This window comes from Neomonachus schauinslandi, chromosome 3 (genome assembly GCF_002201575.2).
Source record: "Neomonachus schauinslandi chromosome 3, ASM220157v2, whole genome shotgun sequence".
NCBI classification, from domain to species: Eukaryota; Metazoa; Chordata; class Mammalia; order Carnivora; family Phocidae; genus Neomonachus; species Neomonachus schauinslandi.
This window is the reverse complement of record NC_058405.1, coordinates 59,506,872-59,578,960: the sequence shown is the minus strand read 5'-3', so window position 1 is coordinate 59,578,960 and position 72,089 is coordinate 59,506,872. Positions and strand designations below refer to the sequence as shown.

The window sequence follows — 72,089 nt, the reverse complement described above, 5'->3', positions numbered from 1 at the left end:
GAAATACTCAGAATGCCCTGCAGGCATTAAGAGCCACAGCCACGGAGCCAAGCTAATCAGCCCTCCTCAGACTTTGCTGTGTTTTTAAGAAACACAAAATACAGGGGGCGCCTGGGTGGCTCAGTTGGTTAAGCATCTGCCTGTAGCTCAGGTCATTGTGCTCCCTGCTCAGCGGGAAGCCTGCTTCTCCCTCTCCCACTCTCCCTGGTTGTGTTCCCTCTCTGGCTGTGTCTCTCTCTGTCAAATAAATAAATAAAATCTTTAAAAAAAAAAAAAAAGAAACACAAAATATTGATAGACTTTTAATGGTAAATGCTGGAAAAAATCTACTCCCAAACCTTAAATACCCCCTCCTCCTTCCCAAATCTAGGAGAGTGGTGCACTCCTTGTCAAATACTGGACATAAATAGCCATAATGTCATTGCAGATGAAAAGTAAAGCTCTGGTGTGAGAAGCAAGAACTTGCATCCATCCACAGCAGGAGTCTGCCTCACTACAACCATTCTGGAGGGCAGTTTGGCTATATGGGTCAAACTGGATGCTCTGGAGCTGAGTGACATCCACGAATAGTTTTAAATGAACCATGGGTGAAACTATTCACCAAAATGCTCTCCCATTAAAGGTATTATATTTTACGTCACCTATATCTGCCCTGAAGACTTCCCGTCAACCTTTCCCACCCCTTGGCACACACATTCTCTAAGTGGGTTTGGATTCTTAACTTTCACTGGTAGAGTATAACCTCACCCCTGCCCACAGAGTCAGGGGCTAGGGGCTGTTTTTCTTTAGGCCACTTGACTGTAATTAAGTGGTCTAAATCTTTTTCCCAAATGCTGATCTAGGCAGACTTCGTAAGAACTATCGGAAAATTTGTTTCCAATGGAGAGTAATGGGAGCACCTGTCTGGCTCAGTCAATAGAGCATGTGACTCTTGATCTTGGGGTAGTGAGTTCAAGCCCCACATTGGGCATAGAAATTAATTAAAAAGTATTTTTAGTGGGGGAGAGGCAGAGGGAGAGAGAATCTTAAGCAGGCTCTATGCCCAGCATACAGAGCCCAAGAGGGGGCTCAATCTCACAAGTCTGACACCATGACCTGAACCGAAATGAAGAGTCAGACCTTTAACCGATGGAGCCACCCAGGCACCCCAATTTAAAAAAAAAATTTTTTTTAATAAAATGGAGAGTAAGGCCCCACCTCCAGAAAATCTGACTATACAAGAGGGAGGTACTATTCTATGTTTTTAACACGCGGCTCAAGTGTTTCCTAGCTTGAGAAACAATGTTTCAGAAGGCAAAAGTCTAGCCTGAGCAAGGGAGGCTCAAAATGCTGTTGGATTGCAAGAGACCTCAGGCATCTGTTACAGCACATTTTCATAATTTACCTGTTTATATGTCTCTTTCACCCACTAGACTTGAAGCTCCTTTTGGACAAGGAACTTCCCCTAATCTCTGTATCTACAGGTTCAGTACAATTCTACTACATCCAATAAGCGTTTGGCACTGAATTAATTAATAAAACAAAGAACAATAATAATTCATCAAAATCTGATCCTACTGGACTAGAAGTTCTTTTCCATCAATAGATTGTTAAAATAAACCTATCATTAGAGTTCATATGCTTTTTATCCTGTGACATTAAATTAAGCTAAACAATTGCTTTTGGGTTTTAACAGTGCTCCATGAGGTAAACAAGATAAGAATAATTATCTGTTTTAGTTGAGGAAACAGGACAAGGAGGGATAAAATGACTAGCAAGTACTCACAATTTTTAGTATCTGCATGATCAAGGATGCATAGTGGGGAAATGAAAAAGCATAGTCTGTATTGCTGGGTTTGAATTGGAGCTCTGCCATTCACTAGTGTGATCTTGAACAAGTTATTTAAATTTTCTGAGACTTCCTTTTTTGTGTGTATATACTGTATATATAGGGACAGACAGCAGCCTTTTCTGAAAGATTAAATGAGTCTCGGAGAGTGTTTAGCACATAGCAGGAGCTGAGCAAACATTGTTTTCCTTCCTTCCTGATACACTGTCCACAGCAAGGACTCAGTTTGTCTTGATCAATGTTATATACTCAGTATATAGCACAGTACCTGGCAAGTAGTATGGGTTCAACAGATATTTATTGAATTAATTGATGGACTAATATAATCCTAGGATTAAAGAAAAAAAACAAAAAACAAAACCTTGTCCTTTTACCTATCAAATGTTATCAGTCTATAAAATTGTAATATTACCATAGTCTCCCCCAATCACAAACTTCAGATGATCTACATACTAATGACAAGTCTCCTCAGTCAAAACCCAAGGAAAGTGACCTAGAGACTGCAGGTTAGAAAATCAAAAAGGGAATTTTCATTTAAATGTAAGACTATACACACATGTTTCTCTGTATAATGAACAAAACTAACATATAAGCATGTCTTTATCCTGAAATCTTTCTAGCAAGCAAAGGATGGTAAAGAGAAATTAATCACATTGTGTGAATTCAACTTGTATAAAAACATTCCTGGTGTTCTAATTATTGTGATCCCCTTAATTTTAATATTGGCAACGCTAAAATATAATTTATAGGGATACTATAACTTCACCCAACTCTATATTTTCCAGAAGGATTTAAAGTCTCAAATGTGAATTCTCTCACTATGATTTTCTTTCTTAGGACCATTACCCTCTGGTTGGGAACAGACTCCATGAGAAGAATGAAGAGAACACAGACTTGGAGTCAGATAGCTCTGCCATTTACTTGCCAAGTGACCTTGCATAAACACACTGAGCCTCAGTTTCCTAATCTATAAAATTGAAATAAAAACACCTACTTCACGGCGCTGTTATCAGGATTAGAAAAGGCAATATGTATGAAACATTTATGTCACACAGCAGGTGCTCAATGAATTGTTCCCTCCTGGCCCTACTAACCACACAACAAAGGAATTCAGTAGCTCTAGTTAAAGGTACCAGTCTAGGTATTTTCATACTTAATAACTGTGACATCCAACTAACACTTTTTTTTAAGTCTAATTAGTTGCAAGACCTTTCTATTGTTTCTCTGAAACAGAGTTATTAGCTGATAGCACGCCTAAGACTCACAAATGTTGTGAAGACTCCAACATTTCCAGAGAGAAAAGGGCTGTGTCAACCCACAAAGGCTTTCTCTTTCCTAGGAATGTTCTCTGGGATTTCCCCATGGGACTTCCCTGAGCTACCTTGAACTAAATGCCCCACCCCTATGACCTGGCCTCCTGAGCCTGTCTTGTCTGCTGCCCTTTATATTCCAGGATGTTGATTGAACATCTTGTATTTATTTCTCCATAACTTCCATTGGATTTTAAACTACATGAGGACAGGACAGTGTCTTTTTCACTGTCTAAGATTTAGTCTCAAATACAATTCTCTGCAACATTTTCACAAAATTTTCTGCTAGATGGTTCTCTTAAAATTAGTTTTTAGTTTTCTTCTTTTCAAGGTCTGAAGTGTCAATAATCTAGGTATAACAGGGATAGATGTGTTTTATTTATTTATATGTGCCTCAGCAGGTCCTGGAATGGAAATACTGACTCCCTTAATAAAATGAAAGAGAATCTTTCTTAGCACCAGAAGAAAATCCTAGGAGGCATCTGATCTACTGCAGCACCACAGCCTCCTCAGCTCTATTTTTCTGGGCCACCCAACACCCTGAAGGCCCCATGATGTACTGCTTACCCTTTAAGCTCCTCTCTTGGATCTAGGCTAATCACCTAAGGCTGTCTCTCCACTCCCCCACCCAGTCCTCTGACCACTATATTCGAGGGATGTTGTAAATATGCCCAAATAACCATGTTCACTTCACTATGGATGTGTTCATATATTCCTTTCACAGCATATTTTAATTGCCTGGGTTGTTTTGTTTTGGTTTTTTTTTCTCCTCTATAAAGAAAATTAGATTGTAAGCTCTGTGAGGACAGGAACTATCTTGCCCAACACACAGTAGGCTCTCAATAAAGATCTGCTAAGTGAATGACTTCCTTTTGCAAGATTTTCAAAAACACTTGACTAAAGAGTAAATGGAAAACAAATGGAAAGAATCTTAAAATACAGTACAAGAAACTCAGCCAGGAACATACAGATTTCTGACACTAGCATGTCTCTGGAAGCTTCAGCCTTGTCCTATTCACCTTTAGACTGGGCATAACCAACTTGTCCTTTAGGCAGGGCAACTAAACTCCCCAGGCCTCTTTTTCATAGGGAGAAAGCTATCCTAACCATCCCAAGTTCTCCACACACATTCAGGTCCTGTCTCCTGGTCATTTTCATGCCCTCCTGCTGTCCCTCCCATGTCTGCGGAATCGACCTCTCATTCCCATGTCAGACTAGTCCTGCAGGGAAGCCCACCTCCTGAGCTCAGTGCAGGACCTCCCCTAGCAAGCCCAGGAGTGTGGAGAACACACAATGTCCCAAGAAGGAGGCACATACATGAAGAGGGGATGAACCCTTCCCAGGCCTGTAACCCACGTTTTGTCTGTGTGACCACCTCACTTGAGGAAGAGAAGGTAGTCCCAAAATCCACTTCTACAGGCAAAAATACCTATAAGATCCTAAGAAAACACTCAGCCTTGAGTTCATTGAGTGCAGATTTGGGAAACTTGTGTAGTTCTTTTTTGGTGAAAGAAGAAACCTGACTCTGAGGGAACTCCTGCCCAGAGGCCGCTGGGGCCTGGAAATACCCTTGTGAATTCTCAGCGTCTAGGCCAACGCCTGGGAGTTCCCTGCCATCAGGCCATCCGCACAGGCGCACTCTTGAGAGTTTGGCCCGGCCCAACTGTACGACCTGTGGCCAGACTGTGTGTGGCACCCATAAGGCGAAGGCCGCTGCACCACCCTGACCGGGAGAGATTCCTGGTAGCTGCAGCGAGGCCCACCTTTGCTGCTCAGAGCTCCCGGGGTCCTTCGACCCTCACCCCGAGTGCCTCTGCTGACGGCTGAGACCGCAAGATCCCTGAGGAGAACAGAGTTCGTTCCCGCCCCTTATCCCTTCCCCGCCACACTTGCCTGCGCCACGAAGCTCGCGAAGTGGTTCCCCCTGCGTGCCCCTCGCTCCAGGCCGAGGCTGGAAGTGCCTCCGCCCTCGCTGCTGCGCCAGACCCGCGTGGGCTGCCCGCGGCCGCCGCCGCTCCCCGGTGCCCCGGGCTCCGTGCGCGACGCCGTCCCCGCTGCCCCGCTGCAGACAAGCCGGTTCGGTGCTGGGCCTGCCCGGACCCCTGGACCTCCAGATCGGAAAGCCCTGGGGTTGCTCCCGGGCCGCGGGGGTAGGGTGGAGGATGGGAGCTCACTTCAAGTCTCAGTTTGCAAAAATAATAACATGCTCTGGTCGCACTGATGCCAGGACCCCCGCGAAAGGCAAGCGATTCTGCGGGCCCTTCAGGTGTAGCGTCCAGTTTGCTCCAAGTATAGTAATCCGCTACTTTTGCGCTGTGAGAAGGATTTTGAGGGGGCTAGGGCTGAGCCCCAGCCAGCAGCTCCCGGCTGGACCCGGATTTTTTCTCCCCACTTCTGACCTAGATCAGCGGCTCTGACCTGAGTGTGACCTCCGCGCCCCGCCTTGGGCTCTGCGCGAGCGGGAACCCGGTGCGAGACTCTGGAGCAGTTGCGCTCGCACCCGGGGCTTGCAGACCACTGGAGTGGAGGGTGGGGAGGAATTTATATATGCTCACGTCTGGTGTAGTTTTCCAGAACGAGCTCAATAGATCTCAAAAGTAAAGTCCTGGTCCCAAAGCCACCACTGCGCCCCCTCGTCCTCTCCACAGATTCCCCAAGGGTGCTTGTCCAAAGAGAAGACTATTAGCGCCCCAAGTTTTCCTCACGTACGGCGCTTTGAACCTGGGTACAGCGTTCGAGATGCACGCACTGTGCTCACGCACTCACGTCTGTGGGATACACGTACTAATTAGGTGCCACTGTCGCCAGCTCCCAGGGAGAGGCAGCCCTGCTCCAGGAGGCTGAGACCCGCAGCAGATGCCAAGGTCACCCGCCGTGACCAGCCTCGACATTTAGAAGGAGAAAGGCTGCGTGGAACACTTTTTAAATACTTAATCATTTGAGGCAGGAAAGCCTGTAGGCGGACGCGAACGTGCGGGAGTTCTCTTAAAGAGCAGCGCGAAGTTACCAATGTAACTGTTTCCTCCCGGCGAATGGGCCGCAAAAAAAAAACACATCTGGTCTAGGTACCCGCGCAAGATCCGCAAAGCCGCTCCCGGCGATTCTCTGAGACCTCCAGCGACTGCGCAACCAAGGCAGGAGGAGCGGGCAGGTGGGTTTTCTCCACTCGTGAGTGCTACAACCTCCTTCTCTATTTTCTCATTTTATTTTTTAAAAGAAAAAAAAAATGAGCACAAGTCTCAAATGTAGATAACTGAACAGGGTCCAGATAAAATTTGCATTGTGAAAAATATGAAGTCGAGATAGATCAGTTTGTGAGTGAAGGCTGCTCTAGCAGAAACGCGAGAAGTGAGCAGGCGCCCACAATTTTCGTTTTTATTGTAGAAGTCGGTAAACGAAATCAAATGGTAATGGTTACCTATTACAGCCATTGAAAAGTTTGAAATAATTTAGTGTGTTTCGGATTTATATGTATGTAATCACCATACTTTTTATTTTGTCTAGCTATTTCCATTAAGTTTTAATAAGCTATTAAAGCTCCCCGGATAAATTTTGTGAGGTATTTTTTTCTTTAAATGAGTGGAGATTACATGAACCAGAAGCGAAGTTTGAGCATAATTTCCTTAGCTACTGGGAATCTGTACCTCCTGCCAAAATTTCCAGTGATGGGGAGAAGAAAGGGAAAGAAGGAGATTAAATATTCATTGAGTACCCACTATGTGCATGCACCCTGTTGGGGCTAGTTTTACCCATTTTATTTCATATTAATCATTGTTTATAAATAAGAGTTCTTTTTAAAAAGACGGAAACCTCCTTCTGCATCCGGACCTCAAATGGATAGCTTCCATAATTATATTTTATTCGCAAGAATTTCGTTTTTATTACTTCCTTCTTCGAAGTGACATAATTGCCAAGGTTAATGGAGAGATCCATATTTAATGATATTAAAGTCTGTTTTGTTTAACCGATTACATCGTTTAGTGTTAATCCTGACTGGGGGGGGGAAAGGTTGGGGGGGGAAGGTGAGTCAGCAATCGCTGAATTTCTCCTAACTCTTTAGGTCCCTGTAAGAATAAAGAAAAAGAAATCCTCAACTGTTTGGAAGACGGAACTTGTAACTGGGGGGAGAGCACCATCACTGAACGCGATGAACCAAAAGAAAAAAAAAAAAGAAAGAAAGAAAGAAAGAAGGAAAGAGAAGAAAGGAAAGAAAAGAATATGCAAAACAAAACCTCCGTCGCTGTGGATCAAAGGAACCGAAAACAGGACCCATTTTGTGAGGGTTATGCAAACACTGTGGCTTATATTGACCATTGATAAAGGCTGAGTTAGACTAGCGGCTACATATGTTACAATGGATACGGTGTAATTGAGTTTAAAAAAAAAAAAATTGAGAAAGGAGTTAGCAACTAGATGAAGTGGGAAAGGAGAGAAGAATAAACCCAGGAGCTCCAGCAGGCAGGTAAATCATCAAAAATTCAGTTCCTGGAACTAATGAAAAAACCAATCTCACTATAGTCCGGGGGAAATGGTTCTCTGACGCAAGCCTGATGGTGAGTCTATTTGTCGTGTTTCTTTTCCGGACTATCAAAAAAGTTATTTCGAGATTCAGCCAAATGTTTTGACTGGGAGACAGAAAACGGGACGAAGCGTTTCCTGCTGTAACGCCCGGGCCGCAAAGCGGCCCAGCGCAGAGCGCGCCGGGAGTCGCGCGCTTCCCGCCCGGGGCTGCTCAGTAGGAACGCTCCCCCGCGCGCTGGGAGAAGCGAGCCCTAGGTCAGCTGGCGGGGCTGCTCCGGTCCCACGTGGGGCCTGCTCTTCAGCCTTCCTTTGGAGGAGAACTCCTTTAGTTTTGTTCTGGAAGGGGAAATGGGCGCAGCTCTTTCAGAGCTAGCAAGATTCCCAGTCGCCTGACAAACGTGGAAACTGTGGGAAGTTCTAAACTGAACCTCCCTCATTCCCTGAGTCCCTTTCTGTCTACTTTACCAGGGCTAAAGGGCTGCTTGCCGAGGGGTTGCTCTTTCAGATGAGTGTTTCCACGTAGACTGGCGAAGGGCCGCAGCCCGCTCCGAAGGCTACTTGCCGACCTCAGCGCCCCGGGCTCGGCGCGGCGCACCGCCAGCCTCCCTGCGCCCGCCCTGCCCCGCTCGCGGAGAAAGCCCGAGGGGGAGTATCTTTCTGCGCGGGTCAGACCTCCATGCCAGAGAGGTCTCCTGACATAATCCTGTCCAGGGGGGCCAAGACGTGCACTAACCAGTGCTTAGCTCTTCGGCTACCGGTCCCATCCCCGTTACCGCCCGCATCTTCCTTGAAACCAACCCCCAACAGCAGAAGCCCTCGCCTCACACCCTCCCTCCTTGGTCCCCGCTTTCCCGGCCCTTTCCGGGATCCCACACCCCCACCCCGCTTCTCCCGCCCGTCGGGGCCGAACACAGGCACCACTCCCCACGCCCACCCCGCCACGCCATTTAACCCCTTACAAGTTTCCGCAGCCGAGGGAGCGCTAAACAGAGAATGCTCAACCTCCACATCTCACCCCAACCCCACCTCCCACCCTACCCCCACTATCCCTGGGTCCCCTCCTAAAGCAACCTTAAGGGAGGGGATTGTGAAATGAACCAGTGGTGGGCGGAGGTGGAGGACATGCTACTTCTGGATTCTCGAAACTTCGGCAAAGTCTGAGGAACACTTGTGCTCCCCCAGGACGGTTGTCTTCACCTCGAGTGGAGCGCGGGGTGTCCGAGTTCCTTGGCACTAACTGCGAAGAGCCTCTCCCTTTTCCCAGCCCCTTTAAGGACATCTGATCTCAGCCTCAAGCTTTCTCCTCTAGTCTAAAAGCTTCGTCAGCCGCCGAGAGCGACCCCAGGCGAAGCCGGGAAGGGAGAGCGCTAGTGTGGGGTTAACCCAAACCAGGGCGCCCAGAGGTTGGCTGAGGCCCTGCGGGTCGAGGCCCCGCGAAGTTTGCTGGAGGGAGCCCCTAGGGATCCGCACGGGGCATGTGGCCACGCCTGAAGCAGGCGTTCCCTTTTCCAGATCATATTCCCCATAAAATCTAAAGCCAGATGCATCGCTTGGGCAAGTTCCCATTTCACCGCGAAAAGCACAGATTTGTTTCCAAACTGGACTCCAAATCGAGGTTTCTGGTGCGGGTTGCAGTGGAGTACGCAAGGTTGGGCTTTCGATGGCTCAAGGGACTGCCCGGACTGGTAACGTTTTAGGTGCTGCAGTTTTAACCTAGACCAGGAAATGTATCATTTGCGTGTGCGGAGATAGAAAAAAAAAAAAAAAAAAGGAGGGTGCGTAATAAAGACAACTACGGCTTTCAAAGCCGTGCATGTACTTTTTATTTAAGTGGGGTGGAGAATAGACCAACTTCGTAATTACAGACGCGCAGGTAAGGAAGATAACCTGATGGAACCTCTGTTTCACAACAATAAGTTACATGAGGAAAAACTTGCAAGAAAGTGAGAACAGTGGCCAGGTATGAAGCCAAAGGGCGAACATAGTGAAAGCAGGCATTTTTTTTTTTTTTATCAGTCTGCTGCGTCAAAAACAGCTTCTGATGAGTATTTTTTTAAGAAATAGATGGTTCTTTACAAAAGGGTAGCCTAAGGGTCGATAAACCTAAGGGTCTATTTCACCTGTAGCTCTCTTCTCAACATTGTATAAAGAAATTTGGGTAGAGTAGGCCGTCTTTTTTTTACAGTTAGAACTTTCTGGCATTTGCAGTTGTGGTGAAAAAATAAGGAATAAAAACGAACAACGCTAGTCTGGGATTAACTACTGCCTGTTACCAGCGAAACACTAGCAGGAAACCAAGACTGCCTTCCCAAGGCTCGCCTAAGCGAACTCAGTTTTGCATCTTTTAAAATTACAGCTGTTTTAAAGTCACGTTGGTGAAATGAATAACCAGCAATGCGGGATCTAAACGACGCAAACAAGTACACATTCCCAAGTCTCTCTATTTAAAGAGCGAAAGAGCGCGATGCGAAACAGCCTCTGAACAGCTAGAGATGTAACAGCTGTGGGCTGCACCGTGCAGTAGGTGCCAGGGAGAGAAAGCACAGACCCAACTACTCGTACAGAAAACTGTTTCCACATTCGACTCATTTAGAATCAAATGATTTTTTTTTTAACACTTGCCAGAACTCACAGATATTGCTACAACAAATGTACCATTAAATAGAATAAAGTTAGTTGTTTATTAGGGTAAGGTGGTGCTTTTCTGGCGTTTGGCATTACATATATGTACTGGAGCGACAGAGAGAGCCTCTAGCAGGCCAGTCTTCTAGGGTTGGGTCACTGCGGGGGTGGGTGGGGAAGCGAGGACGCAATTTGGGACTGGCTGCCATCCCTGAGAGATAATTGTGGGGGATTACCTTCACCTCGTGAAGATATTCTCAAGCCTTCCCTTAACCGAGAAAGTCTGCGGCCGGTAAGGCCGCCCACACGGGCCGCGCCTCATCCAAATCTGCGCAGGCCGCCTTTGTCCCCGCGGTGACTACCGCGGAGGAGGGCGGGAGCAGAGGATGTCACCAAAGTTTTCTGAAATCTTTATACCACGTAGAACTCTGGTTTTTGCAGGGATTCTCGATGCTTATTCAACGTCAGTGGATCAACAATTCTGTGGGCCTCTGCGGCCTCTGTGCGCACTCGCTCGCCCAGGCCTCTCCCCGGGATCCGCCTCCAGGGGCCAACGCTCGCCTCCACGCCACACTCCTTGGCCTCCGCGTCCCCTCCGCACAGCCCAATCAGTCTCGAATTTCAACTCCAGACCCAGGCCAAACTTTCCCTTCTGGACTGGCATTCGCTTCTCCCAGGGGGAGGAGAAGCGCTAGGGTTCATGGCAGCCCCCGGACGCCCTCCCGAGACCACCCCCGACCCGGTTTCTGCGCAGCTCTGGCGTCCACTCTCGCCTCCCCACCCCAGACCTTGGCCTCCCACGGCCGCTCTCAGGGAAACCCAGGGAAGCCGCTGCGACTGATGCGCCCGGGTGCTTTCGTTTTACTTTCGCTGCTTCCTCGCCGCAGCTGAAAAGACCGCGGAAGAACAAAGTGGGGGTAAAAGGCACGTGTCCCGACAAAGTGGCGGGGACACCGCGGTTTGGCCCGAAATGGGAAGGGGGAAGGAAGGCTAAGGCTCAGGCCTGGACACCCCTGTCATTTGCAGGGGCGGGAAGGACCAGGAGGCCCTGGCTTATTTTCTTCTTGCAAAGAAACGTGGTTTGTAGGTATGGATGCAACAAAATTGGCGCGGAAACGAATTCGCCTTCTTAGGCAGGCTGTGTCTTTCAAATACAGAAGACAAGGCTGAGTAGAAAGGCGGGAAGAGGGGCGGCCTGGACCTTTCACTAAGTTGGAAAAGAGAGGAGGCACGAAAGCCATAAGATTAAGAGTGGCTTCCCCTACCAAACTCTAAGACCCGTCAGGTGTCAGGGGACCAACACGTCGTCCAATTTGAAGCGGGTCCGCTCAGCTCCGCGCTTTGGAAACCCAGCAGCCACTATAAAGGTTTGCTTTATTTCTTCTCACCTCCGTCTTTATGGCGAGCGAAGCACACGTTGCTAAATTGATGAACCCATGGCCTAAATTCTCCCCCTTCAAACAAACAAACAAGGCCCAAACTTGGAACGGTTAGTCAAACAGTGGCACACTTATTGCTGCCCCATGTGGCCCGTGCGAAAGCTCTCCTAGGTTTGGACAAGCACAGTGCACCTCCAGGAAGCGCGGCTCGCGGGCGCGGGCCGGTACAGAGGTCCCGCCCCCGCTCCCCTGGTCTGCACTTGAGCCAGAACGAGGCTGAACGCACGGGTACAGTCTCTCCAAACTCCTCAGAAAATAACATAACCCTTCCAGATTGTTTACCACACTGTCCAGCTGCCCGGAAAGGTCCAACGCATTTCCTGCACTCGTCCTAGCTCAGCCTGGGCTTTCCTCCATCCGTGATCTGATGGGCTAAAATGTTTTACTCCGACTCAGGAAAGTTAAACTACGATCTAAATAAATTAGCTCGGGAAAAGTTCCATAAGGCGAGAAGGTAAATTACACTCAAACTAGCTACTTGCACTTGGTATTGTTATAAGGCCTTCCTCTCGTATTTACCGCCCTCCTTGTTTACATCGAACTCAGAAACGGAGGCTTTAGGCCGGTAGGGAGCTCAGTTTCATTTCGGGGGTATAGCGGGGCCTATCATTTCATCAGGTTTTGAAGGAAAGTTCCAATGTTTTTGTCACATATCTAACTTCCAGTAACTACTCAAAAACCATATCCCCCCCACTGTGGCTTAGGTCTGCAAACTGCTCGATTCCTAGCTGTCCGGGAAGCGGTAAGTAAACTCTCTCAATGTCTCGTTGCACCTGCGGAGTAGAGAGTGCGTCTCCGCGCGTCCTGAAACTGCCGCACCGCGCTTCCCGCGCTCAGCCGACCAGCTTGAGAGCCGCTGCGAGCCACCTCCGCAAGCCTCAATCCCCCGCCCTCATCCGATCATGCGGGGGAGGGTGGGGTGGGCATCCCAACGCCAGGGAAAGCGGCCGGGCGAGGGACAAGTCAGGCCCCTGGCTCCGAGGCGAGGCCCGAACGCGCGCACACTTCGCGACCGGGGCGGTGGCGCTCCCGAAGCGGGTGGGTGGGGGGTTGCTGTGGAGGGCGGAAGCGCCGGACCTTTGTGAGCACACCCTAGAGCCGCGGACTAGGGGTCCCCGCCGGGTGGCTAAGACGTGGGTGCCCACGCTGTGCGCGACGCTCGGGCTACAGCCGGAGCCCACGAGCTGGGCGCACAGCTGAGCGAGACAGCCGCAGCCGCCACGGAGCCTGGCGGGCGGCGCGGAGCACCGGGGAGCTGGTTTTCCTGGGCGGGCACGTGACGGGGTTGGCAGCGCCCTGGCCCGGGCTAGGAGGAGGGGGAAGCGGCGAGCAGGAGGCCGGGGGCGGGCGGACGGCTGGCTCGCTGTGTACTTAGGTCGTGTGCTGGGGCTTTTCTCTCCCAGGAGCCGGCGGAGGGAGGGGGAGGGGCCACCGCTCCGCCTTCTCCTTTTCGCAATGTTGACGCAATCTATAAATAGTGGAACAAAAGGACCAACTTCCTCGGAGCTTTGCTGAAACTGCACAAAAAATCGAGCTGGGGGGTTCCCTGGTCCCTGGCGACGGGGCGGGGAGCGCGGCGCCAGGGGAGGGGGCGGGCGCGGTAGCGCGGGCCCCGCCGAGGGGGGACACCTGGCTGAGGCACAGCTGCCGCCGCACCGCTCCGCGCGAACCCAGGGCTCCGGTCCCTGCGCGGGCTCGAGAGTTCGCCCCGAACCGGGGTCTTCCTCCTCCGCCGTTGACAGGTCAGTTCGTACCGCCCCTTTCTACACTGGGTTTTCTTTTCCCTCCCCCAAGCCTCTACTTTTAGAAGGGAATTGAAGGAAAAAAATAGAACAAGGCGAAGCAGTGACAGCCACCAAATCTGCAACCCCAGCAGTCCACGGCGGGGTGGCCGAGGGGGCTCAAGGAGGCGGTCAGCGCCTGGACCCTCGTCGTACCGCCGGTGCCGGTGTCGCGGCCGGAGACGAAGCCACGCAGGACTAGCGTGCGCCGCCCAAGCGGCAAGGAGAGCGGAGGCGGGAGCGCTGCGGAGGCGCGGGTCGAAGGCTGGCTCCCGGTTGCCGCTCCCGCCTGGGGGCCGACCCCCGGCGGAGACGTGCCAGGTCCAGGAGGCCGCTGAGCGCGCCTCGCCCCCTCCGAGCTCGGACCTGGCGTCTCCGCCTCGTCCTGCGGCTGCTGTGGGAGGGCTGAGCAGAGAAGAGCTGTCGCCACACGCCGCCGCGCACCCTGGCTCCGGTGCCCACGCATCCAGAGCGCCAGGAATTTGGGGGGCAAGGTGGGGTCAGGGGGCAAGTTCTCATTCGGGAGCCCGGGACCTGTGCGCGAGCGCCCGCCGCGCCGCCGTGGCGGTTACTCAGGGTGCGGGGGAGGGGGCGGAGCTGGTGCTGTTGACAGCAGTGCTGGAGCAGGGAGGGCGAAAGTTGGGGAGAAGGGGCGGGGGAGAGGTGGGAGTCGGAACTGGGGGAGGGAGGCGCGCGCGGGATTCGGCGGTGGGGGGGGCTGGGTCACGTGACGGGCAGACGCCCCCGCTACAGGCTGACTTGGGGTGACGTCACCATCCCCTGACTGCAGGGGGTGGCACTTCCGCTCCCTCCCCCATCTCTTCTGCAGCCTCCTGTAACTGCGGCTGCAGCCATTTCCAAGTGTGGGAGTGGGCGGAGGGTGGACAGGGGTTTTCCTCACTGCCCTAGCCCCTGGCTGCTTCCCCAGCAATCCAGAGTCCCGGGCTTGAACTGGAGTGGGAATGGTGGCCACCCCCTCCGACGCGTCCCATTGTGTGAGCGGGAGGCGCTGGGCGGAGGCTGGTGCCGGCCCCCCGCGGCTCCCAGCTCCGTAGGGGGCGGGGCGGCCCCGGAGCAGTCAAGGCCAAGTCCCGCTCGGTCCCCAGAGCGCAGTCCGAGCGCGCGAGGTCCAACACTCTCGACTCCCGGTTGGGAATTTGGCGTCTTTGCCCGTGTTCCCCGGGCGCCGAGTGGCTGCGGGGGGGGGAACCCGCTCAGTGGCGCGGGCCTATACTCCTGTGGATGTGTGGTAGGAGTCGGTCACCGCTCCAGGGGACGCGATTCCAGCAGTCGTTATAAGCTATTTGGGGAAACTCAGGGTTTTGGTGACTCAGCGCCGTAAGCGCTATTTATAAATTGATGCGTTACTAGCAGGGCAATACCCTTCACTCAGATACGTCCGCCGAAGGAGGGCAAAGAGCACTGTTAAGAGATAACTAAAAAACTTTTTTTTTTTTTTTTTTAAGAAAAAAGGTTTGACTCTTAGAGCCTATGCTGTAAGACACAGCAGGTCTCACGAGTATACTAGTCAGAACACGTTTTCTCTCAAAAAGTTGGAACATCTTCCAGGGTAGATGGAGAAGTTTAGGGACACGTAGTGAGGGTAGACTGTTCTGGTGCTGCGTGAACCAGGAACAATAATACAGATATATGACCCAGCAGCCCTCCTAGCAGGTTACAAGATATCAGAACTGCATTTTTACAGGATTCCTTAAATAATAGACTTAACACATTGCGGTGGCTAGGCATAAAATAAAGGAAAATTGGATGATGTTGAAAATTCCTATACAATATTCTGTAACAGGAAGGTGTGTGTTGTATTTACCATCAAAACTGCTGACAAATATAAATTACACGTTTACCATCCAATTTCTTCCCAGAAAGTACTGTAAAAATGTATATCGCAGCCTGGAGTTTTACAGTGTGTAAGTGCTGCAGAAACAATTATCAGTCCTTGCTTGTTTTACAGGCTTTATGGGTTTTATTTTTTTCTTTTCTCCCATCCCCCCACTCGCCCCCACCCCAGTTCGGAAATCCAAGGGGTAAATGCTAAAAAAGAGCAATTGCTAGTCTGGCTTCACAGAGCCAACAGTTCATACCCAGCTTGCCTAGCCACCCCACAGTTTTTTGTAGGTAGCAAGATCTGAGGTGTTTCATGAAAGAAAGAAGGTGGTCTCCTGGATGGCCAATTAGGCCAGGTAGGAAAGGAAGGGGCTTCCTAAGCTGTGAGAATGAAGCAGAATGTATAAAGGCCTGGAACTACAGAGAGAAGTACAGGACAAGAAGGGAATAAAGACGGATGAGAAAGGAAGCCGGACAGAAGGCCAGAGGAGTCTGACCTTTATCCTGAGAGCTACAAGTTTTTAACCTTTTTGTAGACACAAAGCCTTTTGAGAACCTATGGGAAGCACTGTGGCCTCTCCAGAAAAATGTACCTATAGACCTATACTACGGTTTTGCATACATTTTCAAGGGGTTTGTGAGTAAAGCACTATTGGGCCTCAGGATTAAACCTATAGGAAAGGGAGAACCAAGAAAGGATTTTTTAATGGAAATGCATGGTCAGGTGGGAAAAGATTAGAGGTCTTTGAAAAGATTACATTGGCTGGGGTCCTGGAGACTTGAAGATGGAATGTAAAACACCCTGTAATCTAAGTAAGAATGGACTGGGACCACTGCTGTGTGCCTAATGACAGTGGGAATAGAGAGAAGAGGGAATCAAGAGAAGTAATTAAAATGAATTAAAATGGGAAACTGATTGGTTGTATGGGGCAAGGGCAGGAGATCCCTAGGTTTCTGGTCCAGTGTGTGGACTGGGATGGGGAGTGGGCCTTAGGTCCAGGAGGAGGAACCCTCTTTTGTCCCTGTGGAATTTGAGCTATCAGGGAACTGGCCCAGGAGGGTTGGAAGTAAAGTCTGGCTCTCTGGAGTCAATAAAATGTAAATGGTAACTGAAGTCATGGGAATGTATAAGATGAACCAGAAAGTGTGCAAAGTGAGAAGAGGTCTGAGAAGAGAACCCTGGGGAAAGCCCACATTTAGGGGAAGGGGAGGAGCCAGAGGAAACTTTCAAGGGCACTGATGAGTGACTAAAGACTGAATGGTGTCCTTAGTGTATAACTTTGGTCAGTAAATCCTGCTTCCTTGATAAAGAATGAAAATATGTTGCAGATTTAGTCCCTTCATAAGATTGAAAAGTCTATATTCTTTCTGGGGGGGGGGCACCTTTCCAAAGATTTTAATTCAGAAGAGAGATGAGGGCAGGAGATGATTAAATCTTGCTTTCCCCTCTTTTCTGAAACTAGGGATACCTAGGGGAGAAGAAAAGGAGAAATAGACTCAAGCTCTTTTCCCTGCTCAGACACTAAGCCTTCAAGGAAAAGGAGTTTAGATAAGTCCTCATTATGGTATTTTTTTGGTTCCTGATGGCACTTTAAAAGCATACTTAATCACCAACAATTAGTACTAGGAGGTGCTAAGGTCTCAGTCTGGCTAAGAAAACAAGAAAAAGTGGAGGGAAAGCGTTTTCTTTTGCTTCCTCCATCTCCTTCCTACTTGTTACAGCTAACCTGAGCTAGAACTAGTCCCTACAAACATGGACTCAAGTACATAACAAACCACCCCAGAACTTATTCATTACTTTACTTGAATATGCAATCTGGGTAGGGCTCTGCAAGGATAGTTTGTTTCTAATCCACTTGGCCTCATCTGGGGCAGCCCATAGGCTGGAGGCTGGCATCATCCAAAGGCTTAGGCTTGTTCACTTACATGTCTAGTGATTAGTACTCACTGATGACTGGGACCTTAGCTGGGACAATCAGGTCAGAATACCTACACAATGACCTCTCCTTATGGTTTGGGCTTTCTCACAACGGGGTTGCTGGGTTCCAAGTGTCCCAAGACTGAGAGACAGGTAAAGCTGTATCATTAGAAGTCATGCAGCATCATATCCATCACATTTGATTCGTTAGAGAAAAATCACTAATGCCATACATATTTTAGAGAGGGGAATTACACTCATTTTTTAATGGAAGGAGCATCAAAGAATTTGCAATGTGTTTAAAATTATCACACGAATTAACTTCAGATAAATAGATTTATAAACAATATATTGTATATTAAAAATGTTTAAACATAAGAAACCAAACATCCTCTTTTGATATCAGAATGAGATACAAAAACTCAAACATTCCATTGTTACAGCAAAACTAATTCTAAACCAATCCAAATAGGCAGTTTGTCTCATAATCTTTCCTTCTTCTTCTCTCTCCTGACCATTCTCCCCACTCCAGGTCAGGCCTCCTATACACAGATACCCCTCTCTCCCAAACCAGGTAGGATCCTCACTGTGGCTATACCTCTAAAGCGATAATCAGGTCCTAAAAGTTTTTCCCTGAATTATCCCTGACTTTGTACCTTACCAGATCATTGGGAAGGCCATCAGTGACATGTCTTTACTTTTCAGAGTTAAAAAGCAAAATGCTATAGGGGGATTATTCCAATAAATAATTTTATAACAAATTCATTTTACATAATTAAAACAAAATGACATTTCTTTAAAAGGGCTATATGTTTTTAGATATCAGGATCTTGACTTAGGCTTGTTTATTCTTAAAACTCAGTGATTCTAAAAGGGATGGTTGAGATTTTAGGTATTTTATAAGAATTTTTATGTTGCCTTGAAGGTGATATACCACTTGATTATTATAATACAAAATTTAAATGACCCTTCTTCCATGTTTATAATGCACATTGCATTATTTTTCTTTAAAACCAGTACACAGAATTATTTGGTTGGTAAAAAGGCTCAAGAGGTATCTTAGGAACTGAAAATACTACCTTTCTTTGAGTAATCACAATAAAACAATCTTTTCTTATAACCTAGTATCTTTTTAAATTCTCCTAAGCTGATATTATTATAATTTATACATCTTTGATGTTCTCTTAAAAGATTTATGACTTAGAAATAGTGCTTTCTTGGCTTAGAAATAGAGTTTTATTTATTTTTATTTTTTTAATGACTATTCATTTGAGAGAGAGAGAGCGCGTGCGCGCACGCACGCACAAGCAGGGGGAGGGGCAGGGGAAGAGGCAGAGGGAGAGGAAGAGGGAGAAGCAGACTCCCTGCTGAGCGGGGAGCCTGAGACAGGGGACTCCATCCCAGGACCTGGAGATCATGACCTGAGCCGAAGGCAGACACCTAACCATCTGAGCCACCCAGGTGCCCCAGAAATAGAATTTTAATAATTCATACTCTCCTAAAGCCTGTCTAATACCTCTACACATTTTGGTCATTTTGCATAATTGTTTATAGTTATACTGAGTCAAAATGATACTGTGAATCCATAGTATGGAATACAAGTTTAAAAATAAGTATATCTAAATAATGAGCAAACAGATTTATGAACCCTTTGTTTTGTGTATTTCTTAATGATTTTAAAGAAGCACATGTGTTTTAAAAAACAAAATGAATTAAGTATATCTTTGTTTTTAAAGGTTCTTATCAGCAATGATTAAAAAAAAATTGACACAGTATTCGCATTAAGCTAATAGACTTTGTTATCAGGCCCCAAACTATTCCTAATTCTGTGACTTCATAGCTACCATGGAGGCAGCCCAAAGGAGCTTAAGTAAACACTTTTAAATTATGTAATGAAGTTCTGAGGGAGGAACAGCCCCAACCAAACTGTATAGTACTATACTATATTACCTTTCTGGGGTCTTAAAAATCTCCAGATCTTTGATACAGTAGTTCTACTTCCAGGAACCAACCCTAAAGAAATAAATAGGAAGTCAAAGATTTATATATATTCACTACAGTTATCGATACAGAGGAAACAATCTGAATATTCAACAGTAAAGGAGTGGTTAAATGAGCCATGGTGCATCAATCATATGGAATAATATGTAATAACTAAAAGTACTTAATGCCACAGAAAAATATTAATAGTAATTTAATGTACAGTTAAATTTTTTAGGTTATAAGACTATTTCTCATTTATTTGAAAATGCACTTTTTTTTTTTTAAAGATTTTATTTATTTGACAGAGAGAGAGACAGCGAGAGCAGGAACACAAGCAGGGGGAGTGGGAGAGGGAGAAGCAGGCTTCCCACTGAGCAGGAAGCCCGATGTGGGACTCGATCCCAGGACCCTGGGATCATGACCTGAGCCGAAGGCAGACGCTTAATGACTGAGCCACCCAGGCGCCCTGAAAATGCACTTATTTATATGCATAGAAAAAGGATGGGGAAAAATATATCAAAGTGTGTTATATGTGGTTATAGTAATTTTACTTTTTCTTTTTTAAAATGAGCACATATTGGGCGCCTGGGTGGCTCAGTCGTGAAGCATCTGCCTTCAGCCCAGGTCATGATCCCAGGGTCCTGGGATCAAGCCCCACATCGGGCTCCCCGCTTGGCTGGGAGCCTGCTTCTCCCTCTCCCTCTGCCTGCCGCTCCCCCTGCTTGTGCTTGCTATCTCTCTGTCAAATAAATAAATAAAACCTTTTAAAAAAAATAAAATAAAAATTTAAAAAATGAGCACAAATTATTTTAACAGAAAAAAATCACTAAAATTAAAAGATCTCCTCCCAAATATGTAAATCAAATGACATATGTTTACATTCTTACAACTCTAGGATATTTAATAAAGTAACACATCATATTAGTTACTTTTTATAAGTACTTTTTCATTTTGTATACTTATAACAATGTCTACCAATGAGTAATCTCTGCTTTCTAAAATTAAATTAGATAAGGTATAGGCAAGTAGACAGTATTCTGTGAATGGTATAATCTGAGAGGTAACCTTGGTGGAAAAGCTGATTTAAGAAAAATTTAGCATAGTCAAAATCCATCTGTAAAGCTATAGTGCCTGGATCTATTTTATAAGTTTTCTAACAGTATGTTTAAAATTTTTTATTTTAAATTGTGGCAAAAAACACATAGCATAAAATTTACCATCTTAACCATTTTTAAATGTACTAAGTATATTCACATTGTGTATAATAGTGTTTTTATAAAAATAATAAATGTTCATAAAAATAATACAAGGTTTACTTATAAATAGTTTAAACAATATAGAAAGTTACAGGAATGTTTTAAAATCTCGGATTCCAGATTTTCCCATCAATTTTAAATGAACATCATGGTAGGCATTTCTATGCATTTATACAAATAAGATAATCTTATTTAAGATCAGAAAATGTACATTACATTTGAGTTAGAAGTATTAAGTTTAAAATTATTTTAATTTGGTAGTGGTAGGATAAACTGAAGGAATTGCTGAACTTTCAGAAAAATGTTTCTTTACTACAAAAGATCTTATTTCCTAAAATACCTGAAGTTTAAAAAAGAGTTTGGAGCCTTTTTAAATCTATGTTTCAAATTTAGAAATACTAGCAGACTCTGCTATGAAAAATGTATTTTTACATCATTATTTTTACAAAGTCAAGGTTTTAATGTTTATTTGTTTTATAATCCTAATTTCTTTGATCACTTGGTCTTGGTCTGTATCTTAATCCAGTGCTCACAACATAGCTTGATTCTCAATATCCTAGTTATTAATTTTGATTGATCAGTTATCTGTTCTTCACTGTTTTGTTTGTGGTTTTGGTTTTTGGTTTTGTTTTTTCCTCTACATGTATCCATGGATGCTGTGTTTGCCTTTTTCATCAATTCTCAAATGACACTTATTTAGATGTAATAGTTTGGGGTCATGCTGGCTTTGCCTCAAAACTGTACAGACGTTTTTCCTTTGTTTTCTGGCTTTGAATATTGCTTAGAGGAAGTCTACGGCCAGCATGATTTCCTCCCTCTTGATAAGTTATTTAGTTTTCTGCCTGGAGTTCTGAGAAGTTTTTCCTTCATTCTCTATGGTTAGTTGCTTAACCAGGATATGCCTCAATACTAAATATTATGTGTCCATTATTTTTCTGCAGGTTCAGGTCTTTCGTTATTTGGTGGAAATTCTCATCTGTTACATCTTTCTGTGCTTTTTCTGATTCATTTGTTGTATTATGTACTCAGGGAGATGAATCAGGTTTATTATGTTATCTTTGTCTCACTTACATGATTTTTTAATTGATTCTGCAGTTACTTTGGTCTACTTCTCTCCTACATTCACCACAATTTATTAAATTCATTTCTCAGCTGGAATTTATTGAGTGCCAGCACCAGTGGTAAATAAGATCATATTCCTGCCTTGATGAAGCTTTTAGTTAGGGATAGGGGAGGGAGAAATAAATAAACTTGTAACAGTGTCAGGTAGGAATAAGAAGAACCCCAGGTAAGAAACTAGAAGGATGGGGGAAGGAATTGTGCATTTTAGATGGAATGTGAGAGCAGGCCTCTCTCTGTAAAATGACACCTGAGAAGAGATCTGAATTAAGTGAGGGGGTAAGCCAGGGAAAGACCTGGGCAATCCAGATGCAGAAAAGAGCAAATACAAAGGTCCTGTAGTGGGAAAGTGGTGTGTGTTCAAGACAGAATTATTAAAGCCAAATGAGTAACCAGAAAGTGGTGAGAGATGAGACTAGAGAAGTGGACAGGCCAGATCACAAAAGGGGTTGTGAGGAGGCTGAATTTTGTTCTAAATGTGATGAGAAGGAGGGAGATGATGTATGCTTCAGAGGAGTAATTCAGGTTGCTGCTAAGTATTTCAATAACAATAACTGAGTATAAAGAATCAGTCAGATAGGTGCTGTAGAACTGAAAATGCAAAAAAGGAGCACTAAAATAAGAGAGTAACTTCAGGAAGCAGCCACTACCCCTGATACTAGATAAACACAAGGAAGACCTGAAGTTTTTAGAACCCAGAAGCTAGAAGGGGAGATGCTGGAACCCTGGCCTCAGAAGACAGGTTGCTGCCCATTTGCTGCTGATACCTCTGACAGGGTATGTTCAGTATGTTGGGGCTGGTTCTAGGGAATGGAAAATAGTTGAAATTTGGAGCTGAGTGCCACTGTGACAGTGAAGGTCCATAACTGGGGCAACCCTGACGTGTGCAGAAAGCCAACAAGAAGGAGCAGGTTCTTTTCCCCTCTCTTCTTGACTTTCAGTCTTTCTCTAACACACCTTATTAAGAGAATGCAGCAAGGATTCAGCTGGCAAAATAGAAATGTAGTTTGCAGAGTCCCATCCTAGCATCACAAAATGTATGAGTGTGGAAGGATTTATTATTAAGAGATAACAGCTTAGTAACCAGCACAGAAAGGAATTAAGGATGACTTCTAGATTTCTGTGTTGAGCAATGGGATGAAAGTAATGTCATTTATTGACCTAGGGGAAGACCTGGAGAAAAGTAAATTGAGGGGGAGAAGAAAATTACAAGATTGGTTTTGAATGTGTTAACTTTGAAGTCCTTGCTAGACATCTGAGTGCGGTTCCTAGGTAGGCAGTTGAGCATGAGTTCAGAGTTCAACAGAGATATGAGGGATAGAATACAAATTTTAGGAGTCCCAAGAACATCTGCAACATTAAAAAAGGAAAAAAAAAACAACTTGATGAGATGACCCAAGGGAAAACAAATGTTGATGGAGAAGGAAAAAAGGGGTGAGGAATATGCCTGGGGTCCCAAACATTTGAGAAGAGGAAAATGATGTGGCAAGAAGTTAATCGGTGATTTCAACAAGCCCAGTTTAGGTGGGACTGTGGAAACGGTAATCCTAAGTGGAATAGACTGAAGGGAAAATGTAAGGCGAGGAAGTGGAAACTGCAAGCACAGTCTTTAAAAAGTTTTATTATAAAGGGGAGTAGAAAAATGAGCTCACTCAGTAAGTAGAGGGGGAAGGGAGGTGATGATATATTTAGAATGGGAAATATTACAGTGTATTTACAGGTTAGAATAATCTAGTAAAGAGAGAGAAAATGAGAATGATGCAGGAAATGGAGGAAATAATCACAGGAACACAATCCTTGAGTTTACAAGAAAACATAGAATGGGGGCACAGGTAAGGGGCATGCCTTATTTAAAAGAAGGGATAGCTGATCCTTTATAAAGGAAGTATAAGTATAGATGAAGAGAGGTTGGTAGATAGGGTGTAAGAAAGATGAGTTTTTCTTGTGACAGCTTCTATTTATCAATAAAACAAGAGTTTGGGGTGACGAGTGGGGAGATGTGAGAGACTTAGGAGAAGAGACAAGGCGTAATCATCTAGGAGAATAGAAGAATGAATTGACTAGGGGAGTGTGCTGGGATTGCCAGTCTTCCCTTTTGTTGAGAATTTGATTTCCAGCCATTCTTGATATTCCAAAGTATTGGTTTTGAAATAATAGTATTATTTTGGTCTTCATTGATTAGGTTGTAGACATTCTTTGTTTTTAAAGGAATTTTTACTGTTGTTTGTTTTTCCTGTATTGTAAGGTATTTGGAGTGGAAGACTTTGTGGTCTGCCTTTACTCCCCCATCTTTATCTGGAAGTCTAGAATAATGTTTTTAAATAGATTGCAATTCATATTTTTTCAGCTCACCCTATACATGGGAATTTAAGAGTAAGATGTCACAGTACTATTATATATTATTATAATAGCCACCATTTACTGAAGGCCTGTGTGCAATGCATGCTAAGAGACCTTACATACATGATCTCTAACACTTATCACAAGCCTACAAGGTAAGTGCTGTTGACAGTTATTTCCACAAGAAACCTTTTTTACTAGTTATGTCAGATCACAGAATCTTACCTGAAGCTCACAGCTGACCAAAATAAACAAGCACAAATTTTTCTGTCTTGTGTGTTTTTAAAAAATTAGCACATAAGAGACTCTTCTTTTTGAAGTACAAAATAATAGTTTGCAAAAGTGCACCACACAAACTAAGAGCAATTTTAGGGACAGCTTTTTGACACTGTACTATATCATTAAACCCTTGGTGGGAGAGGTGCTACTTAACTGACAGATTCAAGGAACTTGGTAAATTGAGGTGCCCTTACTCTAACCATCTTCATCATCCACGAACATATTGAGAGCCTGCTATATTAAAATCATTACTAAATTATATTAAATCTTTATAATTTTACAACTTATAGGAGATGTATCAGCATTTGTTTTGGAAACTCCATAATTTGAATTTAAATAATATCAAACTTTCCTATTGGTCAACAATATTTATATTCATGTGATGACACTGAAAACATATCATTGAGACATAAACATATATCTATGACAAGTAATGGATTTTTTTCTGATTATAAAATTAGTACATGTAAGTGAAGAAAATTCTGAAGATATGTTTAAATAAAATAAGTAAAGAAAACATCTTTTTTAAAGGACAGCAGGAAAAAAATAACGAATAATTCTTTTATTTACAGGCAACTGACTATTGAGGTTGACATATTTCCATGTAGTTTTTTAAGCTTATGAAGTTTAAACTACTTGAGTACACTGCCTTTTTTCATAACAATGTATCAGAAATGTTTCCTCAAGTTATTTAAAAGTCCTCAAAAACATTTTCAATGGCTGCATAATGTTCCTTGAGTAGTATTTCCTTAAGTGCTCATTTAGGCTATTTTCCTTGGTTTCTTATAAGTAGTATTGCTATGAACTTTTTTATGCTTAAATCTGTTTTAGCATTTCAGATTATTTCCTAAATTAGGACAAATTCCTAGAAATGAGCTTAAAAGGCCAATATTTTTAAGGTTCTTCATCTGGTAAAAATTTTGCTGTAAAAAAATCTTTTCATTTTCTACATACTCATACTGAAAATAAAGCTAAGGAGAAAAATTTATGTGGACTACCTTTTAAAATTGAGACTAACATTTAAGTTTAGGTTCAGTGTTTTGGTTTTGGTTTTAATATCTTACCTTTAGGGAGAAATCCACTCTTCAAAATATTTACTTGTTTTTGTCAGGTTCAAAACTTACACTTAATTTGAGGATGTAAGTTTAAATATATACTTATTTCAGCCTAAGGTATCATCATCTCTTTTTTCCTATTTTCAGATATGCTCACCCAACAGTGTTGCCTCCTGACTCATCATCAGTTTAATCTCACATGTACACCACTAATTCATGGTACAGATGTGCACATTCATCTGTGGATGGAAACCTAAATAAAATTGCAGGCCAAGGTCATGTCCAAACTAAGCAAACTTGGCACAAGAGATTTAAGAGTGCCTAAATTAATACTACAAAACAGTTCTATCATTCTAGACTGAAATACAGAGCATATGAACAAAGCAGTTTCACCTAATTCTAAAATTAATTTAGACTGGTGATGGAATTGCAAAACATGAGAAAATATCCAGAAGAAATCTAGTCTAAGTAAATAAAGGATTACTGTTTTTAGTAGCTATCATTTATTCATTCACTCATCAAATACTTACTGATTGGTGTGTCAAACACTTGCTAGGTGCTGGAGTCAACCAAAAAAAGATATAGGCCTGTCCTGCTGGAAGATATATTCTAGTGGAAAAGACAGACAAAAGCAAATGAATAAATGAATAGTCCTAAGCTGTAATCTAGGCACGTCCACTACCAGTATTACTTAAGTGAGACAAAGAAATGATTTGGGTTCTACACCAAGAGTTTTTAAAGTTGTATTATTGAATAAGAAAAAAGTTAAAGATTTAGAATTATTAGGAAATATAGATATGTCCACATATAGATACCTCTACAGATCTTTTATGATTAGTCATTATCATCCCCTTATGCCCTGTACTCCCCACCCCCCTCCTGCCAAAAGAAAGGACAGATTAGGATATCTAGACTTTGGCTTTCCCTTCATTACTCTCTGGACTCTGGCCTGACCCAATCTCTGCTGTGGCCTGTTATAGTAGAAAATAAGACATTCCAAATTCGGGGAGTAAGAAAACCGCAGTTTTAGCAAGTGACAGTGCTAAAGGGATTGAAATCTTAGATGAGACACTTCATTTCCCAGAGTATCAGTTTCCTTTGCAAAATGATGGATTTTGACTAAGTGATCTCTAAAAATCACTTTAGGTCCTAAAATTCACTATCTATGCATCTTTCTGTTAAACATCTCTTCCATTATGCTATTTATATTGGGGATGAAGAGGAATAAGATGGATTCCTGTTTAATAGGGATAAAGGATTTATAGTTTTTAATGACCATTCTTTCATGTTATTGAATATTTTTTAAAACATGTTTTTAACATCTGCACAGCATTCCAACATATGGATATACCAAAATGTATCTATCCATGCCCTCATTCTAAAGATTTTTTTCCCAATTTCTGCAGTATTGTAAAGGATATTTTTTAAGATTTTATTTATTTGACAGAGAGAGAGAACACAAGCAGGGGAGCAGGAAAGGGAGAAGCAGGCCCCCTGCTGAGCAGGGAGCCTGATGCGTGACTCAATCCCAGGACCCTGAGATCATGACCTGAGCTGAAGGCAGACTCAGCCAGCCTTCAACTGACTGAGCCACCCAGGTGCCCCAAGAATATTTTAGAATCTCTATTTGTCTACTTGTACTCAAAATACTACTACAGGCTTTCTTTTTTGTTTTATTCCTTTTGCTTGGGAAAAAAAAAATCACTATGATTCCTTCTTATCTACTCCAGCCTCTACATGGCTTTCTATTAATATAAAAACTCCATTTTGGACAATGTGATAGAGGCTGTCCTTTCTCCTCTCTAAAACAGTATCATCCCAGAGTAAGGTCCATATTTCTGCAGCTTCCTGCTGTAAGAGAATTTGAAGTAAAGCCAATTCCATGCCTGCACCAAATCTGGATAATGTATATTTTAGCTTTAACCAAAGTTGAAATCCATGAGATTAAAACCCCAACAGCAGACAAATAGCTATACCAAAAATGTGATTTAGTGTGTTAATTACAACAAAGATAACTATGACTTTGGTGATTTTGCCATGATCCTGAACTTGCTATAATATTAGCTATTACTACATTGAAACATTAAGAGCAGAAATATACAATTAGGAAAAATAAAATTTAAGGTTTTAACTACTAAATTCAGTGAACAACTATATAATCAAGTATTTCGTTTTTTACTTTTTTTTGCAATACGCTATATTATTCAATAGATATCATGTTCTGCATTAGCATTGGTACTTTTCCACCCATGAGTAAAGAAATCAGGTGATGCCTACTTTAAAATTACCCTAAAAAATATGAGTTAAACACCTTTTCAACTTAGAAGTTTTTATTTAGGAAAAGAATGGAACCTCTGTTGTGCCTCTTTGATTATGAATTGGTGCAAGTTAAATATCTTTTTTAAAAAAACTTCCAAGATACTATTAAGGACCTCTATAGAATCAGTTTGGAATCCAAAGGAACACTCACATTAACAATTATTTCTACCAATAGCTTCATAACTACTAACATATCAATTATGTCAATTGACATTATATCAATATTATAGTAGAATTTTAGTGAAAGGATCTTTGAGGTCACATAATCCAACTCTCATCTTACAGATAAGGAAAGTAAAAACCAGAAAATTTGTATTACTCATAGCAGTAAGCTTGGAGTGGGCGGAGGCAGATGAGGGATCCTAACACTCTCTTTCAGCCTAATGCATACCAGAGGGTATTAGGTTATAAGTACAGTAGGTAGCTAACAGATGAACAAATCTAAGAAAGATATCTGATTTGTATCCTAAGTATACACATTCCCCTTAAGATTCTTGTTGGATGATCCATTCCACCTCAATCTGTTAGCACAGATACAAAATTATACAAATTGATGCTTGTGTGCAATAAAACCCAGGAGAGTAGCTGGAGTTAGTTTGGCAGAACTACATTGTTGCATAACTCCTGGGATGAAGATTTATGTATATCCATATGTATACATACCTGTAGCTTCTTAATGCTGCTTCAGGAAATGCCATTTACATACATTATAATGTAAATAGTGCCCAATGGAGTTGTGCATCATAGGGACACTGCAAATATAAGTTTTTATTTTAAATTAATTAGGGTAGGCTAATTGCCATACAGATCAACCCCAAAATGTATAATGGCTCAAATCATATTTGCTATAATCAAGTTTCTTGCTAAAATAAACAAGTAGTTCAGTACTTAGTTTCCAAGGTGTTCTAGTACCTAGGCTTTCAATACCAAACTTCAGTACCAAACTTCTCCTGTGGGGTCTTGTCTATTCCAGCCCATTAGAAGGGGAGTTTTTTTAGGAGACTCAAAAGTAGTGCATATAACTGCCATTCTTATTCCATTGGCTCTAACTCGGTCACATGCCCACACCTGCCTGCAAGGGAGACTGGGAATAAGTTTATCTGTGTGGCCAAAAAGAAATGAGAACATGGATTTTGATGTCTAACTAAGAGTCATTGCTCACTTGGGTGCTCTCTCTCTCTCTCTCTCTACACACACACATACCCACACAAACCCTGAAGTGGACACCAAAAGATAAACTCACATTATTAGGCTTCAAATAGAACAAATAAAGGGGCTTTTATTTAAGAATTGCATTCACCTCTACCCTTTCCCTCCTTCAGGTTGGGACTGTTAATTAATGCATAACAATAACCAATAGGTAACTGACATCTGAAAAGGAGGATAAAAAGCAAATTTTTGTAAGTATTACCCTTGTGTGTGTGTGTGTGTGTGTGTGTGTGTGTGTGTGTACACGTGCATGCATGTGTTTCAGGGACACAAGATCACCAAGTTCCCCTTTTTAACTACACTATTAGTAAATGATGAAAAATATTCAGCTTTTTACAAAACAAAGATAGCAATTCCACAAATGAAGGCAGCAGTAAAGTTAGTGGTTTTATTTCCTTTGGATAAGTGTCATTATAATCCTCAAATTGTTCTCAATCACTCAGTTTTTTTTTTGTTTTTTTTTAAAGATTTTTTTTTTTTTTTTAATTTGACAGAGAGAGACACAGCGAGAGAGGGAACACAAGCAGGGGGGGTGGGAGAGGGAGAAGCAGGCTTCCCGCTGAGCAGGGAGCCCGATGCGGGGCTCGATCCCAGGACCCTGGGATCATGACCTAAGCCGAAGGCAGACGCTTAACCATCTGAGCCACCCAGGCACCCCAATCACTCAGTTTTTAATAGAAGCACTGCATGGTTGCACTTCTCAAATCATGAACAGGAAGTGTAATATATAAATGTCAGTAAAACTAGAACTCAATTCTATGGCTTGATATTTTCATTTTAATGTCTGATTTTGTATGTACTTCAAATGATTACATGAAGGCAAATAGTAATATTACCTGGTAAGTTTTCTTTGGCAACCTAACACTTTGGGTTTTGGGGGAAATATTTAGAGTAACCCATGTGTTGTAGATTTTCACAGAGGAAGAAAGGGGAATGATCCAGAAACTGCTATTAGTTTGGCATCCTTAGAAACTGCTTTTTTATATATGTTGCCCAACTTTATTAATGCCAGAAGATAGTGTAGATGGAGAAAGAAGCCAGAGAGTGCATGACTCTTAATCTATTTAAAAATACATTATAGAAAATAGTCTTAGACTTTGTATATTCTTATTCTGACACCTCAGCAATTCCTCGAATGTGTTCTACTACATTAATTCCTTCATGAGACAACTAAGGAGTAGCTTAAGTACTGCAAAAATCAGGATATTATCTCTGTTTCCTCTCTGAAGAAATTAGGGGTCTTTTTAGGATTGGTGGTATTTTCTACATAATACTATTTCAGTTTCTTTGCTACATGGACATCTCTATGGAAATTACAAGAAGAGATTCAGTGCTCACTTCAGCAGCACATATACTAAAACTGGAACAACACAGAGAACATTAGCATGGCCCCCACGTAAGGATGACACGCAAATTCATGAAGTGTTCCATAAAAAAAAAAAGAAGAGATTCAAATTGACTAGTCTAGAACTTTTATATTACATTAAATATTTCTGGAGAAATGTACCAACATATAGATACTTCTATAACTTTAAAATGTTTTTTTCTTTAGGAAATAGTTTCTTAATTTGTTCTTAAACTGAGCACTGAAGGAACGATTTTACTCAAAGTTACATAATATAGGAGGGAAATAGCAAAAAATAGAACCTATCACAATGATCCAGAGAATGTCATAAAAGGTAGCCTGCCCATCTATTGAGTACCTAGCTTTCTACAGCACGTGAGGCACTGCTGAGCAACATATACAATATATAAAATTTGAGGGTTTCTAATTTTTAATTTTTTTAAAGATTTATTTATTTTAGAGAGAGCACACATGAGCGCAAGCAGGGGGGGGGACAAAGGGAAAGGGGGAGGGAGAGAATCTCAAGCAGACTCCCTGCTGAGCATGGAGCATGATGCTGGGCTCAATCTCAAGACCCTGAAATCATAACCTGAGCCAAAATCAAGAGTCCAATACTCAAGTGACTGAACTACCCAAGTGTCCCAAGAATTTGAGGTATTTTCATTGAAAATACAGCATATGTAAAAAGGATTTGGGAATGTTTGAAAAGTAACATAATAAGAATATATTAATCAAATGAAAACTATAAATAACTGCTAAGGGGAAGTGGAAAATGAAGTGATTTAAAACTAGATTGATAATGGATAGAAGTTTACTGGAATAGGCAAATTTTATGTCAATTTTTTAAAGTGGTGATGGATTTTGATTGCCAGAGAGAAAAGATAACCATTCATTCACTTATCAAAGATTTATTGAGTGCTCACTATGTGCCATGTGCTAGACACTGTTCAAGGCACTAGAGATATGGTAATACACAAAACCATTGCAGAGCAGGAACAGATATTTCATTGCCCAGGAGGCATGATAATTTGATAGGAACAGAAAACACAAATATGAGAGTAGAGAGAAATGAAATAGAAAGGAAAAGAACTAGTAATGGGCTTATAGTAGAAGGCCTTAAATACTAGGATGTTTCTAAATGGGAGAAAAATGTTTGGTGTGAATTGAACTCCTTTGGTCACTGCAGTCAGAATAGACTGCCTTTTTTTCCCTTCCATCAGTTCTCCTAGCCTCTTAGATAACTTTATAGTAACCAGAATAAAACAAAATAAATACTGCATATAGAAAGATTCACAGCTGAAGTATGTGGAAAGCAAAAAGGAAAGAATAGGTAGCAAAAGTTGAATTTTATGTCTCCTTTTATCTTTCCAATGGCTATTATATATTATCAATCCCTTTCTAGCAGCAGTCTCCCATTCAGTATTTGTGATTCAGTTCCTGAAGGTTCTGCTCTTCTTCTTTGCTTCTAGGTAGAATCACTGAAAGGAAAGGAGATTCCATTTAAATTCCCTTTTTCAAGTCAATCCTGTTCCTTATTCACCTAGCAATACTTCTCTATAGAGTGTGTGATGAAAAGTATTTTATGTTTTGTGTGGGATGGTGGGGAAAGAGGTAAGACAAGATGGGCACTAAGGAGAATACCAAGAGGCTGTAATTCAATATAATATAAGAGCCTAGAATACAAACTTGACAATTAAGAGCTTGGATTAAATGGGCAGTTTTAAAAATGAAAAGAGACATATCTGAAGTATACAATAAAGAACAACTATAAAAAGTAACAAGTTTAACCCCTGTTTACCTATGGGAGGATAAGAAAATAAGGAAATGAATGTAAGTTTTTAAGTTTGAAGGTCTGAAAATTTGTGTTGTCAATAAGAATAGCCAAGAAATTTGAAAGAAATAGCTTGAAGGAAAAAATGAACTTAATGTCAGATCTAAACGAGATGTCTCCAGAAGATAGAGGACTCAGACTTTCTTGATAAGCTACTGGACCTGTTGATGTACACATGTAAGTCGGCACCATATAGAAATTGATTGAAACTCTATGGACTAATGAGGAACTACAATGAAGATGATCAAATGGCTATGTATGAACTTTGACTGTAAGATTAGGTATCAATTTCAAAGAAGGTAATCTAGCTTTGGAACTCTTTCCTTCAGGTCAGACAAAGCTGTCCTTTATTAAACATCATCTCTTCATTTTGACTGAGCCCTTAGTAAGTGAGAATAACAAAATAAATGAATAAAATTGAAAGACTTATTTTTTTCTGGATTATCTCACTGGAAGTTCTGGATTTTTTTTTTAAAAAAAGATTTATTTAGGGCACCTGGGTGGCTCAGTCATTAAGCGTCTGCCTTCGGCTCAGGTCATGATCCCAGGGTCCTGGGATCAAGCCTCACGTCGGGTTCCCTGCTCAGCGGGAAGCCTGCTTCTCCCTCTCCCACTCCCCTTGCTTGTGTTCCCTCTCTCGCTGTCTCTCTCTCTGTGTCAAATAAATAAATAAAATCTTTTTTAAAAATTTAAAAATTCAAAAAGATTTATTTATTTATTCATTTATTTATTCGAGAGAGCACATGTGCAAGCGGGGGCACAGGGGTGGGCAGAGGGAGAGAGAGAATCTCAAGCAGACTCCCTGCTGAGTGGCGAACCTGATGCGGGGCTCCATCTCAGGATCCCAAGATCATGACCTAAGACAAAACCAAGAGTCAGACACTTAACCAACTGATCCATCCAGGCACCCCTGAAAGTTTTGAATTTTTAACTGAATGTCCTCCTAGCCAATTTATACAAATTATGTGTCTTAAGATACAACAAGCAAAATAAATATCTGCAACTTTTCTTTGACTGTATACCTTTATATGAAGGCTATGGCTTAAAAAATACAGAATATAAAATTTACATTAGCATAAGTCATTCAAGTTATTTAGCTGTTAAATATGGAGTTTGTTTTATATAACACTGTCAGGGTGAACATGAATATCCATCCCTAAAGCAAATCTTGGTTGTGGAACCACAGAAATAGAAACTCACCTTTAAAGAAGTTTCAATTTTAAAATGCACTAGGCTACATGTTTCTTTAAATAGAAAAGGATCAATCTTGACACTCCCTGAACTAAGAGTTTTTAGAATCTATTTGATATTTTCTGTACACAGATTATATCATAAAATAATTTTAGCATTTTATCATTATCTAATATGGCTTTGGATTTCTATATTTATGTAGAAGTACCTTCAAAGTAGCTAGCAGTAGAACATTTATTAGAGTACTTTCTGTATGTTGGACACTATGTTAAGTGTTCCAATATTTACTATCTCATTTAGTTAACATTCAGAACTCAATGAAGTATTACTAACCCATTTCACAGATGGGAAAACTGAGGCCCAAGTTAAGTTATATCTCCAAGGTAACATAGCTGGTAAGTGGGATTTGAGTTCAGATCTGTCTGATTCCAATGCCACTTTTCTTAATGTCCTATTGCGTCCAAAATTCACCTAAAAACATTTTTATTATAAGAGTTTTATGTCTATTGAATTCTTTCAATATAATGGAATACTTTTTTTTGGCAATTTAGAAATGTTTCTTTGTTCTTGCTTACTCTCATGACTTTAACCAAGAAAATCTTCTTGGGTGCCACTTGAACCACATATCAAACTATATCTCCCAGATTAGTAACCATAATTTAACACACACACACACATACACGCACAGAGACACACACTCACAGGAAAGGAATATTTCATGGAAATGTAAAAAAAAAAATCCTCCAGTTCAATTTTAGGGATATAGGAACACATCTATTTAATTCCACTTATAGAAGTGCATAGATAAATTACCAGCTTTAATGTTAGCCTGAAAAAATCCTCCAAAGTCACACATTCAATTTCTTAATTTCAACAGACACAGCTATACTATGAATACTGAAAAGAGAATTGTCAAGACCAAAAAACAAATAATTTTTGAGCTCTTAGTTGCTTACCGGTATAAAACATATTCTAATCTATAGTCAACAAACATGCCAGACAGCACTATTGAATGGTAAAAGGAGTACGGAAGAGAGTGGATCACATAGTTCAGACTTAGTTATCTTAGTTATCAGTAGTATTATACCATCAGTTTTGCTATTGAACCACAAATCTAAATGGAGGCAATCTAGTATAGAAGAGTATATATTTTGGAGTAGAACAAATCTGAGTTTAAATCTTGACATTACTTATAAATTCTGTGATCCAGAAAAAGTTACTGCCTTTGTGAGTCACAGTTCTTTCATTTTGTAAACTGGAACTAAAACTCTGTAGCCTAATGGATGTCATAAAGATCTATTAAAAGAAGAGACTTCCCAGGTTCAAATCTCAGCTCCCTCACGCAGAAATTGTGACTTAATGCCTCCTTTTCCTCATCTGTAAAATGAGGGTAATAAAAGTCCCTATACCTCAGAGTTGTGAGGATTTAACACCTTAATATATTGAAAGTATATATAACAGAACTTGGCACATAGAAAATGATATATTTACATATACTGTCATTCTTATTTAAAGGACCTACCTGTACTTGCCGCTTAGTATATTTCTAATAAATGTTAATTCCCTTTTATATTTCAATTGAAATTATTTTCCTTTCTTTTCTTTTTTAAGATTTTATTTTTCAGTAATCTCTATACCCAACCTGGGGCTCCAACTTACAACCCCAAGATCAAGAGTCACATGCTCTACTGACTGAGCCAGCCAGGCACCCCTCCTTTATTTTCTAGATATATTTTTAAATGTATTAAGCTAAGGTATAACTGATATTCAATAAACTGTGTATATAAAAGGTGTACAATTGATAACTTTTAACATGTATAGAATTGATAAGTATACAATTGATAAATGTTAACACTCTGAAACCATCACCAGAATAAGACAGTGAATATATCCATCAACCCTAAGAATTTCCCCTGCCTTTTTATAATCCTCCTCCTAGCACCTCTCTCCCCAGACAACCATTGGTCTGTCTGCCCTTAGTCCCAATAGATCAGTTTGCATTTTCTAGAATTTTGTATTTTCTGTCTTCACTCAGAATATTGTTTTGAAATTAATCCATGATGTTGCACATAACAATATTGTTCACTACCTTTTATTGCTGAGTAGTATTCCATTGTATGAATATATCACAATTTATTTAACCATTTATCTGTTGGTGACATTTGAGTTGTTTCAAATGGGAGACTGTTAAAAATAAAGCTACTATGAATATTCATGTACAGATCTCTGTAGGAACATGTGCTGTCTTTTCTTATGGAAATATCTAGAATGAAATGGATCATATATTGGTGTATGTTTAACTTTTCAAGAAACTGCCAAACTGTTTCCAAACCGATTATATCATTTTACATTCCTATTAGGAGTGTATAAAGTTCTAATTTCTCCACGTCCTTAACATTTTTCATTTTAGCTGTTCTAATAGATGTGTATACTTTTTTTTTTTTTTGTATATGGATATCCAGTTGTTCCATCATGGTTTTACTCTATGTTTCCCCTAAAGACTAATGAGGCTAATAAAGTTGAACTTCTTTTCATATGTTTATTTGCTATGTGGGTTATCTTCTTGGTGAAGCTTAACTATTCAAGTCTTTTGCCTATTTTTTGAGACTTGTTTGCTCATTGTTGAGTTTTGAGAGTTGGTTACATTCTTTTATTTTTTAATCTTTATTTATTTATTTTTTAAGTGAACTCTATACCCAGTGTGGGGCTTGAACTCATGACCCCCGAGATCAAGAGTCACATGCTCTACTGACTGAGACAGCCAGGAACCCTGAGAGTATGTTACATTCTTGATACAAATCCTTTATTACATGCTTTGCAAATATTTCTCTCAGGCTGGACCTTGTCTCCTTTAGCAGTGTATTTTAAAGAATAGAAGTTTGTAAAAATTTGATTAAGTCCAATTTCTCAATTTGTTCATTTATGGATTGTACTTTTGATGTCACATCTAAGAAATCTTTTTTTTTTTTAAAGATTTTATTTATTTATTTGAGAGAGAGAGAATGAGAGACAGAGAGCATGAGAGGGAAGAGGGTCAGAGGGAGAAGCAGATGCCCCGCTGAGCAGGGAGCCCGATGTGGGACTCAATCCCGGGACTCCAGGATCATGACCTGAACCGAAGGCAGTCACTTAACCAACTGAGCCACCCAGGCGCCCCTAAGAAATCTTTGTCTAACTCAGAGTCACAAAAATTTTCTTACATTTTCTCTAGAAGTTTAATAGTAATGTCAGGTTTTACGTTTAGGTCTATGATCAATTTTGAATACTTTTTTTACATGGTGTGAGATATGAATCAAATTCCTATTTTTATATATGGATATCCAGTTCTTCCAAGCACACTATGTTAAAAACAACAACAACAACAACTATTCTTTCTTCACTTAATTACCTTTGCACTTTGTCAAAAATCTATTATCCTTCTGTATGTGGGCCTATGTCTGGACTCTGTATTCCATTACATCAATCTATTTGCCTATTCTTACACTAAAACCACTCTGTTTTGATTACTGTAGATATTTAATAAGTCTTGAAATCAGGTAGTATCAGCCCTCCAACTTTGTTCTTTTTGTCAAAGTTAATTATTTTGGCTATTCTAGATCTTCGCATTTCTATATGAATTTTAGAATCAGCTTGTCTTTTTTTTTTTTTAACTTACTGGGATTTTGATTTGGTTTGTGTTGAACCTATAGATAATTTAAGGGGAGTTGACATGTTAACAATATGAGCCCACTGAGCCAGGTAAATCTCTCCAATTATTTAAGCTGTCTTTACTTCCTCTCAACAGTATTTGCTGTTTTCAGTGTACAGATCTTTCATGCCTTTTATCAGATTTATTCCTAAATATTTCATATTTTTATGCTATTGTAAATGATACATTTTTTTGCATTTCCATTTTCGGTTGTTTGTTGCTAGAACATAGAAATATAGATGATTATTGTATATTGATCTTGTATTCTGCAATTTTGCTACATTCACCAATTAGTTCTAGTAGCTTTTTGTAGATTCCACCAAGTGGAACAGATGGATAATTATGTCAGTTTTATTTCTTCCTTTCCAATCTGAATGTATTTTTTTCTTTTCTTGCCTGATTGTACTGGCAGAACCTCCAATGTTGAATAAAAGTAAGAGCAGGGGCACCTGGGTGACTCAGTCAGTTGAGGGTCCAAGTCTTGATTTCAGCTCAGGTCATGATCTCAGGGTCATAGGATCCAGGCTCGTATGGAGCTCTGTGCTCAGCATTTAAGTCTGCTTGGGATTCTCTCCCTCTCCCTCTCCCTGTGCCCCTCATCCCACTCACACTCTAAATGAGTGAATGAATGAATGAATAAATAAATAAAATCTTTTAAAAAAAGTGGTAAGAGCAGACATTGTTTTGTTCCTGATTTTAGGGGGCAAGCATGCAGTCTTTTACCAGTAGGTAGAGGATTATCTATAGGTTTTCTGTAGATGCACTTTATCTGGTTGAAGAAGTACCCTTATGTTCCTAGTTTGCTAAGTTTTTAAATAGGGAATGAATACTGGATTTTGTCAGATGTTTTTTCTGCATTTATTGAGATGATCAGTTTTTCTTTTTTAGATTAATTTGGTGAGTTATAATGATTAATTTTTGAATGTTAAACCAATCCTGTATGCTTGGGATAAATAGCACCCAATAAATATTATCTTTTTTAAATATTGTTAGATTTGATTTGATAAAATTTTGTCTAGAATTTTTTACATCTGTGTTCATAAGGGAAATTGGCCTGAGTTTTCTTTTCTTGTAATGTCTTTGTGTAGCTTGGGTATCAGGGTAATGCTGGCCACAAAGAACAAGCTTGGAAGTATTCCTTTCTCTTCACTTTTCTGGAAGAGTTTGTGTTTGGTTGGTATTTTTTTTTCCCTAAATGTTGGAAGGATTCACCAGTAAAATCCTGTGGACCAGGACTTTTCTTTATGGAATGTTTTAAACTAAAAATTCAATTTTTTGGAAATGGATATATGACCATTCAGGCTATCTATTTCTTCTTGAATCAGCTTTGGTAGTTTATGTCTTTCAAGAAACTTGGTCATTTTTAAGTTGTTAAATTTTTTGCCTGAAGTTGTTCATAATATTCCCTTATTATCCTTGAAATATCTGTAGAATTTGTAATGATTCACCTCTCTCATTCCTGATATTGGTCTTCCTGATAAGTGTCTTCCCTTTTTTTTTTCCTAACCAGTCTGGCTAAAGGTTTATCAATTCTACTGATCTCAAACAACCAGGTTTTGATTACATAGATATTCTCAATTGATCTTTGTTTTCTATTTCATTGATTTCCACTTTGACCTTTATTATTTAATTTCTTTTGCTTCTTTGTGTTTAATTTGCTCTTCTTTTATAATTTCTTAAGGTGGAAGTTGAGGTCATTGCTTTGAGACTTTGTATTTTTTAATGTAGGCATTTCGTTTATATAAATTCTGATATATTGTATTTTTATTTTCCCTCAGGTCAAAATACTTCCTAATTTCACTTTGGATTTCTTCTTTAATCAGTGGGATATGTAGAAGCATGTGATTTTGTTCCCAAATATTCAAGGATTTTCCAGTTAGCTTTCTGTTATTGATTTCTAATTTAATTCCTCTGTGGTCAGAGGACATACTTTGCATGACTTAAATCCTCTAAAATGTATTGAGACATATTTTATAGTCTAATACAGAGATTGGCAAACTTTTTCTATAAGGGGTCAGACAGTAAATATTTTAAGCTTTGTGGGTGACATACAATTTCTCCTGTCACATATTTTCTTTTCTTTTTTACTTTTAAGAAATCTCTCAAAATGCAAAACATCCTTAGTTCATAGGCCATACAAAACCAGGCTAGATTTGGCCCCACAGTCATAGTTTGCTAACCCCTGGCCAGGAATATGGTCTCTCTGGGTAAAAGTTTCATGTACTCTTTAAAGAGAATGTGTATTCTACTGTTAGTGGAATGTTAGGGAAGTTGGGTAATATTGGTGTATAGTGTTGAGTTTACTATATCCTTGCTATGTTTCAACTTGTCCTAGCAATTACTGAAGGGGACATATTGAAATTTCTGACTATAATTAAAGATTTGTCTGTTTCTCCTTGCAGTTCTATCAGATTTTGCTCTACATATTTTGAACCTCTTTTTATTTGGGGCATAAACATTTAGGATTGTTATATCCTCCTGATTAACTGACTCCTTTATTATTATGAAATGACCTTCTTTAACCCTGGTAATATTCTTTGCTCTGAAATCTTTGTTTCTACTATGTTAATACAGCCCCACTAGTTTCTTTTGACTAATGTCAGCATCAGCATGGTATATCTTTTTCCATCCTTTCATTCTTAACATTTTTGTGTCTTTATATGTAAAGTGTGTCAAGTCATGCTTTCTATCCAATCTGACAATCTCTACCCTTTGATTAGGATTTTTAGGTCATTTACATTTAATGTGATTATTGATATAATTAGATTTAAGTCTATCATCTTGCTATTTTCTATTTGTTCCATTTGTTCTGTGTTCCATCTGTTCATTGTTCCTTTTTTTCTTTTTCTGCCTTCTTTTGGATTGAGTACTTTATTATTCCATTTTTTTCTTTGTTGGCTTATTACCTGTAACAGTTTTGTTATTATTCTACTGGGTGCTTTAGGGTTTATAGTCTACATATTTATCAGTCTACTTTCAAGTGAATTTATACCATTTAACATATAATAAAAGATCCTTATACTATCTTATTTCTATTTTTCTCCTGGTCTTTATGCTATTGTTGGCATATATTTACTAATGCATGTTGTAAACCCCATAATACAATCCTATTATTTTTGTTTAAACAGTTGATTATCTTAAAAGAGAATTAAATGTAAAAAGAGCTTAAACATTTACCCTGTAGTTACCTTTTCCAGTGTCCATCATTCCTTTGTGTAGATCTGTATTTCCATCTGGTATCATTTCCCTTCCATCTGAATGACTTCCTTTAACATTTCTTGTAGTGCAGTCTGTTGGCAATGATATTAAATTTTCAATTCTGTAAATTTTCAGAGTCTTTGAAACACTCTCAGGTTCAAAGTAAGTAATCATCAATTAATCTACTCCCTACCATACACTACTATAAATAGCCTGGGCTAAAGTATAAAAGAGAAAACTGAAAAGGAGCATATTGTACAACCATGAAATAGCCTAGAACCTTGCCTCTAAAAGTAAGTTGGAGGCAAAGAAAACTTATAGTATGCAGGGTGCTAAAAGCTACTGAATAAACATGAGGCATCTTCTTAGATACCAATTTTACTCAGGGACTTTGAAAAAATAGATAAGCATTATATTTATATTAAACATAAGACTGTTATGATATGTAATCCAACATTTATAGTAAATTTAAGACAAAACAAGAAACTAAAAATTCTGGTTTGGGATCAAGCTTCTAGGGCACTTTTTTTCACTTTTCTCTACTATTAGCCACACTTTTATGAAAAAGTTTAAGAAGCTGTGAACTTGATGATTATTCATGATTTATTAAAACCTCCCCTAAAATTGGACGCTGTCAACAAATGTAGGTTATTCATAGAGGTTTTTATTTAATTTGAATATGCATTTATGAATTGACCACTATATCCTGTTATTCAGCTCATGAATCATTTCTTATTGTGCTCATGAAAACTACACTTAATTCCAAATTTTTTAAATACCCATTACTATTCCTGTAAAGGACTTTTACTTACCAATTTTCACTTTGTGGCTATCATCAAGCCTACATCAATCAGTACCTACAACACTGTCCAATTTTCTGATTCCAATCCAGGATAGAATAATAATACACATAAACAAGGCTGTTAGAAATAAGCCTAAAACAAAGAAAAATAGGCTGGCTATGAATATCCTACTGGAAAATCCACTTGTAAGTCTGCATCCTAAGGAAATAAAGCAAAAATTTAACTATTAGATTGTCCCTTTTACAAAGAGAGAAAAACATAAGTATAATACCCCCCAAATAAGAAGTTGCTTAAATTATGGTATATCCTTATTCTATATGGAATACCTACTCAGCCATTAAAGGATATTAAAGCTGAATATTTATTACTAGGATGAACAACAAACAGGTATGAAAATGTAATAAAAGGGGTTAACAGTGGTTATTTCTGGGTTTGGATTATTTTTTTCTACATCTTACTCATCTTGTTGTATATTCTTTAATAGCAACTGCATGTAATAAGAAACACCCAAAGTTTCCAAAAATACTAATTCAACATGAATAAATACTTATTCAAAATGATGAGATCATCATTTGTTTATCCATTAATCAACAAATATTTGCAGTATTAAATAAGACAAGTCCTTGCCCTCATGACTCTTAATTTGTGAGGGCAAAAAGCACATAATCAACAGTCTTGGAAACTTTTTATTCCTCTTTTTCATTCTCATTACTTGATTGCCCAGTCATTCCCTCCCTTATTTATAGAGGACTTTGGCACCTGACTTCCAGTATCTGCCTCCCCTGCATTTCCTGCCATCGTGTGCCACTTCAGTGTCCACATGGACAACCCATCCAACAACCCTGAGCTCTGACTCCACCAGCTTACAACCACTTCATTCAGTGATCCATACCCAGAACCCATACCATCAACCTTCTGATCACCAGGAAATTGTTCCACAGCCTTAGACTTCAATATTATTGATCTCAGACCACAATCACTTATTGTTCTAATTTTTTCACTCCCTTATTCCCTAAACACCTGCTTTCTTATCTTATTTTAACCTCTATTCCTCAACTATTCCCTTTTTTTATTTTCAAACCACAATCTCCAGCATGGCTTCATATCTTTTCCTATCTAGCTTAGTTTCCCAGGTACATCAGTCTCTCTCGATAATAACCTTGCCCCCTGGCTAATTCCCTCTTCCATTCCTTAGAGCATATATTTTATGCCACCTTACTACAACCCAAACTTGCTACTTCACCTATTCCCTTATCTTTAATGTCTCCTTTATCAGCAAAAAAGTCAAAACTATAAGCTATGAACCTCCTAACCTTCTTGTTCCACATTTACAAGTTATACATATAACTATCTTCACCTCCTTTCTTCTAATCTTAGAGGAAGGAGTATCCTATCTCTTCTTCCAGGTCAACTCTTTTACTACATCCTTGATCCCACATTCCCTCATCTCCTAGAGATCTTTCTTTACCTTTATCCCTCTTCTCTTTAATCTCTTCTCTTCCTCTTCTGCTGACTCTCCCCACATTTTATAAATATTAAACGCTCTTCACTGGAGAATCCCCTCCTCAATTCTATAAACTACTCCCTATAGTGATCCTTTATTTCTGTTTTGAAGAAGAAATGAAAAGCCTTGAAATAATATAAATATATTGTAACTTTTCTCAATCTAAAATACTTTTCAGGATGCCTGGGTGGCTCAGTTGGTTAAGCGTCTACCTTTGGCTCAGGGGGTCCCAGGGTCCTGGGATCGAATCCCGCATCTGGTTCCTTGCTCAGCAGAGAGACTGCTTCTCCCTCTACCTGCCCCTCCCCCTGCTTGTGCTCTCTCTCTGGCAAATAAATAAATAAAATCTTTAAAAAATAAAAAAATAAATAAAATATTTTTCAACCCAACACAGAATTCTGCCATCATCAGCGCACTGAAAATGTTCTGGCAAACATTACTAATGACAAAATTGCCAAATCCTATTATCTTTTTCAATTTACTTGACCTGTCTTTATCTTCTGATACTCCTGACTCTTTTTTCCTAAATCCTGTCCCCCACTGGCTTCTAGAACTCTGAGCTCTGTTGGTGCTCCCTTCCATCCTTCTGCTATTTATGCTTAATTTTTTTTTCTGCCTTCTGTTACTTTGCCCATTTGCTAATGTTGGTTTTCATTTCCTCTCACTATATTCAGTTTCTATGAGCAATGGCATCCAGTTCCCCCAAAATTTCAACTACTACCTTTTTAGTGACATCCACTCCCAGCTCCAACCTTTCTCCTAAGCCTCAGATACACCTGCTGAGCTCCCTACTGAACTTCTCTATATGGATATCCCAGTGACAATCTTCCATATTCAATATGTCTTCATTGAGTTTCTCATCTCCTTCCCCTTTCCCAGTTTTCTATTCCACATCCGTATACACACATACACATAAGCCAAAATCCCTGTTCTTCTCCATTTGCCTCTATCCTGGTTAATTATACCACTATTGTACTCTACAACCAAGCCAGGAACTAGAAAGTCATTCTAGATTCTTCTTCATCTCTATCCCAACCATTACTACCCTAGTCCAAAATCCTATTATTTGCACCCAAGACTGTAAAACCACATAAAACTACTTGCATTTACTTAAGTAATAATTATTACACATAATAATATGTGATGATAATAATAGAGCTCATTTTACATTTCCCTTAGTATTTAAATAATGAAATTACAATCACGTTACCTAATTAGCAAACCATGAAGGCTTATACAGAAGCATAAATAACCTCCACTATTCCTAGAGATCAGAAACCTTGTTTATACCCCCATACCTAAGTTTTTATCACACAGCAGTTGTTGCTTTACTATTTGTTCACTTTTGAATAAGGTAAACATGGCACACTTAAAGATAACCATAATAATCATTAAGCTGCAAATTAAAAGGTCAATAAATAATAGGATCCATATTTTTATATAACAAAATACAATTTCATACCTTGTTAGTTCACCAGGATTTCTTTAAAACATATACCACACATACCTATACACATATACCACATTAGGAATTAGATAAACTAACAAACTGAGTTTTCCCTATGAACTGAGCTTCCTTTCATTCCTATTCTACTGTCTTTAACAGCACTCAACCTATCCATGCTTCCAAAATTATGAAAGTGAATGCACCCCCACAGCCACCCTTGTAGTAAGGTTAGTGTGGCATAGGTAGATCAGAGGGGTCCCACTGCCTCCCCAAATCTTTTCCGCTTTGCTTTCTGATGCCTGAAAGATGGAACCATCTATTCCACAAGACACAAACTGCAATTTTCCTGAAGAAGAAAAACAAAGTATAGTATTTAATAATGCTAAATGAATGAAATTCAATAATACCAAGACACGAAAGACAAATATAGAGTCTTCCTTTGTCAATTGGGAGAGAGAGTAAAGTGGTATATTGTTAAGGGGCCTTCTGAAGCAATGCCTTCCAGATCATTCCTGATTTTTTTCAGTATTCTTTAATACACATGACGTATTTTATAACTGGGGGCCGGGGGATGTTCAAAAGTGAGTCCACAGGTCTAGTGTCCCAAGGGCAAATAAAAGTATTTTTACATCAAGTGATTTACAAGAAGCTTTGAACTTTATCATAATTAACAATTGTATTACTAACATTTTTTACATCTAAAGGATTAAACTTCAGGAACTTTCAATTTTATATTCCTTTCCTTTTAAAGGAAATATGTGTATAAATAAAGGTAGATGGGAGGATCATTACGTTTGGGCATATGCTATAAGAATTTCTTGTCAGGAAAAGTTTTGTATCCACCATAATATATTAGTAGTTTTGCATTTTATTAAAAATATTGCAGTTAAGTCACATGAGCTTTGGGTTGTTTTGCCAATGGCATAAATATCTAATTGTTAAAGAAAACCCTATGCTTATAAAATACATCCTCCCAAAAGGGGAAAAAATTAGTATGTATGATACTTCAAACCACTTATTTTTAAGAGTTTCCTTAAAATTAGGTATATGCATTGTATATACCATCCTGGGTTCACTGGGTCAAAAGTTAATAGTATAGGGTCATCAAGTAAATTAAATGTTAACAGCAAAAATTAAAGGACTTAATTTAAAAACATAGGGCCTAATCCTATGATGAAGAAAAGTAGGGAAAAAGTTTTCCCACAAGAGCTGTAAACTGTTCACCTATTTAAAATAAATTACTTCTTCAGAGCTGCCTTAAAAAGTTAATTTGTTTTAAACACATAAGCATTCCTTGCCAAAAAAGAATGTGCTATATTTTATTCTCATTTCCCTATAGATTTGTGCTACATGAAAGAAAGAATTTTTTTACATATGAAGAATAGAAATGTAGCATGACACTCAACTGTCATAAAGAACTCACCACACATTCTCAGTCACATCTCCTAGAGACCAGAGGGTCTCAATTTTACTTCTATTTACTAAAAATAAATAAGAAATGAATGATTATAGGTTCCTGGTTCACTGTCCTTCTCAACTTCCAGGACAAGGCTCACCCCAAGTCAATAAAGTCTCTGAGAAGGTCATGAGTTATCATTTTTAAAAGTTTTTACTCAATGTGAAGTTTATTTTATTAAAACCCTTCAATTTTCTTTTGATAAAGGATCAATAGATCCATTTCTATTATTTACCAGTCCTTTTTATTATCTTAAATTTTATTATCTTAAATTTAATTTAAGACATTTTAATGGCTAGGATAAAAAGTTAACTAACACTTGGTATATTTCAGACCATATATGGTATATGATTTACCATTCTGAGTGTGTCACTTTTTGAGAGGGGCCCCGTTAAACTGGAGCATAACCAGAAGGAAGCCAAGATGGTGGAAGGGTTTAAAATCATAGAGCCACTAAGGAAACTAAGGATCTTTGGAGGGCAGGGATTCAGTTGTCTTCATGTTTGAACATAATAGTGATCATATATTTTTTTTAAGTTTATTTTTTTTTAGTAATCTCTACACCCAACATGTAGAACTCATGACTCAGAGATTAAGAGTCTCTCGCTCTTCCAACTGAGCCAGCCAGGTGCCCCATTAGTGGTCATATTTAAAAGGTTATCACACATAGATGGGAATTAATTTATTCTCAGTAGCTGCACGGGGCACTTTGACAATGGGTAGTAGTTACAAAGAGACATGTTTTAACTACTAAGATTTTATGACTCCAAACCTATTATTTTAAAAACAACATTCCAAAACATTGTATTTAATATTTCATCTAAAAGCAGCATGTTCACACGAATTTTTTAGAAAGTAGGTAACTGAAATAAGTTAGGTTTATCCTTTTCCAGGTATCCTTACTGGTAAACGGAGTGAGGAGAGCTCAGACTTCTTCAGTAAATATTAACCATTATTAATTGTAAATGAATTTTAGATCAGTCTCATAATCTGTGCTCAAGAATATGGAAGTAAAACAATTATTCATATGGAGGGAAAAAACCCTTATACTTCTATAACCTTAAATCAGAGTTGAAAATGCTATGTATGAATCTGTTCTGACTACTTCCATAATACTCAACCATAATACTATTTTTTAATTGAAATAAATTGATATTTGCCTAATTTTCTCAAACATTACAAGAACTTAAAATACATAGATCATTCCTACCTAAGCTATAATAGTATATGCCTGATTTATTAAATCATTCTACATTTAATTTATATCTTCCTGGGGCTAAAACCATGACTTACTGGTAAAAACTGTCAACTCAAGCAAGTTAGGGTTACCATCCCAGGCACTGAAGTTAAATATCAGAGCCCCCCAAAAGAGGTGATCTTACAGACATATAAACCAGATTCAAATTACACATAACTTAATTCTTCCATGAACCACTAAGATTGTAGCTAATTTTCATTACTACTTAGTTAATTTTGCCTATCTCTGGATACCTTAAGATCATCCAGTTGGATTCTCCATATCTCTCAAATTCTGCACTAAAGTCATGCTAACAAGTGGGTTCTAAATTTTTATGAACGAGAGAAGCAAGTGCTTTAAAAAATAGATTTTTAAGAATTATGTGATTCATCAATCCATCAGCACCCTCCAGTCTCTTAACAATGTCCTCAATTATTGATTTTAAAAAGTAAATCAATAAAAATGAGATAGATGGTGAAAACTTACAAATTTCTTTACTTTCACTTTCAGGTTTTGCTTTTTCAAATATTAATTTTTTTGTATTTGTTTTCCTTCTTTTGTTAACTGTGTATTTGTTAACGGTTCTATTTTTCTTATAGACTTATCTCTTTGTACATTGAGGATATTAACCCATTATCTGCTTTATAAGTTAAAAATATTTTTCAGTTTGTCATGTGTCTTTTGTATTAATAGTGAATTTTTCCCTGTGTATTTATTTTTCGTGTAGCTACCAGTGTTCTCTGAGATTCTGCGAACCTTTTTATCACTCTACATATCTCAGTGACCTCATCCAAGCCCATGGTTTAAACTACCATCTATAACTGGTCAACTAGTAAATCTATAGACAACATGCAAACCAGACCTTTCCCCTAAATTCCAGACTTCTAAATCAAAATCCAATCCTAATATCTAGTTATCTGTAAAGTGAGGATGGGAGGATGTACTTAACCCACCAGGCATCTCAGAATCAATACTTCATATATCAAAATCCATCAAACCTGTTCTAGTTTCCTTATCTCAGGAAATGGCACCCACAGCCACTCATGCCCACACCAGAAACCTAGGAGTCCTGTGATGTATCTCCTCCTCTCTTCTCCATAAACAAATTTTGTTTGTTTAAACCTTCTCTGTAGGGGCGCCTGGGTGGCTCAGTCGTTAAGTGTCTGCCTTCAGATCAGGTCATGATCCCGGGGTCCTGGGATGGAGCCCCGCATTGGGCTCTCTGATCAGCCAGGAGCCTACTTCTCCCTGTCCCACTCCCCCTGCTTGTGTTCCCTCTCTCGCTGTGTCTCTCTCTGTCAAATAAACAAAATCTTTTAATAAATAAATAAATAAACCTTCTCTATAGTCTTACCTTCCAACTTTTTCCATTCTTACTTACTCTGCTCTAGCCATATGGGCATTGAATTTACCAGTCCTTCCTGCTCAGGATGTTAATATACACTCTTCCTTTGCTTAGAATGTTCTTCCTTTCTTTTTGGCCTGGCTAATTCCTAAGTCTCCACTTAACTGTCCTACCTTAGGAAGGTCTTACTTAAACCTCCAGTGTTAGGTCTCCATGGTGTATGCTTTCATTGCATCTGTATTTTTCTGGTAACATTGAGCTGAATTTTAAACATTGTTTCTCTCACTAGACTATGAGAAGCCATGACTAATATGCTCAGTACCTTGCACAATACATGACACTTTGCAGGTGCTAGTTACCTGGAAATACCTACATATTAATACTGAATAAATAAATTCAATCCCTTTCATACTTCATTTCACTCCCATTTCTACTTCTTTAGTTCAAGTACTCTTTATTGCTTGCCGGGATACTACAATAGCCTCTGAAGGCCTCAACCACTGCTCTCACATTTTCTAATCTGTTCTCCAGTATCCTTGGTTTTTTTTTTTTTAAGATTTTATTTATTTATTTGTCACAGAGAAAGAGAGAGAAAGACCCCAACCAGGGAGAGTGGCAGGCAGAGGGAGAAGCAGGCTCCCCACTGAGCAAGGAGCCCAATGCGGGACTCCATCCGGGGACCCTAGGATCATGACCTGAGCCAAAGGCAGATGCTTAACCGACTGAGCCACCCAGGCATCCCTCCAGTATCCTTGGTAAAGTGAGTTTCTAAAATATATATCTGATCATATTACTCACTGATTTGAGATTTTTTAAGTGCACTTTATAAAGGTGACATGCAAGACCCTTCATGATTACCTCTATCCACTTGATCAGGCTAAACTTTCTCAACTCCTCCAAAGACATGTAGCAACAAATCATATAAACTACCTGAATTTTCTTGAACATGCAGGTTCTTCCTGACTTCTGTTTTCTTACAATCCAGTGATTATGTTTAAAATGCTTTCTGTGGCCTATTTCTACTCTCTCTTTCACACTGGAATAACCCCAGTCCTTTAAGGTTCCATTAAGGTATCCCTCAAGATATAGCTCTACTCCTGAAAAGTTTTCCTGAGCCACTTATTCCTAACCTGGTTTAAATGCTCTTTGTCTATTATTTCTCTAATTGTCATTTTTAGAGAATTTATCTATCTTCCATTAAACTTTCAGTTTCTTCCTAGTAGGGACTACATATTTTTCATCTCTATATATCCAACCCTGGTTTGGGCTTTGGTAATTGTTTGATTAAATGTGTGTGCCAAAATGTATCAAACCCATTAAAACATACCTACCTGTGGGAACTGGTATTTCCACTTCTGGGAAATCTTCCAATAAATAAGCAAATAAATAAGAAGGTCAATTAGAAAAGGCATATGCATAAAAATGTTCACTTCAGAATTATTTATAATAGCAAAATATTGGAAACAACCTAAATGTCCAACAATAGAAGAATGGTAGAATCTGCTAATGACATGTAGTAGCAGAGCAATTTAGAAGGAAGATTATAAAATGACATAGTAACTCACAGATGCTAACGACATGTTAAGTGGAAAAAGACAAAACTGATTTCACACTATGACCCTTTAAAATTATATGTATAGATATTGACTAAAAGGAAACATGAAAATTGTATGAGTGGTTTGTGTGGATTGTGATCTTGTTGCCTTTATTAAGAACTTTACAAATGTTGCTATGGTATCTTGTCAATTATAATTATAATGAAGATAATTTAAAATTAAGTCCATATCATTAACATATATATAAGTGTATGCACATTTGTATGTATGTATATTTTTATTTGTGTATATAAATATTCTGTATGTATGTATATATTTCCTAGTTCAGTCTTATGAAAGATCCAAGCAGCAGAAACACTTCATTAGCAAGAGCATATCTAGCCTTGGTCTCTAATACCATTCTGTACTAACAGGAAACAGGGCTCCTTAGAGAAAAGGCTAATTCCAGGGCTGGGACAGAGAAGAACAAGATGAACATGGAACATCTTATTATGCCAGAAAGTAAGGAAGTGCTCAAAAAAAAAAAGATGTAGGCATATCACAAAAACATAGTACCCAGACTAAAAGTGCTCCCACTAGCTTAATCTGGGACAATTTAAATACCAAAATAATTAAATATAGACTTAAATATTTAGAGGTGAAAGGTCGTGACATAACAACTTACCTTCAAGTGATTCATTTTAAAAAAGTGTACAAAATATACATATCTAAATGTAGCTAGAACTCAAGAAAACAAAGCAAATACAGAGTGGAAAAACAGGAATCCATAGTTAATGCAGATAATAGAGAAGAAAGGGCTCTTTGTTCACAGTAGAATGCTATGGACTGACTTGGTAGATGTGGAGAGAGTACTAGATTTGTTGAATCATTTTGCAACCGTAATGGCAAAATTATATCAGCAATAATTGATGCTAAATTTAAACGGGAATTCTGATGATGAGCAGGATATATCTTCAAATGTTTCCCCACAATTTGCTTTTTAATTGCCAGGAAGAAAAAAAAAACAGTAACTATACAATGGAAAATTCGGTCCACATATGGACCATGTGATCAAAACTAATATCACCAAGGAGGGACAGATGGAGCATGTGCTTCCAGAAGTGATACCCTACAAAGGACACATCTATCACCTGTGTAATAGTCCAGTTGAGAATATATATAACCCCAATTTAATCATGAGGAAACATCAGACAAAAACAAAATAAGGAACGTTTTATTAAAAAGAGTGGTGGAGGGGTGCCGGGGTGGCTCCCACAGTTAATCCAGCTCAGGTCATGGTCTCAGGGTTGTGAGATCATCAGCCTTGGGCTCCGTGCTCAGCGGGGAGTCTGCTTCTCTCCCTCTCCCTCCTCCCACTCAGGCGCTCCCTCTCTCTCTCAAATAAATAAATCTTTAAAAAAAATGCAGTGGAGTGAAAAGCTATATTCTTTAAAAATTCTTTAAAAATGTCCAGGTCATAAAAGGTAAAGGCTGGAAATATCCCAAAGTAAAGGAAGCTAAAGAGTCATGACATCTAAATGTATTACCTGACCCAGACTGGCTCCTATACTGGAGGGGTAAATGCTAATAAGAATCAAGCTACAAAACTGGAATATGGTGGTAGATTGAAGTATTATTTCAATGTAAATTTATGAATTGATAGGAAATACACTCTTAAATATTCATGGGTGAAAGGCCAAAATGTATGTAACTTAACCTCAAATAGTTCAGAAAAAAATGTATTTAAGTATACATGTATGTGGTGAGAGAGAGACCTTGCACAAGAGCAAGCAAATGATAAGGATATTCTTTGAACTATTTTTATTTTTGCAATTTTTTGTAAATTTTAAATTGTTTCCTTTTGTAAAGATTTATTTATTTATTTGAGAGAGAGAGCCTGGGCAAGTGTGGGGGGAGGGGCAAAAGGAGAGCATCTCAAGTAGACTCCCCGCTGGATCCCAGGACCCATGAGTTCATGACCTGAGCCAAAATCATGAATGGGACTCTTAACTGACTAAGCCAATTTTAAATTATTTCTAAGTAAAAATATTTTTTAAGAATTAAGTCCACCTTGGAGAAACAAGACCAACAAGAAAATAAAAGTTACTTTAAAACCCATCTAATAAGCAAATTGTCTTTAAAACATTCTCCAGTGTATACTAAGTTTTCAAGTTACTGTTCAAAATGTTTTCAAGAGTCTTCATTCTTTTGTAAAAGATGAACAGACCTATAGCTTTCACATTTTATCTAAATAAGTTAATATGTTGAAGCCAACATTCCATCAGTTGTAGCTTACTCGTTAGAAACAGCAGGAGGGAAAGAAAGCATTGAAATTACAAAACCTCTGTTCTCCACACTACCCATATTTACCATTCGTTTACTGGTGATTGCATTCCAGTTTCCAAGTAAAACCTCAGATTTTAAATTATGACTTCAGTTGTACTGTTAAGACAAGTAGAGTATGCAGAGACACAAATGGGCTGGGTGGAACGGAGTGGGAGTAGGGCTGATGAATTCTTCACCATGTTGAAGATGAAAGAAAGCTGAAAACTTCTGCCCTAATTGAGTACCTAAATAATTGATTTCTTTTTTTCATAAAGTACATAACTATGTGGAGTATTAAAGTTTGGAGAAGGTATTCTTACTAGTTTTTACCTGTGAATTTGATAATCTGAAGTAAAAAGCACTTTTTCCCCCTTTAAAATTCAGCTCAATTATTTGCACCCCCTTGTGGTCAAACATAAACTTCTTGGTTTTCCAAAACATTTTTTCCAATTGGGCTTTTTGTTCAGGCATGGGAACCATGTTACTCTATTTTGTTTTCTCCCATTTTGGTGAATCGAGAAGATTTATAAAGGGTTTTGGTTTATTGAATAGTATTTTAAATAAAACAGGACTTAACTCTTCTAAAAGTGACCTCCATATAAACTTTAGTCTGTGCAAAATGGAGATTACACTAACCTCAAGAGTTACTATGATTCAAGGGGAAAATGCATATACAGGCCTAACTGACACATAGTAGGAACTCAGTAAATGTTATTTACCAACAACATCATCACTTTAGAATTCTCTTGACAGAATATATCTAAAAGGGAACTAGATCAAAAATTTACCAGTTCATGAAGTTCAAGTACAATTGTGCAAATAAGTTCCCCAAATATATGACTTATTCAGATTACCACTAGCTGGTTCTCACCACAGATACATTTTTAAAGAACAAAGAATATGTATTTATCTCTGGATGATAGAAATTTGGATAGTTTTTACTTTATATTTTACTTTATATTTTAGACTGGCCTGATTTTCCCCTCCCCCCTTAATTTTAATAATTAGAAAAAGCAATAAAACTATTCCATTTCCATATGCATATTTTTTTGAAATTATAAGACTTAAATTAACATCCTTATTCATCTGGCAGAAACCATTACTCATATTTGGCGAAAATAATTTGTCAGGCTGATTTATCATTTTAAGGGACTTCTGAACCCAAATGCTTAAATGCTAATGGTGTTAACTTAAAACTTTTTAAAACATAAGTTGTTTTAAAAAGATCAGTGTTAATGACTCACAATAGCTAACATTTACTAATATACCAAACACTGTTCAAATGCCTTTACTATATTAGCTCATTTACATCCTTACAACCCAGTGAGATAACAAAAGAGCAAAGTGAGAAAAAGTAACTCACACAGGGTCACAAAGCTAGTTAGTAACAGAGCCCAGATCCAAATCCAGGCAGTTTGGTTCCAGAGTCAACGCACTTAACCAGTGCACAAAAGAACCATAGATATGTAAAACAAACACTACTCTGCAATGTTACTTCTTGATAATCTCAAATTATTAAAATCCATTTCTTTTCTAATTCTACCTCAGTAATGCAAATCATGCTAGCCTTCTCCCATTTCCTTACTTCTTAGTACGTCAGGCACTTTCAATATCCATTGTCTTCTTTAACCCTCACAGTGATATGTTTTTGTATACTCCTACAGTTATGTCCATCACAAGCTGTTTTGCAACAAAAACTGGGAAAAAATGTAGCAATACCCCAGATTTTAAATTGTTGGATTCTTTAGAAAATGTATTATAACTTGGGATCAGGAAAAAAGTAACCAAAAATAATCTTAAAATGTAATAATTTAGAATCAATGGCAGTGGTTTTGTTTTCATTTTCATCTTAACTAGCCTGGTGGCGGGTAGGATAACTCTCCCAAGCATATGAATGATTAAAAGAGGTTTTTAAGGAAGGTGTTAAAATACTGACAACTCTATCATCATTTATTGTCCTATCTTAGCGTCCAGTTTTTGAAGGTGAGCACAGATTTGCCTAGGTCTTGTGCTTATACTTACTAGTTTTAAGATTTAGGGGCAAATTTCTTAATCTGAGTCTCGGATGTCCTCATGTGTAAAATGACGATAATACCTTCTTAATAGGGCTGTTGTGAGCAGCAAACATCATCAATCCGTAAAGCGTTTATTTAGCACTGTACCCAACGAGACTACAGTCAGTACGTGATATCTAGCTACTATTATTAATGTGTCGCACAATGGAAACCCGTCTTTGGTAGTTTCGGTTCCCTTACCACCCTTAAAAGACATACACACACACACACACACACACACACACACACACACACACTAAGTGATGGCCAAAGATTGCCCATTCACCTCTCCAAAACAGAGCAGAACATTTAAGAACAAGTGAGACAGTGAGAGAAACCGGACTGGATGAAAGCGCCTTCGTAACAGGCAGCCTAGAACCGGGAAGAAGAGCTCCAACGCACTTAAGTAATCCTTAACTCCAAACGCGCGCGAACGCATACACCGCACACACCACACACACACACACACACACACACACACACACACACACACAATTGTTGAGCAGGGGAAACCACGCCTCCTGTGTGTGCTCAGGTTGCATCGCACAGTAAGATAGAGAATGGCCCATGTTCCAGAATCTGACAGATGCGGACTCATCCACGTGCTTGCTACCTGTGTCTCCTAAGGCAAATTACTTAGAAGTCTCTGAACCTTGCTTTCCTGGTCTGAAAACCGATAATAGTAACAGTACCTACCTCATAAAGTTGTTCTGAGGCTTAAGTGCAATAGCTCCTGTAAAGCGTTGACACACAGCAAGTGCTATACACACAGGCGGGGCTGTTTTTAAGCACACGTGTATCCACACACAAGGTCTTAGAGACACATTCCGTTGTTAGGAGTTTAGACACTGGCAATAAAACGCTTTTCTTTTCGCCTAAGCTGCACCTTATTTGTTTTCCTCGAACAGTAGAATAATACCTATCGACTGACATGTCATCTATGGACCCCCGGGCCCACAGTCGCACCGTTCCTCCACGTCCGCGGCTGAGCAAAGGAGCTGCACGCACGCGCAAGAAAGGAGGTCGGAGGAGTGAGACTGAGGAAACGAAGTGAGAGCGGCGAACAGCGACGATTCTGCGCATGTTCAAGGCGCGGAGGTTGGTAGGAGTTTGCGCATGAGCAGAAGTGTCGGGAAAGCTGGGGAAGGGTTCGGAGGCGGTATTGACAGCTGTGGAGGCAGCCCGCGTTCCCGGCATGCCCCGGGGCGGCGGGGTTGGCTCTAACGAATTTGAATGAGGAGCCTCAGCGCTTTCGGCGCCATTTTCGAGTGATGCCTGATCTCATCAATCTAGTGGGAGAGACGGGATAACCTGTCCGAGATTATAGCGCTATTAGGACTCCGCTGAAAAATCACTAAAAAAAATCGCCAAAAATTACTTCGAGCAAAGGGCAGTCTGTGGGGCTTCGCCAGGGTTGGCGCAGACGGTAAGAACCTGAAGAAGTAATAGCGGGACCTGGGAGGTGGCAGCGGTGGGACCGTCAGGCGATGGGGGTGCAGGGAGTGGGCACTGGGTCCGCCCTCATTTTAATGGCTAAAAATGCGAGGAGATGGGGTTGGGGGTAATTGGGTGTCTGGGAGTGGGCGGCGGCGGGCGGAATGTGGCGGGAGCGCGGAGAGACGGGGGCGTGGGGGGAGGGGAGTTGCAGTTTGAGCGGGACGCGGACGGGCTGCGGCGGAGCAGCCGCCGCCCAGCGGATCTGTCAGCGGGACCCCCCGCCCGGGGCGCGGCGGGGCTCCGCAGGCCGCGGCCCCTTGACAGGAGAAGGGGGACGAGCGTCCCCTCCCCCATTTGCCGAACCGAGCCGTCTTTTATCGCAGTTTTCCCGGCCCGCTGACTGCCGTCTTCTCGTGACATGAAACTTAAGGTCGGCAGAAAATTAACCCGGAGTGGCGGGTGCCTCCAGTCCGTCGTGCGGACTTATCGTCCGCGGGACCCAGCACTGTATATTGTGCTTGATGCTGAAGTGTGAGGTGCCCTAGGAATGTGAGTTTCACAACGTAGCTCTCCGGCTCTGCGCTCCTCGGTCCCGGCAGGGATAACCCTGACGGTGCCTGGCTTTTCCAATTTGGGTGAGATAGGGCGGGGGCAGACTTTTGAGGTTTTAGCGGGCTCCTAGGAAAGATGCTGGACTTTCGCTTTTTGCTCGGGATTTTTGTCATTTGCTCTCACGGTGTTGTTTTTTTCGGGGAGGGGCCGGGGGGAGACAGGGTTTCGAGCTTGCAATTTCCTTCACCCAGTTGCACTTTTCTTAGAAGACTTTTTCCTTCTCCAGTCTTTGAAACATGTCGCAAGGATAAAAACAATCTGTGAAACTATTGATGTTTTCCTCCCGAAAAGTCTTAGCCCGGACAACTTAACGGTAATTTTGCAATCCCCACCTTTTCTCGAGAACTCTCTTGACTCTGAGGCGGAGGGAAGAGGGCTGTTATTTGTCTTTCCCTTTAGTGATTTTTTATCCTCATAGTTTCTACCAATTCTTAGTCGACAACTCTTGAATAATTTGGGCCAGCGACGGCTTTAACTTTAAGTAGTACTTTATAAATAATGGCCTTTGTAAAAATTCCTCATTAGAGATATATTAGGTTTTGTGTCTTTTTCGGCGCTGAAGGCACCACTGATTAACCCTTTACTGGTGTGGTGTTTTGCGTGTGGGGTGCGCGGCTTTGGGTTGCGAATGTGCAGGAGATGGGTTTTGCAGCAGCTTTTCAATTGTTCGCAAAGAGGAATAACGCTTTTTGGGAACCGCAGTCTCACACTCTTTAGGACCACCTGCCTAAAGAGTTTTTCCTCCTGGAATTGATGTAACGACTGATCGATTTCTTATTTCTATAAAGACTAGAGGACCCGCCCTCATTTAGAATCTATCCCCGAGGAGAATAGGGGAGCGCAATGTGATGTTTTTCAAATTTTATCTAACGGAGTTCCCAAAACACCGGACTTGTTACCCCCCCTGATTGGCTGGAAGAGAGCGGGACTGGAGGGGGTTTGAATGTTGAACACTAGATTACAATTCTCGACTTTCCGAAAAATTTTACTTTTAGAGAACCACGGAAATAGGAAACGTTAAGACGGGGATGGGGGGGGGGGAAGCTGGGATTTAATATTTTTTTCTTCCATAAAGGACTTTCGAATGGTTCTGAAATGTATATTAAAAGTAAAACTGAGGGGGCAGTTTTCTTAAAAAATGTAATTCTGCTGGCTGAAATTGCAAGACTTTTATGTATTTGCCCCTGTTCTCTTTTGGTTAAAAACTGTACGATCTAGGTTTTTTATTTCTTTAACAAAAATTTTTCAGCTTAAGCTACATATTCGATGCAGATTACGGGAGAATTGTTTCTTTTATTTTGATGAAAAGAAACTTTAATTTTCTTAGGAATGAGCTTCTCCACATTGCCCATAAAAATTGGTGTATTTAAATTTTTTTTCACATCTAACTTAAAATACATGGGTTTTGCTAATTCAGGCATTGCTGTGGACTTAAAACTTAATTTACAAGAAATTTACATTGCTTAATTATACAGTACAACAGGTAAGTATGCACAGGTGCCTATGTATGATTTCATTCCTTTGATAAATTCACTGTGAAGAAATATATTGCATAAAACAGTGTCGGTGTGTTGTGTCTTACTTGGTTGGTTTTCAGTTGATTTTTGTTTAATGTTGCTTGAGACAGCCGTCAATATATTTCTATTTATTACCAAGCTTGTCATTCCGTTTAATTGCATCTTGATAAAAGGCGGGTGTGGTTTTCAAAGAAAATCGGTAAACTCAGTGATAAATAAGATAGCTGTAGATGCTTTTTTAAAGATTTTTTTAATTTAATAGAAATTAATGTTCTTTTATGAATAGCGGTTGAAATTTTGAAACTTACAGTTTATATTCTCACATTAGATCAAATATGCATTGTTAGAAAATACTCAAATGAAAAGATCCCATGACTTTTATAAATCTCTGTAGGGCTATAAATATAATTTATATTGAGTGGAATAGCTGAATTTATAAATCATACTATTTTGTATTGCCTTTATAACAGGAATTGCAATTACAGAATCTTTGTTCATTACCTTTTTTCAAAGCTGTTTATTTTGAATCATCTCATGAAAATTTCATGAAAGGTGCTAATTATCCTCTCTATGAAATTTGACTTAATGAAGTTGTAGGAGACCCCATTTCTATTGTAAATGTAATTTTACCTATGATACCAGATCTAGTGGGTTTTGCTTTTTTACTGTTATTTGGGGTTTTGTGTTTTAATTTTCATTCAAATTATTATGTGACTTGTAGAGTTTTGAGGGTGGGGTGGGGGAAGGCTTTAAATTCCACCAGGCTGGTTAAATTTAACCATACTTTTTTAGTACTTTGGTTTATGGGGTTTTTTGTTTGTTTTGAGGGGTGATGGTGAAGGATTGTTTTGTTTAATAAGCCATTTTTTTAAAAAGTGAAAGATTCTTTTATTTAAACTACTGCACTTAAAGCTTGAGAATGCACTAGCACCTAAATAAAATCCACAGCATTCAAAATATTTTCCCTTTTATGTGATGCTAGATAAGAGGAAGATTTGGGTTTTTAGATTTGTGGGCATGTAGGCGTGAGATCCAACAGATATATTTTATTATGTGTATTATCCATATTACTCTGTGGAAATTGATAATTATAATTCATTTTCTATTGCGAGGACTATAAAAGTCATGTCACTGGAAAACAATGGTGAGGAAAGGTGTTGCTACAGTAGCTCTACTCTTTTTAAAAGCTGTGTTTATATAATGTGAGGGAGAGGGAACTAGAGAAGGTAAGGTGCTAGTCTTCCTGGTAGCATTGATTTTTATTTGTTTGCCTTTCATAGTATTTTTAAAACCTCAAATAAAAGTGCAGTTTTAGACTTTGTTTTAGTGCTGTTAACTTCTCTTAGTTGTACATTTACAAAATGTAGCTTCAGGTGTTTGCATGTAAAACCGCATTTTTTGTAATCAGATTAATATCACTTTTAACGTTACCAAGAACTGGAACTAAGGATGAAAATTTCAAAATAGCTTTCGTATTCTGGATCCCCTGTTTCATCATGCTTTGTGTACTACATTTTTGTTTGGTTTTTGTTTTGTGAAGATGTGTATAAATACACATTTCTGTTTATTGGTATGCAGTAACTATTCAGAATGTCACAATATACTTCCAGAAATATTGATAGGGTTCAGTTAATTTGGTTTACAAAAAGAAGAAATAAATGCCCAGAGACTGTATTAGATATTTCTTCTACATACATAAGTTTTCTCAAATTAAATCAATAAGACACACAATTTGGAAGTTAATTCTATAAAAATTTATCTCATTTAAAAAAATTAGTGGCCTAAAATTTGCTCTTGTCTTTTTTTCCTTTTGTTTAGTGAAGCTTAATAATTCCCACACTGATTTTATTTTTTAACCCTTGTTTGGAAGAAACATTATTGGTCTTATAACTAGAAAACACTTCTTAGAATTGTCATACTAGAGTATTCATTTACATGTAGTTTTATTTCTTCCTATTATTAATTTTTATTCAACAAACTTAGAAACACTTCGTCCAGGCAACTAATTTTGGCATGTAATTATGCTCAAACTATGACTTGCTGAAATTTGGTAGCCCCAAATCTCTTTAAGACCAAAGGAAATAGTAATAACCACCGCTTTCTTTCAAATAAGTGAAGAAAATTAGATTAAGCCATTTTTGCTTTAAGTTTTTACAGGTGATAGTATTAGAACTTTAAAGGCGTGATTGTCTTAATATTATAAGAGTAACATCAGTTTTAGAATATCACATTACTAATACATGTTTACATACTTGTTTGCATATACAAATAATTGTAAAGCCTTCATATAAATATTGCTTTCTTATAGGGAAATGATTTTCTTTTGCCTTTTTCCCCCCTTCTTGTCTGCCTCCTTTTAGGATCTCCTTTTACAAAGACAAGTTTCAAATATTGAAATTGACATTAAATATATATATATGAATTTTATTCTTAACATTTTTTATCAAATTATGAGAAGTTTAATATACTTTGGTTTATTCCTGTCTTGTTTCACTAAAAAATCTTTGCACTGGAAAGACTTTGCACTGGATTCTAAGTATAAATAATAAACTGTATTTTGTAATAGATTTGACATCGAATTATACTATTTCGGGGTTTTTTTTACATCTTTATTTCTTATACATTTGGTTTAATATTTGTCTTATATCCGAACCTCTTTTGTTCTTTATTATCTAGTATTTGTTGTTTTCCTGCTATTTAAAAACTTAACATTTGGCATGGAGTACATACTGGTTTCTACTGTTACCCTTCTGTGATTTTTAAAGTTACAATACCTTAATTTTCAGAGTGCTCAAATACAGAAAACTTTGTGTCTTTTGAGGAAGACTATGTAGAAATGATTTTAATTTTTCAAAGTGTCATGGTATTTGGATTGGTGTTTGTGAGTTACATATGTGTGGTTTTTGTCATTAAACAATCAAATATTTGGCAGCAGAGGATTAAAGGTTTTGGTTTTCATTTCTTTTCCTAAGCTATTCTTAAATAAAAGTGGAAAACTGAGCATTATGGTTAACATATAGTATGTTATAAGCCTTTGGTAATTTAACTTTATAATTTTAGATAGTTGCCACTAAATCATTAAGATTCAGGTGAAACAAATGAAGAAGCCACTTGTATATACTTGATTACACCACGTCTGTTTTCAAATAGTAAAAAACCATTGGCCCAATAGTCATCCACTTGTTACTTATAAATATTTTGTTTAAAAAGTTAATTGTAAATTTTGTTCTGTTAGAACTGTAATGTCTTAAAATATTTGGAAATACCAGTATAATTTGTTCACTCGGGCAAGGCAAAAGACAAAACTTAAGAATAATGGTAATTTCTGTCATCAGAATGTTTGATGATTTGGGGAGAAAGGTAGTTAAAAATCTATCTCTGTCCTTTGAATAGTCTTTTTAACTGTGGATTTTATGAGTTTTAGAAGCACAAACTGTATTTCTGATATATTCCTTATGGAGTCCCCTTTAACAGTCCTCCAACACTTACCTACACACACACACACACACACACCACAATTTTGAAAATGAATGCCCTAAAGAGAAATGAAAGCAGAAACATATTAATCTGATTTGTTTGAAGAGGCTTCAGATGATAAAGCATATCACAGGTGTTTCTAATCAAGTTATTTCTACTTAAAAACATTATTTTCAAGTTAGGTTTTCTTTGAACACAGGCAAGATTGGGGTCATTTTGAAGATTTTACCTCAGTGTTCAGGGATCAGCTGTGGAACTACAGGAGGCGGAAATCTGTTGAGTGTCTTCATGCTATAATACATGACATTTTTATTGCAGGTTTTGACCTTTAGGAGAGAGCCAATTCTGGAGAACAACCTCACTTCTTTGATTGAACACTCACATAATGCATTGGAACATGATAGGAGATTAAGGTATACTAATGAATTTTAAAAGCATACTATTTTATATCTTTGCAATATAATTGAACTAGACAGTAAAACTAGAACTTTTAAGTGAGCTAAAATCAATAAAGATTTATTATTAATAGAAATCTGTGAAGTGGCCAAGGTGGACTTCTCTTGCTTATTAAAACTGCAGATTTTTAGATATAATTGATATTCTCATCATGTTTTATTAGGTCCAGTTCCAACTGAATTTATTCTAAAAATAAGTACATATAGTGATTTTTCTTAAGGTTATTGCACTGTTATATATATAGAAGAATTAAATAGTGGACTTTTCATCTTAAAATGGAAGATTTAAAATAGAATTTGGTGCTTGGCTCTTTGAGAGGTATAGTGATAGGTAGAGCCTATAAGATAAGATTAATGAGACTATTTTAAGAGAATTTAGAGTATTCCAAATACCATCCTAACCAAAAGTGGCATTTTGGTTGAAACTGAAAAACCCACTTTCTAAAGCAGAAACTAGTATCTTACTCATAGGTACTCTGAGTAAAATATTTAAATTATTCATATCAAAAATTGCAAACTCTAAAAATGTAGAATGCCAAAACTTCCAGTAACTTATTTTTACCTCCAAAATACTTTATCAAAAGAGCCACTTTTCTAGTATATTTATTTTCTTTGATTTTTATAGTTTTAGTTGAAAGTTTCAGATACTCACCTAATAAAAATTTTGATTGCTAAATAGCGATCTGGTATAATGTAAATGAATTTATTGAACAATATTACTAAGTATTGATTAATTTTTCCATGGTAAAAATATTAGTCACATGATAAAGTATTAACCATAATGTTTTTTTTTAAAAAAACTATTTGCTAAAGTGAGGTCTACTAAAATAAAGCATACTACAATTTTTTCTTTAAATTTTTTTTACCTAAAAATATTTACTTTATATACTTAAGATACGGGAGATAAAGATTTGTTTTCTTAAGAAAAATGTAATTTAGTCTTAAGAGTGAAGTGTAATTGTGGTCATAGAACTGCTTGTATCTTTAAACAACGTTCAGTTTTTTTCAAACAAATTCTCCAATGTGTGGTTGAACATTGAGATATATATCAAAATATTAAAAAACTAATATTTGATATTTATTATTAGATATTAGATAATCCAAGAATGTGAATCCATTAACAGTTAATGTTAAATAAAATATTAACATTTAATAGAAATTCAGTTTAATGTAAGGGTGAAGTTTCAACTATTGGTGTCATACTGTAAAGTGTCACTATACTGTTTGAGATAAATATAAGTTATAGAACGTCTTCATAACTTAGATTTGAGAATGTTGTGAAAAAGCAGCTTAGTTTGAATAGGATGAAAATGAATACAACTTTCCCCCTCTAATTTAACCATTGATTTTCAGATTAGACAACGTTAAGATGAAAAGTGAAAAATATGGTTTCTGAGTGTCTGGAAAAAAAAAAAAAAAACTAGATTCAATTTATCACTTTCAATCCAGATATCTTTTACACACCAGCCTACTGTTAAATGGAGGAAGAGAGATAGCTTTTGAGTTCATATTTTAAATAAAGACATAAATCCACAGAGTTGTTTCTAATTTAGAGTGTTTATGATTTTTGATCTTTGAAGTTGTCAAAACTTACTGCTTGAACACAAGTATTTAGCATCATAAAATCATGCCTCTATAGCTGTACACTGGCTTATAAACTTCCAGATTTTTAGCTTCCTAAATAATTTAACATCTAAGAGACCTGATGCAGATATTAATAGTTTTCTTGTATTTGGTCAACTTTTACAGGGTAAGAAACTTTAACCTAATTAGTAGTATGTGTTATTTTAGAAGACAGGTTAGTAAAGGCTTTTACTGCTATGTGTGACTGGCTAGCCTTTAACTACCCCTCAAAGGACATTTTCTACTTAAATTTGCAAACCTGATTATATCTAACTAAGCCTTGATAAGTAGTTTATTATGTCAAGATTTGGAGGAAAGGATTTACTGTGTTATTTTTTTTTTCAATGATAGACTTCTTATTTGTGCAATATTTATATTTTTGGTTAAATGGACTTTCCGGGTTAAATAACATTCATTTTCAGGAAAAATTCTTAATTGTTCCTAAAATACAGTTATACTGTCAGTATTCCTGTTTTGTTGAAATAGATTTTCTTAGGGGGAAAGAATATTTTGGATAAACTAGAATAGAAGTAATTTAACATGCCTACATGTGAAGGGACTTGAAATTATTCATTATTTGTCATTGATGTATAATTCTAGTTTATAAGGACAACATATTTTAAGCAATTTCTTAGCTGTAACAGCTTCCTTTATTAAAATTTTGTAATGTTGCTGAGGATTCATTAAAGAATAGACGATTAACTTTCTTAATTTTTTTTAAATGTTCGAAGCAATTTTGTGTGTATTTTATGTTGTTTCTTGACCAACAAATAAAATATATACTTAATCTGTTTTTTTTCTTTTCAGAATTTTATTTTCTAAGCATCTTCAAAAGGCATTAATTAATGAGATGATTTAAATTTTTCAGTAAATATTTTGAAGTAGAAATTCAGTCCTTAGCACCACAAACCACACTTGATATTTCATTAACATATATGATTTGACTTAGTTTTACTTTCTTGTTTCATGATTAGAGTCACTTGGAAGAGAAACTTGTAGCATATTTCAAATATAGTTCCTAAGACTGATTAATCCACTGGTTAATAGTTTATTAATTTATTACTGTTTTGTTAATGTCTTAATTTTTAAAAATCCTTTTTTGATATTTGCTGTCAGTGTTTTTTCATTCTGTGGCTTTCATAATCAAAGTAGTAATTTTGTTATCCTGTGATCCTCAGAATTATTTCTTTTATTAGCATTATTTGTTTTTGGACTGCTGCTAAGGAGAACAATTGTTTTTGCAGTTTTGATAAAAATAAAAGATTGGGTTTTTTGCCCCTTTTTTTCCAAAATATTTTGATCTGAATTTTTGATATTACTGTATTTTATACTTTTATTTTAATAAATCCTAAATCTAGCCTTCTTGACTAGATTTTATTTAGACTTATAAGCCAATTCTAGCATTTTAAAAAATAATTTATAGATGTCCTAATTTTTCTGACTTTTTAAATATTTTTCAGAATCAAAAATTGCTTAAGGTATTAAAAGATAAGGATTGCATTTAAAATTGAAGTTATAAGTCCATAAATAGCATTCCATTTAAATTTAATTTGGCAGAATAAATATTTCTGTGTTACTCATCATTGATCTTACGTACTTACTAAGTTTTTAGCTTTGTAGTACACATTTAAAGTAGATAAATTACATGTGGGAATTTTTTTAATAGTTGGAGTTTTTGTTAAAAAATTTTTATGGGCTAAATCTTATTTCTTTGTTAATAGGGTCTGATGTCAAACATATGGTGATGATTAGATACGTGGAACTTGGGAGCCTGGAACATTTTATAAGCAAAATATAATTTCATTTCTTGGTTAAAGTTTAGGTACTTATTTTCCAGTAGAATGGATAGGAAAGATAATACGAATTTATGAATTCATGCCAAACCTGGTGAAAACTCTTCTGAGAAGAGTTTTAATTTAAATCTAAATCTAAATTAGGAGCTGAAGATCATTACATGTGTCATTAATTTTTTTCTGTCATTAATTTTTTTCCTTAGATACATTATAGATTCCCTTTCTGATCAAAACGCTAATTTTGTCTTTTCTTCTCTTCCCATCCTACTTTAACGAAAAAATTTCTCCTTAGAAAATTTTATCGTATAGTGATGAAAGCCGACCTGCTAGGTAGGTTGGACTAGAACCATTTTGTCTTCTGTGTCAGTTGCATATGCTTTTCTTAGCTTGCTGCTTTAGCAGCAGTAGCAACAACAATGAATAAACAAGTATCACCACAGCCCTTGTTCTTGTCCCTTACAGCTGGGTGCAGGGGCTGGGAGATTGCTACTGCTTGTCAGCTGTTGTACAGAATAGCATCAATATGCAATAATGGTGGCCAAAGGAGCCTGCACCCACCAGCTTTTACAGACCAGGTAGGAAGGGCCCAACTGTCATTATAACCCATATATAGTATAATGAATACATTCTTTGACTAAAAGGTACTTTCTTCCCAAAGCTGCATAAAGAAAACAGTAGTTGCTTATAGTTCTTAGACTTTGTATTATTTTCTATTATTTACTCTGTGATTTTAGTTCATTTAATTTTTAATCAGTTAATTCCATCTGTTTGAATGGAAAACCATCTTGCTTCTGGAAGTATGTATGGTATGTTTCATGTTTTTTACTTTTAAGCTGATAGATTGAAAAAAATTATTAGTTACTGAGAACACAAGTTAGGTGTTAGAGTAAGAAAAGAAAAGTTGACTATGGCCACACGGGAGTGTTTCTTTCACTTTGGAGCCATATTCTGAGCCTGTATTATCTTTGTTTTATAGCCCAGTCTAAACAAGACCAAATTCTTGTTGATTTCACTATAACTAAAAAAGAATACCCCATGCTGCTTAGTGTTGTACTTAAAGACAAAGCAGGCTGCAGCTGGAAACTCATTAAGTCTTTACTTTTTCTGACTATTAAAATAATGTTGTATATCTGAATTTTATATCTGGAAGTTCAGATTATTCTAAATCTTTCGGAAATAGGGCTTTGTAATATCAAATGATACAAAAGGGTTGTGTTTTTTTTTATTTTTACAACTTGAATCTGCACACATTTGCATAACCTAAATATCTGTGCATTTTTCTCATCTTATGTATCTAAATAAAATTACAATAGGTTGTAGTTACAGGGAAGTGAATATTAGATTGCTGTTCTCATAGTTCTGATTTCATTTGTAGCATTCTAGTCAGGAAACTACAAACGACATTTTATTTTAGTTTATAAGTCTAATGTCCCATTTTAAAGTCTTGACATTTGCAGTAGCATTCTTTTAAAAAGGTAATCATTGTTTTTCCTTGGTCACCTTCATTAAAATCACAACTAATCATTCCCACTCTTAATGTTTTCCATTACCAATAACAACAAACTCAGAATATGAATTTCCTCCTAATACTATCAAAACAGGCTTTGTTGTATGTGTTTAGTTATCTGAAATAATAAATGAGCCTAAAACCTGGTCTAATGTGAAGTCAAACATATTCAACCATAAATTGAAATTACTTTTTTTTTTTTGCTAATACTAGGATGTTTGATGTAATTTATGTTGTCATTTAACAGATAACATTTTAATTAGCTGCCTGCTCTTAATTAAAAAGTGAGTTGCAAAATCCTTTATATTTAAAACACCTTGTTTTTACTATGAATTACTACATTAAGTGTCTATGGACCACCTGTATCAGAATAACTTAGAATAAAGCATTTTACCAGACCTGCTGAATCAGATTCTCTGGAGCCCCGGGACTCAGGAATTTGTATTTTTTACAAGCTCCAAGTGAGTTTTTTTAGAAGCACTACATGTGAGGAGCACTGCCCAGAATGAAATGGGGGAGGATTCTTCACAGTAATAAACCATTTATATTTTCTGCTCCCCCCATCCCTGCCCTCTTTGGTCATTGTGGATCTAAGCTCAGTAACTAATTCTGAATCTTATCATTTCTACCACAGTAGTTCTAGATTAAGTCTTGGTATTTCCTCAATCATATGAGGAAAATCTGTATCATGAGAGGTTTATTTTTGTGCAAGTACCTTGGGGCAAATTTTAGTCTCTTTTGTTTAGAACATTTAGTATACCTATGTTAGACCTACACTTGATAAAAACAGAAGGATTTGATCACTTAAGAATTTTGAAAATAGGGCACCTGGGTGGCTCAGTTGGTTAAGCGACTGCCTTCGGCTCAGGTCATGATCCTGGAGTCCCAGGATCGAGTCCCGCGTCGGGCTCCCTGCTCAGTGGGGAGTCTGCTTCTCCCTCTGACCCTCCTCCCTCTCATGCTCTCTGTCTCTCATTCTCTCTCTCTCAAATAAATAAATAAAATATTTAAAAAAAAAAAAAAAAGAATTTTGAAAATATTCCTTTAGATAGTAGCTATTTTTCTTAAATGTACTTTTAAATATTGGAGAAAATGAACTTTTCATATGCTCCTTGTGGGAGCATCTGACATTATCTGAGTAAAATTGAATATACATAGGCTTGAACCCAACAATTCCATTCCTAGATGTTCTAAAAAAGCTGAGACATGTATAGCAAAGTCTTGTTTACTTTTATTTTTAATAGGAAAAAATCAAAAGCACTGTAAACATTAAGCAACAGGAGAATGCCAAATTGTGGCATAGTCATATGATAAACTATTATACTGCTATTAAAGTGAGAGCTCTGTGTATGATCATGAATGAATGTCTTCAGCAAACAAAAAACAAGCGCAAAAGGTTATATATTGTATAATAACATTTATATAAAGTGTGTATATGATATAACATTTAAATAAAGCTTGAAAACAATGATAAATGTTTTAAATTTACAATAGTAGTGGTGTAAAAGCATGCATAGGAAATAAATACCAAATTCAAGGTTGTGATTTTATGTTAAGAGAGAGGAGAATGGGATCAGGGTATGGTACAAAAAGGATTCAACTATATGTATTGTCTTTTTTCTTAAAAAAAGACACATAAAATAAGCATGGCAGAATATTAGAATTCAGTCAGAGGGCCAGGGGTAGGATATGGGGATTCATTTTGGTATTGTCTTGATTTTTTTCCATGGATTTGAAATATTTTTTCAAATATATCAAAAAATGTGCTGTCTTTATTTTGGTGAAGATATTCTACAATAAGATGTGTACTTAGAATGCTCCATTAAAAGCATCGATGAGTTTATTCTACTTACTCTATTCTGTATTAAGTGCTTAAGCATTAGTTGGTGTAAGAACTACAACTTACAGTCGTGGCCCACAGAAAGTAAACATTCTAACCAGTTTAAGTTAGGATATTTTTAAATTTTTTCATTTTTAAAGATAAGCTGTAATGTTTCCTTTCTTTGCATACTAGCTTTTTTTTTTAATATTTATTTATTTGACACACAGAGAGAGAGACAGCAAGAGAGGGAACACAAGCAGGCGGAGTGGGAGAGGGAACACAAGCAGGCGGAGTGGGAGAGGGAGAAGCAGGCTTCCCGCTGAGCAGACAGCCCAATGAGGGGCTCCATCCCAGGAGCCTGGGATCATGACCTGAGCCAAAGGCAGACACTTAAAGACTGAGCCACCCAGGTGCCCCTGCATACTGGCTTTTAATACTTCCTACTCTTGTAAATAAAGGACAACCTTGGAAACAATTTTTCTTATCACTACCATTCCATTTTTCACGCAATTTCATAATAGTATTTTCTTTTGTTATGGGTATAGATCATAACATTATTTTCAGACATTTCTTTAAGCATTTGAAACTCCAACTTAAGCTCTGTATTTATACTGTTATTACAGTAGAATTCTTGGACAATATATGGATTTTTAGACTTTGCAGTTGTATACATGTGTGTATTTATGTGCGTGAGAGACTAGTCAATCTTGAGGTATGATCTTGAATTTATCTTAAAATATCTGCAATTATATGATGTCCTCTAGAAACTCAGTGTGTTCCAAGTTAGACACTGAAGTATGAGTTTTAGTTGCACTTACATATTTGACTTTTAAATTTTGAGAAGGTAATAGTAATAGAAAAGTGAATTTAAAAAACTAATGATAACACTCCAGACTAAAATATACAAATGCTGCTGGGTGTTTATAATCTGTGATTGTGCTATATCAGAAAACCGTGATTATCAACCCCAGTTGAAATTTTTCTAATTTAAATAATGTGATCAAATTTTTAAAGTCTTCACTCTTATTTTTTTTCCTAGGTTTAATAATGATAAAATGAAGACCATAATAAAACAGTCCCCCTACTTAGCCCAGCAATTCTTACCTTGTAAGTATTAACTCTCAGTTAATATTTAGTATTAACCTCGGTCATTGCTATAAAAAGTGTTTGGTTACAGGTTTTGCTTTATTTCTGAAATTTTTCCTACTATCCTAGATTGACAACATTTTTTTTAGAGCGAGTGGGGGGTGGGGGGGGCAGAGGGAGAGAGAGAATCTTAAGCAGGCTCCCATGCTCAGTCTGATGCAAGACTTGATCTCATGACCTGAGCCGAAATCAAGAGTCGGACGCTTAATCAACTGAGCCAGCCAGGCACCCCTAGATTGACAACTTTCTGACCTCCCCTTACCTCCTACACATTGAAGTTTGATATTAATTTAATCCAATTTAGAGCGAGAATAATGCCATTGCTTTGGGTAAGTTTCGATTTTGAGAAGTATTTTACAGCCAGGCCCTATCATCTCTAAATCTGAGAATCACAATTTTAAACACTTTTCCTTCAAATGAATTTATACATAACTAATTATCTTTTTTATTATCATCATTAATCAGACTTACAGTTATTTTATGGTTTTATAAATTGGAAGTATTTTCTTCGCTTGAAAAATAGTTTTTTTATTTATTTTTGCATTTCACTAGATTGCACTGCAGACTTTTTTGTGAGATACTTAAAATTTAACTTTTAAACTTCAGAAGGTAGGAAAAACCAGGAAGGCAATCACTTTTCCTTCCTTTGATATATGCACATGCACACCTTTCTGAGAATAAGAAACATTTTTACCCTGATTGATACAACTTTTGAGAAACTTTTTATTTTATTTATCAGAGAGTGAGAGAGAGCATGCATGAGCAGAGGGAGAAGCAGACTCCCTGCTGAGCAGGGAGCCCGATGTGGGGCTCGATCCCAGGACCCTGAGGTCACGACCTGAGCAGAAGGCCAGACGCTTAACCACCAACTGACCTATCCAGGTGCCCCGAGAAACTTAAAAATTCTAAGGGAAAAACTCTTACAGGTTAGCTGAAATTAATGTCATACCCGTAGAAAAACTCTCAAATCAAGGTCATCATAACTATGCAAGATGATAACTATTTTCTGGATATCAGTTACCAAAAAGATTCATTTCTATCTATTCCTTGAGCTAATTCTATATCTCTAAATAAAAGAAACTCAAGTGCATCTGTTTTCTGTCCTTGATGTTGAAGGATGGCCCCATTTAAGTGAAAACTAGTGCATCAGATTCTCCTCTTACCTCATCTAATACCATTGCATTAGTGACTTGGTAAATAATGTATATGTGTTGAGGAGTGACCTTATGATCATAGAAGATCAGCCACTGAACTCAGTAAATAGTTTTTAGGGTAGAAATCAATTAAATATTGAAAACTTTTATTAATGAGCCAGTTTGAAGAGTAGTAGTCAAAAACCACAGGTCACTTCTTTAATTTTTTCCTTTTTATATTTTTGTCTCTGGAAAACTAGAATGGAAACATTTACAAATCCCCAAAGAATCCCATATAGCCCTGGCATAAGTTCCTTAATTGGTCCCTTGGAAGCCAGCTCAGTTTTACTTCAGCTTAACTCTTAGAAAAAGAAATCTTTTTGATTGGTATTGCACTCCTACTGTGGACCGGGGAGCAGTCAACTTTTCAAAAAGAAATAGGTATCATTTCACTCCTAACAGATTTATAAGCATAGATAACATCACATTCCTAATCTTATTTCATCTCCTTTATAAACTTCTAAGCAAACAGCCTTTCTTGGATAATGTCCAGCATCTTTTAAAGATAGGTTCATTTGCTATATTTTATAATTGGAATGCTTTCTGTTGTCTGTTCTAGGAAGTATGTCTGGAGTTCTCTTTAATCTGAGTTATTAAAATGGTGATTTTCCAATTAAACAGTACCCAGAAAAATAGGTACATAATGATAGTGATTATGATTATGATTATGATTATGTGTGTATATCCCCTCTTCTGTTATTCTCTTATGTTTGTTTAATGCCATTCTTTCTTTAAGAAAGGGATATTTTTTAAGCTGTTCCCCACTTGTGGAATGTGGGTATTCCAGAAGTTGTAGAATATTGGTGTTTCATATATTTGATGCTGTCAGAATTAAATAATTGCAGTGTTTTCGGTTCGTTTTTATATATTGGGTTCATTTTTATATATTTTATATATTTGTTACTTAACATTAAACATTCAGAAATCATCATATTTCCTTTTTTTCCCACTTTTTCTTCTTTGAGCGGTGTTTTTGGTTTTTTTATGTTGCAGTTCTAGGTACTTAAATTATGTATTTCTGTTATATAAACTTAAAATAACTAGATATATCATTTGGTGCTAAATGAAATAACACCTTTAGATGCACTGTCAACAGTTAAGATCATTGCTTCTTTTTAATCTACAACAACAAAAATTTTAAGACACTGACTTTCTAAATAAGAAACAGAAGATAAAGCAGAAAATTCATTCAGGACTGTCATTTTTAGTCCTATAAAAAAAGGTCATGGAAATAAGTTACCTTGTAATTCAGGAGACTTATTATTTGCCTACTATCAAGAACTAGTCTAATAAATAGAAATGACAAAAAATTATTTCTCACATTGGACTATCCAGATAAGTTTTTAGAAATGTAATCATACTATATTAGAAAATAGTGTCAGTTCTTGAATTATAAATAATGTAGGAGCACCTGGGTGGCTCAGTCAGTTAGGCATCTGCCTTCAGCTCAGGTCAGGATCCCAGGATCATGTTCCCAGAGCCCTGGGATCAAGGGCCCCAGAGTGCCCCCTCCCCCATGTTCTCTCTCTCAAGTAAGTAAAATCTTTCAAAAAAAAAAAATAATATAAATATGGGACTGTCTAAAAGTACTACAAAAAAAATCAGAATGTTGTAATGAGTAGGGCAGTAAGTAATAATGGCAGATGATATAAAATCTGTTGTTTTCAATGAAAATGTAATGCTTTTGGTATGAGTCACTAAATATAGCTGAATATTCTATTTTTAAC

The 72,089-nt window shown here is 38.2% G+C and overlaps 1 long non-coding RNA gene and 1 other non-coding gene across 2 annotated transcripts; one reads left to right on the top strand and one right to left on the bottom strand.

The window, feature by feature from the left end:
* The first annotated feature begins 30,151 nt into the window (after nucleotides 1–30,151).
* LOC123324404 lies at nucleotides 30,152–30,258 on the top strand. Its single transcript, XR_006539782.1, has one exon. It is a non-coding gene; the product is annotated as a U6 spliceosomal RNA (small nuclear RNA).
* Nucleotides 30,259–40,145: 9,887 nt separating this feature from the next.
* LOC110579790 lies at nucleotides 40,146–51,785 on the bottom strand. The gene is made up of 3 exons (XR_002480287.1): nucleotides 51,772–51,785; nucleotides 40,887–40,951; nucleotides 40,146–40,166 (listed from the first exon to the last, which is right to left on the bottom strand). It is a non-coding gene; the product is annotated as an uncharacterized LOC110579790 (long non-coding RNA).
* Between the last annotated feature and the right edge of the window lie 20,304 nt (nucleotides 51,786–72,089).